The sequence below is a fragment of the Triticum urartu genome, chromosome 7A (genome assembly GCF_056163025.1).
Source record: "Triticum urartu cultivar PI428250 chromosome 7A, HENAU_Tu73, whole genome shotgun sequence".
NCBI classification, from domain to species: domain Eukaryota; kingdom Viridiplantae; phylum Streptophyta; class Magnoliopsida; order Poales; family Poaceae; genus Triticum; species Triticum urartu.
This window is the reverse complement of record NC_141879.1, coordinates 702,813,919-702,884,585: the sequence shown is the minus strand read 5'-3', so window position 1 is coordinate 702,884,585 and position 70,667 is coordinate 702,813,919. Positions and strand designations below refer to the sequence as shown.

Sequence of the window (70,667 nt, the reverse complement as noted above, 5' to 3'; positions counted from 1 at the left end):
CTACGATCCCCAATAGACACTTAAAAATTTCGCCCATCTGCACATCATGCTCGAACGGGCCAGAAGATACAAAGCACGTCTTGTTTCTATGTTAGAAGGCGAAAGAGGTTTGGGACAAGCTAGGATTGTATGAGGTGATCAATTGAGCTTGTGATTTGGATCGTGCGGGAGAGGCAGTTTTTGAATTTTCGCTCCCTGTGCCAGATCAAGAATTATCTGTACTAGGCCTCCATAACACACATGAATTAATCGCTATAACAACTTGGTATCTATGGTGGGATAGACGGAAGCTGGTTCATGAAGGATAGATCCAAGATGCACTTCAAACTTCGATGGGGGGCTCGTGCTATAATGGCGAACTGTGTTAACGCCCAATCCCCTAAGGCAACTAGCGTTGGCCCTAAGGTTTGGCTTATGCTTGTTTTAGATTTGTCTAGATACGGAGGTATCTAGCACTAAAATGAGTCTAGATACATCCGTATCTAGACAAATCCAAGACAAGTAATTCGGAATGGAGGGAGTAGCTGTGTAGAAAAGCTTTTGTGGCCGTAGGTCTTTTGTGTAAATTTTCTTAACGTGATTGGGCTTCTGGTGTGTGGGTTTAGTCATTCATGTTGTATGTGGGCCATCGTTGACTTGCAAAACACGCGTGGGTTGAGTGTGTTAGCCTCTGCGTGCGTGTTTGTTTCCGTGCAATCCACATACGAGATGCCTAGACTTTTTTGGCGGTGCCGCTTTGACCATGTTTTCTGCATTGTTGGCTCTGTTGATGGTTCTGGTTGATTCATCGCCACGCTAAAATCGTAAGGCCTAGGTGCTTCTTCTATGGCTTTGTCCGAAAGTTAAAATTGGGAAAGAAAAATTGGGTGGATACCGGCTCCAAACCTCTGCCTGTGCATACCCTCTCCCATCTCCCACCAGCTGTCCCAGCTCTCCATCCGACGATATACCCTCGTCCGCACCTGTGCGTACGTTTCTCAGCTCGATTACCTGGTATCGGCTCAGGAAACAGCTATTCGGCTCGAGCAAGACGTATCAATCACTTCCGCGGCATCTGATCGAGGGTTTCCATGGCCGAGCGACCCTCTTCTTCAAGCGATCGGACTTGTGGCCGTGGATTCCCTGGTTCGACGCCACTGCACCGAGCGGAGCGACAACGATGGCCGCACCGCGCCAGAACGCCTCGCCGCCCTCTCTCTCCCATGGCTGCATCGGGCCGGAACATCAGCCATGGACGCCGCGGGTCGTGCTCCCGTTGCCTGAATTGCCGCCTCCGTCCAGAAGGACGGGAGTCGCCACACCGGAGTCCAGCAGCATCGCCGCCTTGGATCTTGTAAACCACGCAGATGAGGACGGTTGTTGCTCCATCTCGTCCAGCCCGCCGCCGTCGATGGCTGCATGCATTTTCAATCACTATCCAATCAGGGCTGTATGAGTACAACGAAATGTTCAGAGATCTTGTTGTGAAATCTGCATGCTTTGACATTTGATACATTGATGTGATCCTTCTAACAAAAAGGAAGTGAGGTTCTCTCTTGTAAAAGCTAGGAGGGCCAAGATGTGCTTTCCTGTTTGCAACAGAGTCAAGATCTGATCATCTGAAAGATAAAGAAGTTGTGAAAAAAGCCCAACATCAATGATGATATAAAACATCAGTTTTTTCAATTCATAGATGATCACTGGTATCTACCGTTTACAGATCAGAAAACTTACAATCAACAATTGTGAACAATTTACAATAGAATATCATCATAAGCTTCTGAATCTTGAAGTTCAATAAGAAAGAACGTTGTAAGCAAAAGAACATTCTCATCTTCAGATTCAGAGTTCGATTAAAAATACACAGTTCGATTCAGTGTTCGTCTTCAGATTTGAATACCGGCATTTCCCTTCCGCAACGTCGGTCGCCAGCTAAATGATTATTGATTTAGTATTCATCTACCGGTTTGAGCAGATATTCAGGTTATCTGAACTTCTAAATTATTCGCTGTTTGTGTTGGATTTTTCTGCCCTGTACGTAAGCATCTCATCAATGGTGAACTTGAACTTTTGACAGCAGCTGTGGCCGAGATGACGAAGGAGGAGACAGCTTCGGCGCCCCGCGGACGGAAGCGACGGCGGCCCGGGCGACGTGGCGTCGTTGAGAAAGGGGCGGCGGCTGCGGCGTGCAGCTTGCGGGCGAGCGGGTTGCAATGGGAGCCGAGCCGCAGGCGTGACCCAATGGGAGCCGTTCTGTTGGCGTCACCTGTGGGAGCCGACGAACGAGGTAACGGGCCGGTTGTACTGTGTGGACCGCTCTCGAGCAGGCGGGGCGTCGGATTGCAGCTCCGGACACGTGTGTTCAATCGGGCGTAGGTATGCGCAGGCGGAGGTTTGGAGCCGGTATCCCCCCCTCCATTATGTCTAGCCAGTGGTCGGGTGAGCGTGCTGAAGAGCACGTCGGCTCGTACGGCGTGCGTGGAGCGCGCCATGACCTAGCCGGCCGCGTAGGGGACGGTCAACGACGGCCTGGGTGCCAGCGCGCAGGGAGATCATGTGCCTTGATGATGGGAAGGCGATAATTTGGTTGTCGTGGCAGAGGATGCGAGCATGTGGCCGTGGTGAAAGTGCAACAGAGAAGAGAGGGAGCGATAGAAGCAGAGTAGCGATTGTTGCGAGAGGACGAGGACGACATTGTAGACGCTCCAATCCTCACAGGCGTAGCTGTAGTCGTGCGGGCACGTGGCCTCGAAGAGCCACAGGGGGCCGTGGGAGCGCACGTCACCGGTGTGTTGTGGACTCGTGGGCGCTGCTGCAGCAGTACGCCTCCACCCCCAACGTCTTGCATGTGCTCCAGGTCCAAGCATGCCACCTTCACGTCATCCACGACGACTCGGAGCTCCGGCGGGCACGGCCCGTTCAGGTCGGCGGGGTAGCCCGTTTGCTCGCAGTTCGTGTTCGGCGGCGCGACCACCATCGGCATATGGTAGCCGATCACGAGGCTCACGTTGTAGAAGTCATCGGCCCCGCGGGAAGTGAGAATCAATCGGCCAGTGTGGTCGGTGGTGCGGCGCCGCGGGCAGAGCATTCGACAGCGCCAGAGCTGTCGTCGTCGATGACGCGTCCCCAGATGCGGCCAGACCAGCCATTCGTGACGGCCACGGTGCACGACTGGCCCGAGGAAAGCACGAAACCGGTGGTGAGATGTTGCGCGGGGGCCGCGTTGGTGAGGATGCCCGGTCACTCGGTGTAGCTGTAGTTGTTCGTCTCATGCCGGTGAGTGTCACCTGTCGTGCTCCTGCTCGCCATTACCAACTGTCCACTGATTATCATAAGTTGTACTAATAGTAACCGGATATTTAACAGCCCCAATATTGAGCAAGAAGTATTTACATGCGAGCGTCAACTGCAGGATGCTGAGCATAAGACGGCTGCATCCTGCTCGCTCTCTTGGCTCTGTCGTGAAATGCTAGGTGTATGTGTGTGCGCGTGCTTGATGCGAATGCAGGTGCAGGTTTGTCTGCATGCTCTACATCGGCCAAATCGAGGTGATATCTTCTCCCTTTACCTCTCTCATGCACGTCCCTCCTCAGCTCTTCGACAGGTCCGTCGACAATGCTCTGGCAAGCCTGCTCCTCCGCCTGACCCGATTCCAAGGCGGCCATGACAGACATGCCCGAGCTGCTTCCACTTATCTGTCGTTTCATGTTGCCGTACCCGGCCCACCGAGATCATCATGCACATGGAGAAAATGTTTTTTTTGTGAGGTGCAGGGAGAAAATGTTTAGTTCCTGATTAGTTGAGAGTCGGAGATGTTGTACTGCACTGCAATGGTGCATGGATTGGCCGGTCTGTGATTCGCTTCTGTTGTTCGCATGCACCGGCACGGTTTTTGGAGCGAAGCGGTCTTCTGCATGGGATTAGTTGTGATGTGACTACGTGCATGCACTCTTGCATGCGTTTTTTAGGGACTGTTCCTCCGGCCACTTTGTATGAACCACTACTATGTTTGATGCGTGGGTATTATCATTGATGTGTCACGTTCTGGTACTCTTTTTTTTTCTGTTATGGGTGTTGTGCCGGTGTTTTCTTGTGTTTACCGCTGAGCCGTCCCGAAATCTCTCGGGTCTCTCCCTCTTTTTGGAGAACTCCATCAAGTTACGTGTACGACTCATCACCGCCTTGCCGCTATATGCTTTCTATAAGATGCTTGTCCTCCCCCTCCACCCAGCATTCGGTCACCTTCACCGTGAAGTTTGCTATCTCTCCATCCCCACTCTTTTTTGGCACAAAATCTCCCCTTCCCCACCACGCCTTCGTCGTCGCTTGCTGGAGCTCCAATCGTGGTTGGGTGCAGAAACCACCGCACCGCACCACTTCGGTGATTTCCTATGGCCGCTATGGATGTGGAGGCGGCGCCAACAGAGCAATTCATTGTAGCATGGGTGGTGTCTCAATTATTTTAACTCATACTTTTCTGGTCTCTATACATCACTAGCATCATTTGTCTTGAAATGATCTTACTGTTGTCATTATCTTTCGAGAAACTATAAAAAAGATTTTTTTATATACAATAATGCTAATTGTGCTCGCTTCGTATTGTTTATGTCTAATGTTTGAGAGGATGTCTCATATCTAAAAAGATTCTCTCATATTCCATAAGGAGGTAAACCGACTTAGTAAAAATGAGGTGAAGAACTTTCCGCATTCAATCCGAACAACCTAATTATTGTGGTTCTAGAGGAAAGAAAGCAGCTATCACATTACAAGATATTCTGTAAAGGGACACTAGGATAAGATAGATGTATAAGTGGTTAGTTATGAGGGTACATTCCATTATTAGCTCCATTATTCATGCTGCTACGACCATAATTGTTTCTTTTAACTCATTCATGCTGCTAACTTGGCACGTTGTCACTAGATGAGGAACTGAAATGCCAAACAACACAAAATGGTAGTAGAATCTTGCACTCTAATTGTAAATCTGCATTTAGATCAGACCAACGACTAGAAATGTACACCGCGTAAGTTAGAGCTTTGATTGTCATGCTATGTATCCAATGAACTTGATTGACATTCGCCGACATTTTGAATGGAGAAAATCAGATCTATAATTCTGTAGATATGTTTTCTATTTGTGTTTTTTGTCTGTTTGTAAAATTGTAGTGCAGCTCTGATTTAGATGTGGTGACGAAGCTTATGAAAATTTCCAAACAGTAGCGAGTGGTTGATGTTGCCTTGTGTTGATACCAATAATTTTATTATATAGTACCAATTTACTAGCTCATGTATTGGAGGACCACTATGTCTTCTTTGCCCTAGATAATCATCTCAACTCTTTTTTGCACCAGCTTATCCAGGCGACTCAGCCAGGATGAGGTTATCCAAGGAGCCAAGCACGCCCTAGTCGGTGACTTCCTCCGTTCGCCCGCGCCTGTATCCTCTCTTCCCCTCCACTCCCACCCCCCCCTCTGGAGCGGAGCGGAGATCCATCTGGATCCGGTCCCCATCTCCCGTCGACGAACCCTCGCTAGCTAGCTCGGATTAGGATCAGTTCCAGCGCGTGGCGGCCGCGGAGCAGAGCAGGCGAGGCGACCGCTCTGGCTAGATCGGATCGAATCCCGCCGCCGCGCCCGTCCCGCACGGCGTGGCCGATGATCGCGTCCCTCCCCAGCTACCGACCGACGGACTCGCCGGGTCCCCGCTCGCCGTGGCCAGCCCCTCCCCTCCCCCGCGCCGGATCGCGCATCGGCTTGGAGGCCCCTCGGGGCCGCCGCCGGTGCGGGAGCCGTCCGCGGCCGCGCGGGCTGGGGACCGAGCGGCGGGTTTCGATCGAGGGCTTTCTCGCTCGGGCCGGCGCGGGATCGGATCTGAGCCGCCGTCCATGGATTCTTCGCAGCTTGCCTGCATCTTGCTTCGGATTTGGTACTACTACCTCGGTCCTGGTTCATTGGTCCCTTGCATACTCTCTCCCTCTCTCTCTCTCTCCCTCGGTGTGGACGCCCGCACCTAAACCCTAACCCGAATCAGGGGAGCGCTCGTTGCCGGATCGCTGAACCATCGTCCCGGTGGCCACACCGCTACAGCGCCGCCAGCCACCGCCGCTCCACTGGCTTGGATTTGGTTGCGGCGTGGGCTTGGAACCGTACGGTGTTGTCTGATGTGTGTTCCGCGCTGGGAGGTTTGGTCGGTTGACGCCAGGTATGAGCAGCTCCTGAGCCTGATCGCTCCATGCGTGCACGCATGCAGGGTACTACTCCCTCTGTAAAGAAATATCATGGTCATGTTGCTTGGCGTGCAACCTCTTTTCTCACCAGAGAAAATAGTGGCGGGGCGATGATGAAGATTGTTGCTGAAATAATCATGTCTTGAGCAATCAAGACAGCCGTGGTGGTGGTGGTGGTGGTGGTGGTGTGTATGGGTACTAAGAGCATCTACAACCAGACTTGCTGACCAATTGCCGACTCGCTGGCCCATCGTTTGGGGGGCCGCCCTCTCAGTCCCGTCGCTATGGTGCCGCCAGCCACCGACATTCCATTTCCTTGGATCCGGTTGTGGCGTGGGCTGGGAACTGTACGGCGTTGTCTGAGAGGTGTCCTCCGAGCGAGAGGTTTGGTCGGTCGAGCCAGGTGTGAGCAGCTCCTGAGACTGATGGATGGATGGATGGCCACAACAGAGGCGACACCAGGTGAAGGGTGGACTCCTTCTGGATGTTGTAGTCAGTGAGGCCGCGGCCACCGTCCAGCTGCTTACCGGCAAAGATAAGGCCCTGCTGGTCAGGGGGGATGCCCTCCTTGTCCTTGATCTTGGCCTTGACATTGTCAATGGTGTCAGAACTCTCAACCCCAGAGTGACGTATGCATGCATGTACTCCCTCCGTTCCGAATTACTTGTCGCAGGTATGGATGTATCTAGATGTATTTTAGTTCTAGATACATCCATTTCTGCGACGACTAATTTGGAACAGAGGGAGTATGTGTGTATCATGTTGCGGCCGAAATCAGTGTTTTGACCCTTTTTGGAAAAGATCAGCACAAAATGAACCTTGTTGGTAACTTATCTGAGGCGATGATGATAAAACATGGCTGACATAAACTTGTCTTCGATTATTCGAGGAGCTGTGGGCATCAAAAACCCACTCCCCCCTCTTTGAGAACCTTTTCATTCTCACCGAGTATTGACGGCTCTGTCTTGGATGGTCATTCTGTTGAGTGATAACCAGAGGAGCCTGACTTCATTGGTGGGGGTTGATCTGGTGAAAGAAGATGGTGGAGCTAGGTTGTATGATCTATCAAAGGCGAATCTGAGCCCTCTCAAATCTCAATGCAACTAATATTGTGCCCTCTACACATTTATTTATTCCTATTGCCTTTTTATGTTTAAAAGTGATGAATTGTCACGGTTGTGGCATTTGCTATCTCATTAGGAGCAGATACACGCAAATCATCTCTTGTAGTGTTTGGTTTGCCTTCTCATGATTTTGCTGTCCATGGTCGGAGCCAGTTTGGTGCATTCGGGCCTTTTCTTTTCTGTTCTTACTTTTCTGTTCTTACTTTTCCGTGAATGGTTGTGATAATTCTGCTGTCTCTTGGATAGTTTTTGGGATTACCTTATTGAGTTCGGGGTCAGTTTGCTTGTTTCAATTGCTATTTGACTTTTGATAATCACATTCTTCTACTATACCCTTTATCTACTTATCAGTTTGTACTTTTGGTTACTCCTCACTTCTTTACTGGTTTCAACTTAAGGGTCATATAGGGCGTTCAGATGTCAAGATTATGGTTTCTTTCATGTCATGTTCATGAATGGCTGTGATGATATAGCTTCTCTGTGAGAGCTTCTATCTAACACCTGAATTGATTCAGTTGGTGCTAAACTAGGATGGCTTGTGTCATAGCAAGTAACCAGTTTAACTGGGGCGATGATGATAGAACATGGCTGACATAAACTTGTCTTCGATTATTCTGAGTAAAAATGATAGTTTCCTCAACAAAATTTGAACCGATCTTTCCCTTTTTGGGAATTTGTGTTCTTGCTCACTTGCATCCATGTAAAATCATGTTCTGGTGGATGCATAGGACTGTTTTGCAAGTTTATATTTTTGCCTATTTCCTACTCTCTAAAATATGTCTATATACATCCGTATGTGGTAGTCCATTTGAAATCTCTAAAAAGACAAAAATTTAGGAACGGAGGGAGTATCATTTTGTTGGTTTTGCAGATGTCAACCAGTTCTGTTGTTTTAGGAACAGTACTCCAGCCGAACTTATTCTTGTCTTCCGTTCTTTCTTTTCTGTTCTTCCTTATTCTTGAAAGTCTATGATAACTCTGCTGTCCCTTGGATATTTTTTGAAACCATTTTATTTGGTGCTGGGTCAGTTTGCTTGTTTCAATTGCTATTTGACTTGACAATTTCATCCTTCTACTCTATTCTTTATCTACTTATCAGTTTGTACTTTTGGTTACTCTTTACCAAGTTATTGGTTTCAACTTAAGGGTTGTATAGGGCAGGTTCAGATTTCAAGAATACTGTTTCTTTCGTGTCATGTTAATGAATGGCTGTGATGATAATAGCTTCCCCGTGAGAGCTTCTATCTAACACCTGAATTGATTCAGTTGGTGCTAAACTAGGATGGCTTGTGTCACAACAAGTAACCAGTTTAGCGGCTAATTATTACTCCCTCCATTCACAAATAGAAGATGTTCATGGTTATTCTACCAGAAGTTCAGTTATGGTGTCGAGATGGGGGTATATCTGAGCCATTTACTTATGCATGTCCCAGTTTTTGTGTCCACTAGATCATGATTTGCTCCTGATATAGTGATTCTTTCTGCTTTCACCGATTCATGTGTGGTTTCTGGTCATCTTTTGTTCTTTGACAATTGGCTTCTCTCTGTTATTCTTTTTGTGGGATTGGCGCTAAGTGTTGCTGATGGTGATGATGAGCAAGGCTCATTCAGGGGTGTACTGAGATCAGATACCATTGCTTGTTTTTATGGTATGGGTTGGGGTTAGGGTTTTGTGTGACTAGGTGGAAGTGTGCAAATCAGGACTGCTTGCTTTCGGTGAGCAACCATTTGAATGCTAAAATGTCACGGGTTTAAGGCCATCTCCAACATGGATCACTAAACTTATCGGATACAGAGTGGCCATATGATAGACGAGCCAACTCTGAGCCTCCCATTTTTTTAATTAAATATGACCTCTCTTTCTACAATTTGTGGTTATGTGCTTATGTATATTTTTGAATATTATTGGTTTGATTCTTCTCAATATATTAATGATTTATATAGCAGTATTGGGATCTCACTGTAGTATATGTTATCATCTATGACACTTATGAGATAGCTCATAGCAAACTGGATGTTGAGCTATTTTACGCTCAGAATGCTTTGAATTAGTAATGCATCAATAGGTTCTACTTTGTTTGAATAAAAAACAATCATGTGTGCTGAGGGCCCGGGAAGCAAGCAGAGCGTTTCACATCTCTTGTTCAAACTATGCTATTATTTGCAACTGTATGTCCTTTGTTACTTGCATATTCTGTTTTTTTGCCCCATTTAGTCGTTCCTGCATTTTATTTTGCACATGGTTTTCTTCCTTTCATACCTTTGTTGTGTTACTGTATAAATTGTGCTACATTGCTCTTTTTCATTCATGCATTTGCTGCACTATGGCACCTCAGCAATAAGATACAGTATTACATTTCGTCTTTGCTGTCGTCAATAAGATACTGTATCTATTTGGTTTTGAATCTACCCATTGATTTTTGGTATACATGATTTATAGCAGTGTTGGGGTATTGCTGAAATATATGTTGTCATCGACGACACGTAGACATATGCTCATAAAGAACTGGATATTGAGCTATTTTACTCTTCCTGCACTAGCTGATGCATCAATAGGCTCTACTTTGTTTCAATAAAAAACAATCCTGTGTGCCGAGGGCCCTTGGAAGAGGCAGAGGGCTTTGCATCTTCGCTTAGCATTCCCATTGAGTCGTTGAATATTTTATTCTGCGCAAGGTTTTCTTCTCTTAATGTACAAATTGTGCTACGTTTCTCGAGCATCTGCATCAGCAAAGTTTTTATGCCATACGTACTACTCCCTCTGATCCAAATTACTCGTCGTGGTTTTTGTTCAATTAGATTTTTGGTCTTCTATGCCATTATATATTTTAGTTTTGAAAATCTGCCTTTTTTATTTTTGCTACACGGTATGTGCATCTAATCTGCAGCTCTCCCCCTATTTCTTTTTTTGCCTCTTCTCTTCATTGTAAAAATTGTGCTACGTTCCTCTTTTTCATTTAATGGAGCCTTCTATTTATGGCGATGGTGATGCCAAGTAGTACTACTATGTACTAGTAGTAGGTTGCAATTGGACATGTTGATAGAATCTTGAGATGAAATGCTTGGCTAGATATTTGAGAGTCAGCGAGACAAGTCGAAATACTCCAACGCCAGCCGAGTAGCATCATGCCATTTTTCTCTCCTAACAAGCTCAAATCTATTTGCATTGCTTTTCTTTCAATCTGCCTAGGTGGTTTCAATTTGACAGTGTGAGTGCAGAGCCATCCAGCAGTAGCACCATCATCACTCTTTTTACCGTCCAGCCACTTGTAGACTCTAGCCAAAGGCCTGGTCCTGGTAGAAATAACACCGAGGGTGTCCCATTGGTCGTGATCTTGACTTGCGGTTCATCGTAGTTTGCGGAACTTCTCATCCAGGTCCGAGAGACTTGAAACGTCTCCATGTTCACCTCAAGATAGTATAAATCCTACTGGTACGCAATGCTCTTGTGCACCTTACCACGACACACCATTGTGTCGGGATGCTAGACTGGCCTACACTCGTACATTCGTGGATCTCCATGGCAGTGTAAAAAATCGGGTTTTTCGGTGTGCTCCACCTAGCCTTTGCTGGATGATAACATGTAGAGGTTTGTCGAGCGCCCATGACAAAGAAAGCCGAGTAGCCTGGTGCATGAGTAGGGGGCCGTAGCGCGTGGTGAGCGACACTGTGCCATTGAAGAGGCAAGAGTCGGCATTGTTGGGGAAGGAGCCGAGGGAGCAGAGTCTGTGTTTGGTCCTGTAGTCCAGACGTAGAAAGTCATGAAGGTTATGTCCCTAATATAGGGCCCGGTCCGTTCTTTAGTGAAGAACCTAGCTAGGAAGGTCAATGACGCCCCCTATCATCTGACCATCGACGGCAGAGGAAGGAGGCGCCGCCTACAAGGCTGTTCCATGGCTTGCATGGCATGGGCACAACGGAAGAGATCGGTTGTATACTTGTATTCTCCACTTAGAGTAGGATCTTGCGACGACGTCCTTTGGGAGCGACACCATGGTGGCCACCATCGCCACCACCGTTGTCTCTTCCATCTTTCAATCAGTAGCATGACCACGTGTGCAGCCTAAGTATGATTGGATCTTCGAAGGAGGATTGGCTATCAGCAATGTTTGTTATGTCCCGGTTTGCTACAACTTATGATTTCTTTGGCTAAAGCAATTGACCCATAGCTGGGAGGCCCACTACTCGGAAGGGTTTCATAGAGTGCTTGGCTTGAGGGTTCTGTTGGCTCTCTTCAGGTACGAACGAAGAAGGGGCGTGGAAATCCTTACGGAAAACTTAGGTACCAGGAAAAATCAGAATGTTTTTATGGCGTCTTTCGAAAAATCACTCACCACAGAAGATGTGAGGACTCTTGGCGGCACTCGCCACGGGAATTTGAATGCACGACATCGAGCTGTTCATGGCCCTAGTCGATGGGGAACTAGGTCAATGTTTGGTTGCTACGACGAAACCTAATGCAAAACAATGGCTCTTCTCTCTTCTTGAGACATTATCACATGAGCAATTTTGTGAAGATGGCGGTCACACTGTGGGCCATATGGTCATCTCGAGGCAAGGCTATCCATGAAGGAATCTTCCAAACACTATGCAGGTTCATTTCGGAGCGCCTGCGAGTACATGAGTTCAATGTCCAAAGGAGCCCCCATAGGGGCATGCTAAAAGCCATCTTGATGCGGCTGTAAGACCAGGTAGGGGGGGGGGGTCGGCATCGGCTGTTTCCAGAGATAATGTTGGAAACTACCTTGGCAACTCCTCTCTGGTCATTGAAGGAGTTTGTGACCCTTTCACGCTGGAGGCAATAACTTGCCGAGAAGCCCTATCATTAGCACAACATTGTTATTGCTTTTGACTCAAAGCAAGTGGTGGAAGATATAAAGCAAGGCAGCAATGGTGAGCAATCATCACGAGATCAAAACTAGAGTAGCTACTTTTAATTGTAATTTTTTTTTACTTTTGAAGGTTGTGCGGTCAATGTCGAGTTTAGCTAGAATTTTTCTTTTGATAGCCCGGGTTGTCATGTTTGGTTTGGCCAACCACATGAGCAAATTATGTCTCACTAGTTGTAGTTTTTGATTAATAAACATGGCTTTACCCCTAGAAAAAAACTACCACATTCCAACCAACCTTGACTACAAACTACGACTACAAAATTTAGCTCAGAACTACTATACATTTTTTTTTTGCAAAAAACTACCATGTCACAAAAGTGGTCAATTTGACGGTTTAACAAGGATTATGACAGGTTGGGCCTGCATGTTGCGCCCCTTATTAGGGTTGACCATTATGACACTACGACCCAACATGTTAGCAATCTCTCTCCTCCATCCACTCCATTTTTCTCTCGTGGACATTCTCTCAAACACCTTGAGGCGCCCAAAATGTTCCTCCTCCACCATCCTGCTGGACCTCGCCCGTGAGGTGAGCTTTGCCATTGAATCTTCCCTTTTGCCGCCGCATGTCACCTCTCTCTCTCTCTCTCTGGCCGTCCTCGTCGCCAAGGACGACCTACTACTGGCGCTCCGGGCGACGGCGCTCGACCAATGTACCAGTCCACGTGCCGTCGCTTCAGGCCGTGGTCGCGGCCTCTTGCTCGCCTGAGCTGAAGTTTCTTGCCCTTCTCGGAGTCCATGAGCTGCTCTGCCGAGTGGTTCGCTGTGCCCGTGCTCCCGAAGCATCGGACTAGGACGTTCCGCCTCACCGATGCCAAAGAGGAATGGCGCAAGCCCAATGCAGTACACGCAAGGCACTGGGACGCCAGAACGGGTGGAAGGCCAATGAACCCGGTAGGGGTGTCGGCTAGCTCCTTGAAGGTTTTCTGGCCATTGAGAGGAATTTTGAGAAAAGAGATTCTACCATGCATGGTACCTACCGTGCATGTCTCAGCCACTCATCATCTTTGAGATTCCAACCCATGCATGCATGTATTTACTGCAGTGCTTTGTTAATCTCAATCTGGGCCTCAGTTTTAGCGGTTAACGCCCTATCAATCAGTCACCTTTTCGCATGTGCACATAAACTTTCCCTGGTTACATGCTCTTGCATTTCACTCATCCATGCCTTTTTTTATGATTCCAAAGATTAAATCCATTTTATTTTTTGAATCGTGAGTCTTTTTTATTTTGCGGGAGATGCTTTTGAATCGTAAGTCTGATGTATGACACGTTTACAAGACATATGTGCTTATTTCAATTTTCTTTTAGGCAATAGTCAAAGTGTATTTGAGCCGTAAGAAAAAAAATAAGTTTTCAAAAACATATTCAATATTGGTCATGTTTTAAATATCTCATCAAAATAAACACATTTGTCCAGATAGAATGTAAAACACACTTTTGCACTTAGAAGATATGAGGTATTTAAATCATTTACACAGAAAGAGATAATATATTTCCTGATAGAGTTGCAATGAGGGGCACGCCCATGCACAGGGCAGGAAATAGCACTGACACACACAAGCTGAGCATGTGACAAGAGGAGTGATGATTACTGGTTTGCATACACAGTAATTTCTTTTGGCCACGAATCTCGGTAAAAAAATGAGTGGAAGATCTAGACACGGTATATGCTATGCACGGTAGTTTTGCCGCTCTCGAGGAATTTTAGCCCGACGGGTGGCCTAGCCTGTCATAATCAGGTTTAAAATGCTCGGAACAATACTTAACTCAAAGTGGCAGTTTGTTTGGAAAAGTGTATGACGTAGAGCGGTAGTTCTTAGCTAAATTTTGTAGAGTGATAGTTTGCAGTCAGGGTTGGTTGGAATATGGTAGTTTTTTTTTTGTTAAACACTTGGTTTCCTCAGAAGTTTCAGATGTCCCCCTGATAAAAAAGAAGTTGTTTTAGATGTATAGAAAAATGTCCATGCGTTACAATGGGGTATAAATATTCTATTATTACGCTAGCTTGTGAATTACCTACTTGTATTCATGTGACGGTGTAAATAAATATTTATCAAATTATGCCCTGTGATTTACCTAAATTTGGTAAGTAAATTAAAGTAAAATTGAGTCAATAGGTAAGTAAATTATGGTGATTGATTACCCTATGAGGAAGTTGGGCAGAGGAATAGTGCAAAAAAAAAGAATTAGGGTCTGAAAAAGTTTGCTGTTTGTTTGCATTGATTTTTTTCCTGAGAGGTACTTAGATGTCCGAATGCTATTAAAATTGGCACGGACCTCAGTGGCGGTGCCAGGATTAGAAGTCTGTGATGTCATTTCAAATATGTGATGTCAAACACATGTGTTTTCACCAACACTGGTAGAAAAAGGGCCTGTTGTCCCGGTTCGTAAGGGCCTTTTGTCCCGGTTCTGGAACCGGGACTAAAGGATAGGTACTAATGCCCTGTCCCTTTAGTCCCGGTTCAATCCAGAACCGGGACAGATGGGCCTCCACGTGGCCTGTGCGCGGAGCCCAGGCAGGAGACCCTTTGGTGCCACCAACCCGGACCAATAGGCATCCACGCGTCAGCATTTCTGTGGCCGGGGTTTTTGTTTTTTTGAAGGGGGGGGGGGGGGGGTTTGGGGGTTTTGGGGGGTTAATTTAGGTGTTTCATATATTGTGTTAGCTAGCTATAATTAATAGAGAGAAGTGTCCTCTCTTATGTCCGTGCTTGGTCGACGCTACATACTATACATACGTATAGAGAGGACTAGACACGCTAGCTAGCTAGTAAGCAAACGAAGGAAACAGAAGATCGTCATGAACATATATGCATACAGAGAGAAGTGATATCGACCACCTCTCCTTCTCCGAGAGATTGGTCGAACGACAAGTTCTCGTATATCTATCCGACACTGCCGGCTACATATATACAATAATTATCTCTTACAAATATAATCATACGGAGTCAGGGTCCACATAGTATTCTCCGTCTTCAGCGATCACGTGGTCTAGAAAGAATGCCGCCAATTCCTCTTGAATTGCTCGCATGCAAGCTGGTGCTAGGAGTTCATCCCGCTTCCGAAACATCTAATTTAAAGAAGGGGGTCAATACATATATATATATATATATATGAATGAATGAAACTCAACACAAATGATGGTAATAAAATAAAATTGTGAATGTTGTTATTTACGTACTTCATATTGTTCGTCAGTGTAGCCCCGCTCACAGGTCGTGTGGCGGATGGACTCGCAAACGTAGTATCCACAGAAATCATTCCCTTATTCCTGCCACAACCACTTTACAAGAAATAGAGGTCAATCAAACTGATAAGCAAGAATGTCAAATGATATTGATGAAACTAGCGCTTGAATCACTAGTAGATGCGTGGAACATGCTACTATAGTACTTACTTTCGGGTGTCTAAATTGCAGCTTCTTCGGCAGTCCCGGAGCTTTTCTGGTGAATTTTCTCCAAACCCTCCGGACAAAGAAAACAATTACTTGATATATCAGGAAATGAACAAAGTTGCTGATATGGTGGATAATGATTGATTTAACTTACTTCTCGAGTATTTGAGTCATGTCTGCATAGTCCTGGGGATCTTTTCATCTTGAGTCTAAGACGGTTACTAGTCCCTGCTCAAGCTTAATCTCTAGGAGAATATAGTGGAAACTGCACATGCATGCATAACTCATCAATTACATTACTATAACCTTGACTAATATATAAGGGAAACCGAATACGCACAAGACAGTAACACTCACTTGAAGTTGTAAGGAAAGAGTATTATATCTTTGTTTTCATTTATTACCAACGATCGTAGCAAGTTGGCCTCGGTAGCTGCGGCATGAAATTTAACCTGAGTTGCATCTATGAGATATGTGTTAATGAACCCAATATCACCGACTTGTCTTTTCTTCAATTCGGCGATCTTCAATCTGCATAATATAGTGAGGATGATTATAAATACATGCAATGAAAGAGCTGAGCTATATAGAGAGACTTAATGACAGAAGTAGTACTACTTACAGACAGTAGCAGGTGACCGTTGTTTTATCGAGGGCCAATTGATTGAAAAACTGAAAGAACTCCTCAAATGGAACAGGCAACAGTTCAATTCCAACGAGGTCATGCTCCTTTTTAACTTTCACATACAAGGTACTCCTCCCCCCAGAGTCTCTGCAGATTTTCAAGTACCAATCATGCAATCTTCGCATCATCGTTGATGGAGATCTTTCATCTTTGACGAGAGGCTTCCCGTACTCATATCTTTGTATCTGCACCTCCATGGGTTCATAATGTACATCGTCGGGCAGGTAATCGGCAAGATTGCTATAATCGGGCACCATCCTCGGATCATTAGCGACGTTGTCGCTAGGCACCTTGAGCGGGGGGCACGATTGCTTCGCTTGTTCACCGAGCTGGGCAATTTGTTTCCCAACTCGTCGTTCTTTCAGCCTTTGATCACTAACAGTACTTCCCGACCGCTCCGCTTCGGCAAATTCCTTTCCAATAATGCGCTCATAGTTTCCTTTCGGCGGAGACTTGGGTGGTTTTGTCAGGGCAGCCAGAGTGCGCTTCGCTTTCACCAGATCTACCTTCTCCTCCGGAGGTGGATGTTTCTTTGCTTTCACCCATTCAAAGAAGTGCTGCGCTGCTTCGATATAGTGCTGAAGCTTCCTGACTGGTATGTCCATTTGATCGTTCGTCCAAATGCACTTCCCTGTTACAGGGTCCAAGGTTCCGCCAGCCCCGAAGAACCAAGTCTGGCAACGGTCTGGCCAGTTAATTGTCTCTGGTTCGATCCCTTTATCAACCAGATCATTCTCAGTCATGGCCCACTTAGGCCGGGCTATGAGGTAGCCACCTGACCCCGTGCGATGGTGATGCTTCTTCTTCGCAGCATTTTGCTTGTTTGTCGCCGACATCTTCTTACTCTTTTCCGATGTCTTGTGGGCCACAAATGCGGGCCAGCGATCTCTGATCTTCTCATATCTGCCCTTGAATTCTGGTGTCTCATTATTTTCGACAAACTTATTCAGCTCTTTCTTCCACCTCCTGAATAGTTCTGCCATCCTCTTAAGAGCAAAAGACTTGATTAATTGCTCTTTAACTGGCTTCTCTGGATTATCCTCTGGCGGTAGGGTGAAATTTGACTTCAGCTCAGTCCAAAGATCATTTTTCTGCATATCATTGACATAAGACACCTCAGGGTCTTCTGTAGCCGGCTTAAACCATTGCTGGATGCTGATCGGGATCTTGTCCCTAACCAAAACCCCGCACTGAGCAACAAATGCGCTCTTTGTCCGGAGGGGTTCAATCGGTTGGCCGTCGGGCGCGATTGCTATGATCTCAAACTTTTCATCCGAGCTCAACTTTTTCTTCGGGCCTCGTCTCTTTACCGAAGTTGTGCTCGGTCCGAAGGGCTAGAAAAAAAGAACAAAGACTTAATTAATATGTGTACATACCAAAACAATGAATCCATCAATTAGCTAGTCAGCAGAAGCTTAACTAATATATATACCTGGCCGGACTCGGTTCGGTCACCGGAGACGTCATCACGGTCTCCTTCTTGCACCGGCATTGGGTCACCGGAGCCGCCCTCACGGTCTCCTTCTTGCACCGGCATTAGGTCACCGGAGCCATTATAATCATAGCCAGCTGCTTCCAGACCATCAGTGTCGTCGAGAAACAACGAGCAGATGGCATCACTTCCTCGTGCGATTATGTCCCCCAACAACTCTTCTTGTACTTCGTCTCGGGCGGTGTCCATAGTTTCTACAAATATTGACAACATGGCAATTATTATTCAAACATGACAGATGGATATATTAGTAGCAAAAACGTAGAACTAATATTAATTAGTGGCCTCGACACTGCTTCTCTAGGGTTTGGGGTGGCCTCGACGCTGCTTCTCTAGGGTTTGGGGTGGCCTCGACAACGCTTCAAGGATAAAAAAAGAAGAGGAATAAGAAAAAAAAAGAGGAGAAGAAAGAATAGAGGAGTAAGAACTCCTCTATTCTTTCTTCTCCTCTTTTTTTCTTCTTCTTCCTCTTTTTTTTATCGGGAACGAGGGTCGTCGAGGGTCACCGAGCGATAGAGGAAACCCTAAATAGCAAGTATCGTGGGTGTGAGATACATGTGGCCGTCGGTGTCGGACACTACATCCACGTCCCACAAGTGACGTGGGCGTCGAAGCCCGCGCCACTTGTGGGACGTGGATGTAGTGTCCGACACCGACGGCCACATGTATCTCACACTGACGATACTTTCTATTTAGGGTTTCCTCTACCGTTCAGTTCTCCTCTTTTTTTTCTTCTTCTTCTCTTCTTCTCTTTTTTTTCTTCTTCTTCCTCTTTATTTTATCGGAAACGAGGGTCGTCGAGGGTCAGGGTTGCCGAACGGTAGAGGAAACCCTAAATAGCAAGTATCATGGGTGTGAGATACATGTGGCCATCGGTGTCGGACACTACATCCACGTCCCACAAGTGACGTGGGCTTCGAAGCCCGCGCCACTTGTGGGACATGGATGTAGTGTCCGACACCGACGGTACATGTATCTCACACCGACGATACTTTCTATTTAGGGTTTCTCCTCTACCGCTCGGCGACCCTCGACGACCCTCGTTCCCGATAAAAAAAAGAGGAGGAAGAAGAAAAAAAAGAGGAGAAGAAAGAATAGAGGAGTAGAACTCCTCTATTCTTTACTCCTCTATTCTTTCTTCTCCTCTTTTTTTTTCTTCTTCCTCTTCTTTTTTTATCCTCTTCTTCCTCTCATGTTCGAGAGGATCGCCGAGGGGTCGGGAGGTTGCCTAGTGTCAAAGGATTCAACAAAACCATGTCTTCATCATCAGGCGAAAGTAACAGGTGCATGATGGTACGAAGCTCTCTAAAGTTATTTTGGAACGGAGTCCCAGATAAGATAATTCGCTTTTTGGTACAAAGTTCAGCAAGAACCTTCCGAATATCGTTATTTGGAAGGCCTTTGCTGAAATTCATACAAAAAGGCAAATTATCCTATCCGGGACACCATTCCAAAATAACTTTGGAGGACTTCGTCATGTCCTGGCGGCTAATGATGAAGCCATGGATTTCTTCAATACTTTGACACTAGGAAACCTCTCTCGACCCCTCGGCGATCCTCGACCCCTCGAACCCTCGACGACCCTGGAACCCTCGACCCCTAGACGACCCTGGAACCCTCGACCCTCGATCCCTCGACCCTATAGAACCCTCGAAGAAAGGAATAGCTAGAGGAGAAGATCGAAGAAAAAAAAGAAGAAAAAAAGAGGAGAAGAAGAAAGGAATAGTGGAGAAGCTCTTCTTCTCCACTATTCTTTTCTTCTTCTCCTCTTCTTTTTCTTCTTTTTTCTTCTTCTTATTTATTTCTCCTTTTCTTCCTCTCCTCTTGTTTTTTGTTTCCTCTTCTTATTTTCTTCTTTCCTATCCTTCTTTTCCTTCCTTTCTTAATATCACTTAGCAAATGCACTAACCTAAAATGCAACAAACATAAAATGCAACAAACATAAAATGTACTAAATCGATCAACTAACCTAAAATCAGTGATAAAATGCACTAACCTAAAATCGATATCTATTAGCAACTTAAAAAATTAATACATATATGAAAAAATGCATATATGAAAAAAACATCATCATATCATCAACAGAAAAAATAGTATTTTTCTAAAAATCTATCTTTTCAGCACATACATATACTCATACATCATCATATACTCATACATATACTCATACATATACATATAATCTGCAGGAAAAAAATATGTGTTTGCAAAAAAAAGGGGGAAGAGGGGGGCGGTGCCGGCCCAGACCACAGCGAGGCAGAGGCGACGATGGCGCGGGGCAGCTGGGGCGCGGCGAGGCAGAGGCGACGGTGAGGCAGAGGCGGGGCGGCGACGGCGTCGGGGCGCGACGCGGGGAGGCGACGGCGTCGGGGCGGCGCGGAGAGACCGCGATGGCGCGGGGTGGCGCGCGGCGACCACGTCAGGGCGGCGCGGGACGGCGTCGGAGGCAGGGCGACGACGGCGACGGCGAGGCGCAGAGGGGCAGCCTGGCGGCGTCGTCGGGGCGCGATGGAAGAACTGAACGAATTTTTTCACAAGTCTTGCTTATATAGACGGCGCATTGGTCCCGGTTGGTGGCACCAACCGGGACTAAAGGGGGGCATTGGTCACGGTTGGTGCCACGAACCGTGACCAATGCCCCCCTTTAGTCCCGGTTGGTGCCACCAACCGGGACCAAAGGCCTTGCGCTGCCCCGCGCCCAAATGTTTAGTCCCACCTCGCTAGTTGAGAGGGAGCCGCACCTGTTTATAAGGTGCGGTGCGCCTTCCCTCTCGAGCTCCTCTCTAAAGCAGGCTTTCGGGCCTAACCGTGCAATGTGTGCCTGTGGGCCTACTGGGCCTCCTGCGGGCCTGAATCCTGGCCCATGGTAGGGTTTCTAGTCGTATTCAGGCCGTGGGTGCCCAGTAGGTGGCACTTTTTTTGTTTTTTGTTTCTACTTACAACAAAATACTTATTGTTGCTATATTTAATTTTTTTTCCAGTTTTTTTGTTTTGTTTTCTGCATTATTTATTTTCTTTTGTTTTTTGCTTTATTTTTTAATTCTTTTTTGCTTTTAGTTTTAGAAAAATTATAAACTTTCTGTTAGTGCCATTAGTTTTCAAATTTGAAAACACTTTTTTTGTTTTCTTTGTTGCTTTATTTATTTTATTTTGTTTCTACTTACAACAAAATACTTATTGTTGCTATTTTCATTTTTTTTCCAGTTTTTTTGTTTTGTTTTCTGTATTATTTATTTTCTTTTGTTTTTTGCTTTATTTTTTAATTCTTTTTTGCTTTTAGGTCAGCAAAATTATAAACTTTCTGTTGCTTTATTTATTTTATTTTGTTTCTACTTACAACAAAATACTTATTGTTGCTATTTTTCCAGTTTTTTTGTTTTTTTTTCTGCATTATTTATTTTCTTTTGTTTTTTGCTTTAATTTTTAATTCTGTTTGCTTTTAGGTTAGTAAAATTATAAACTTTCTGTTAGTGCCATTAGTTTTAGAAAAATTATAAACTTTCTGTTAGTGCCATTAGTTTTCAAATTTGAATAGTTAAAATTTGAATTCTTTGAAAATTGTTTGAATCACAAGTTTGTGATTAACTTACTAAAAAATGAGAATAGATGCGCTTATAGAGAAAATTCAACCTAAATTCCTAGTAATTTCTATGAATTTCAGAGAAATTCACTATGAATTTAGGTTAAACTTTTCTCTATTAGGGTATCTATTTTCACTTTGAGAGGAGCTCAACAAGGCAGAGAAGGAAGGGCTTATAAACCGGTGTGAGCCCCCTTCGATTGGCGAGGTGGGACTAAACTCTGCCCGCAACAAGGACCAACCTTTTAGTCCCGGTTTGTGGCACAAACCGGGACTAATGGTCATGGGCCAGGGGCGAGGAGCAAAATTATAAACTTTCTGTTAGTGCCATTAGTTTTAGAAAGTTGAAAGTTGAAAGTTGGCATGGGCCAGGGACTAATGGTCATGGTATTACGAGGGCCGAACCATAAGACATGAAAGCATTTCAAATGAACTCTGAAAAAGTTGAAAGTTGGCATGGTATCATAATTTCACCCACATAGCATGTGCATGTACAAAGCGGACAATGGTAGTGTTACGGCATATCTCTCTCAAGGTAGTTTTGGTGATTGATGACAACATGTTTGCGGACTAATCTTGTGCGTTGAATTATTCTCAGATTCTCCCCTGACACGAGACGCTTTCTTCCCCTCGGAGTGTATTTCAAGATGGTGTAGCTCTTTCGTTTCTTTCTAGGTGGACTAGTTGCGTAGAGGGCACCGTACTATCAAGAGGGGGTCCGTTGGGGTTTTGCTTGGGTGGAATCATCACGTACACATCAGCTTCTCACCCTCCGAGCTTTTCCTGTCCATTGAAGAGATCTCTCCTCTCTTCCTTATTCTGTCTAGGTCTAAGCGGCAGTACCGCACACCCAGCGGTAGTACCGCTGAGAAGCCACAAGCGGCAGTACCGCTTCGCAGCGGTAGTACCACCGTGGCTCCACAGCAATAGTACCGCTGGGGGCCTGGCACCTCCGCTGGTCCTCAGCTTTTTGAGAGATCCCTTCTCTCTATCGCGCCCCAGCGGTAGTACCGCACTGCCTGCGGTACTACGGCCGAAGGGTCACAAGCGGCAGTACCGCTCCACAGCGGTACTACCGCCCTTGACCCCACTGCCGTTGTACCGCTGGGTAGTTTGGCTCCTAGCGCCTCGGTTCGAGAGGTCTTTTTCTCGTGTCGGGTTTAGCGGCACTAGTCACGGTTGTAGTGGCGGTAGTACCGTTCGAGGAGCGGTAGTACCGCCGTACCACCGCGGTAGTACCACATTTGGGTCTGTTCCCTACTAAGCCTCCTCAGCGCGGCAGTACCGCTGGTTTGCGCGGCAGTACCGTCGCCTGGCGGTAGTACCGCCCCCTCTCAGCGGTAGTACCGCCCTGTGCGGGGCTGGTTGGTGGGGGCCAACGGGATTGTTGCCCCCACTATAAAAGGGAGTCCCCTTCCTCCTTCTCACCCACCTCTTCCTCCCCTAAACTCCATTTATTGCTCAAGCTCCATTAAATACTCCAAGCTTCATTTCTGCCCGATCTATCTCTCTAGCCAATCAAATTTTTTGATTTGCTCGGGAGTGGTTGAGAAGGCCCCGATCTACACTTCCACCAAGGGATTTTTGATTCCCCCACTCATCCCTAGCGGATCTTGTTACTCTTGGGTGTTTGAGCACCCTAGACGGCTGAGGTCACCTCGGAGCCATATTCCATTGTGGTGAAGCTTCGTGGTCTTGTTGGGAGCCTCCGATTAAGTTGTGGAGATTGCCCCAACCTTGTTTGTAAAGGTTCGGTTGCCGCCTTCAAGGGCACCAATAGTGGAATCACGGCATCTCGCATTGTGTGAGGGCGTGAGGAGAATACGGTGGCCCTAGTGGCTTCTTGGGGAGCATTGTGCCTCCACACCGCTCCAACGGAGACGCACTTCCCTTCAAAGGAAGGAACTTCGGTAACACATCCTCGTCTCCACCGGATCCACTCTTGGTTATCTCTTACCTTTACTTGTGCAAGCTCTTTATTGTTTCTACCCTTGCTTGCTTGTATGCTTGTTGTTATTGCATCATATAGGTTGCTCACCTAGTTGCACATCTAGACAACCTACTTTGATGCAAAGTTTAATTTGGTAAAGAAAAGCTAAAAATTGGTAGTTACCTATTCAACCCCCCTCTAGTCAACCATATCGATCCTTTCAATTGGTATCAGAGCCTCGTCTCTTTATTAAGGACTTCACCGTCCAAAGAGTATGGTTGATACTGTAGACGGTGTGGAGGAACACTCCGGTGTGAATCCGATCTCGTCTACGGGAGATGGGGGAACTTCGGTCTCTCGTGAGGAGTTCAATGTGGCCTTGGAGACATTGAAAACCTCCATGACGACCGAAGTTGAAAGCATGTTTACTAAATTTCTTGAGGGGCTTAAACTATCCACCGCACCGTTGAAAGTGGGTGATTCCGCCAACAAGTTGTTGGATGCTATCCCCGACAAGGGGGAAGCTAGTAGTGAAAAGGATCCTTCTTCTAGTGGCAAGAATGGCACCGGCATCTTTGCCCATGTGGAACCACCACTTGTTTATGGTGGACCCGTTCCTTCCACTCATTTGAATCATGCCGGTCCTCCCCCTAAGATTGTGAAAAATGAGGATTTTGATTCTTGGGTTTACCGCTTTAAACGTCATTTAAATCATGTGAACACTAACCTTTGGAGAATCATTGAAGAAGGTTTCTATCCACATGATCCAAGCAACTTCACTCCTCGAGAAGCCGCGGACAATCAATTCAATGAGAATGCTCTCTTCATCATTCAAGATGCAATTCCACCCGAAGACCTACCTCATCTTCGTCCCTCCGCCTTGGCCAAAGATGCATGGCATTGTGTCGTGTCTCTCTACCGGGGAAGCGCAAGCATTCAACGCTCCAACTATGAAGTGGTACAAGATGAGGCCGATGAGTTTGCAATGAAGGAAGATGAAGAACCTCGTGAGCTTTATCGGAGAGTAACCAAACTCGCGGTCTCACTACGAGATCACGGGAGCAAGGACACAGATGACAATTGGATCAAGCGCAAATTCCTCAAGGCAATGATGCCCTACCACAAGGCCATGTCCTCCGTCATTCGTCAAAGACCGGACTTCCACACTTTGACCTCAAGCGAAGTGTTGGATGAGTTTGTGGCCATGAACATTTTGGACAAGACCGCCGACAATGCGGTGCTCCGTTCTCAACGGGCAAATAAGCCTAACCTTGCATTGAAGGCTAAGCTCACCGTGGAAGAACAAGAAGAGGAAGAAGAGGAGAGCAACCCCGAAAATACGAAGTATGCATATCATGAACACATGGCACTTGCTTCAAGGCAATTTTGGAGCAAGAAAAATTCGAGGCCCAACTTTAGCAAAAACAACTCGAGTGGCACAAGGGGCAAGCAATGTGTAAGAACTTGCTACAATTGCGGCAACGTGAGTCATTTCGTTGTGGAATGCCCGTATGAGAAGAGGGAAGACAATGGTGGCAAATTCATCCGAAAGGACAAGGCCAAGTCGTTCCCCAACAAGAACAACTTCACCAAGAAGACTCCTCCCAAGGCTTTGGTTGTGCAAGAAGAGTACAATGAGGATGATGACGATGATGAAGATGATGAGTCGGTTGCCATGGCCTCCGTTGCCATTGCAACAACGTCACGGGTGTCTCTCTTCGACTCACCCAACGAGAGCATCACCGCCAAGTGCCTCATGGCTAAAGCCACCAACAAGGTAACCTCCAACATCAAAACTACCATCATTAATCATCCTTCCCATACGGATAGCATTAATGAACTTGAGGGAGCTAATGTGGAGGCTAACGAGTTTGAGGCTTTTATGGGCAAACTCAAGGGAAAATCCAAGAAGCACTTTGTTGCTCTCTTGGAACAACTTGGTGAGGCCAATGACATGATCGAGGCTCACGAAGACACCATCTCTAAGATGGAAGGGCATAGTCGTGACTATGTCTCCTTCAGCGTCGGGTGCGACTGCCCTTCTTACAGTCGCTGCTCCGGCGTAGGCATGACTGCTTCGTATCCGATCTGTGCTCCGACGGCTTGGGATTGCTCGGAATTTGGCCATGGCAAAATCCCTGCAACTTATGCTGGCAAGGGCGACATCTGTGGATGCCGTGCCCTTCTTGAAGGCGCTGCCATGGCCATCTTCTGCGCCGCTCTTCGAGCTTTAGGGAAAACCCTAGGTCCGGTTTTCTGGACCGGATGACGATGGCGTCTCGGTGTCGTTCTTCTTCGTGAAGGCGTTGTCTTGTTTTGCTTGTGGCGTCCTCAGTGCTAGTTTTGGAGATGTTGGTAGTTTGGTTGCTAGTTGGATAGCTTCTCTAGTCGGAGAGTTTAGCTGTGTTCTTCTTTGTTTGGGTCGAGCATCTCTCGTCTTTACGCTTCGGGCACCATGTTCATGCCCCTTACGTTCGTGTCATGTGTTGTATCATCTCATGTACTCATTCTATCTTCTTCTATCAATGAAAGGATACACAAGCTTTGCGTATCAAAAAAAAGAGGAACAACTGTAGATGCTCTTAGAGAGCGACGCACTGGACCGACCGGGGTGATTTGTAATCATGGATGTGCCACAACATCTACTGTATTAATTTCTCATGGCAGATAGAGACATATGTACCGTATCCATTAATCCATTGCATCATCACACTAAAAGTAAAAACGATTCGAGTAAAGGACTTGGCCGTAGTGTGATGACACACTGCGGAATACGTCAGCAGTTTTGATTTGTGTTAATATTATTCTCTCTATGGCGATATGTGGAAGCTTATTTTGTAGAGTCGGACATTACTCTTGGTGTTTACAATCTTCTATGAAGGACTTGGAGGAGGAACCCGCCTTGCAATGCCGAAGATAATTTGCGCGCCGGACTCGTCGTCATTGAAGCCTGGTTCAGGGGCTACTGAGGGAGTCCTGGATTAGGGGGTGTTCGGATAGCCGGACTATACCTTCAGCCAGACTCCTGGACTATGAAGATACAAGATTGAAGACTTCGTCCCGTGTCCGGATGGGACTTTCCTTGGCGTGGAAGGCAAGCTTGGCGATGCGGATATTCAAGATCTCCTACCATTGTAACTAACTCTATGTAACCCTAACCCTATCCAGTGTCTATATAAACCGGAGGGTTGTAGTCCGTAGGCAATCAACTCCATATACAACAATCATACCATAGGCTAGCTTGTAGGGTTTAGCCTCCTTGATCTCGTGATGGATCTACTCTTGTACTACCCATATCATCAATATTAATCAAGCAGTACGTAGGGTTTTACCTCCATCAAGAGGGCCCGAACCTGGGTAAAACATCGTGTTTCCTGCCTCCTGTTACCATCCGGCCTAGACGCACAGTTCGGGACCCACTACCCGAGATCCGCCGGTTTTGACACCGACAGTGATCCTCTAACATGCGATCGAACTTCAGCTTCTCCTTTTGACTTTCGCATTGCGTCCTTGCATCGACAATGACCCGGCGGAGATCATCATCATCGGGCACATCGTCTGGTTCCTCTTGATCTTCAGCAGCTTCACCCGTTGCAGCATCATTGGGCACATCGTCTGGTTCCTCTTGATCTTCACCAGCTCCCCCCGTTGCAGCATCACCGTATTCAGGGGGCACATAGTTGTCATCGTACTCTTCTTCTTCGCCGTCTTCCATCATAACCCCTATTTCTTCGTGCCTCGTCCAAACATTATAGTGTGGCATGAAACCCTTGTAAAGCAGGTGGGAGTGAAGAATTTTCCGGTTAGAGTAAGACCTCGTATTCCCACATTCAGTGCATGGACAACACATAAAACCATTCTGCTTGTTTGCCTCAGCCGCATCGAGAAACTGATGCACGCCCTTAATGTACTCGCGGGTGTGTCTGTCACCATACATCCATTGCCGGTTCATCTGCGTGCATTATATATAATTAAGTGTCCAAATTAATAGAAGTTCATCATCACATTAAAACCAAAGTGCATACATAGTTCTCATCTAACAACATATAGCTCTCCAGAGCATCTAATTAATTAAACCGTACATTAAAACTATGTAAAACATTTCGATGCGAAAACAAATGCGATCATAATCGCAACCAAGGTAACAATTGATCCAACGGCATAATGATACCAAGCCTCGGTATGAATGGCATATTTTCTAATCTTTCTAATCTTCAAGCGCATTGCATCCATCTTGATCTTGTGATCATCGACGACATCCGCAACATGCAACTCCAATATCATCTTCTCCTCCTCAATTTTTTTTATTTTTTCCTTTAACAAATTGTTTTCTTCTTCAACTAAATTTAACCTCTCGACAATAGGGTCGGTTGGCATTTCCGATTCACATACATCCTACATAAATAAAATCTATGTCACGTTGGTCGGCATAATTTTCATAAACAATAAATGAACCAATAGTTATAAAGATAATATATATACCACATCCGAATCATAGACAGGATGAGGGCCAACGGGGGCGGATACCAAAACCATCGCATTATATAAGATGCAATAATAAAAGTAAGAAAAAAAATACAAGTATCTATGTAAACATACAAGTAAGAATATTTTTCCTTTCAGAAAGAATATAAGAACAAGAGGCTCACCACGGTGGTGCCGGCAATGAGCTCGGCGCGGGTGATCGACGGCGGTGAAGACGGGGACGGGGCGTGACGGACCGCTAAACCTAGACAAATATTATGGAAAATGGAGTTTGGAGGTCGAGCTTGGAGAGGAGAAAGCTTAAGTAGTGTGGCTCGGGCATTCCATCGAACACCTTGTGTGCATAGGAGGTGAGCTAGAGCACCACCAAGCCCTCTCCCCCTCGGCCAGAGAAAAACAAAGCACTGGGGTGCTCTGCTCGCGAGCGAGGGGTATATATAGGCACCTCATTGGTCCCGGTTGGTGACTTGAGCCGGGACTAAAGGGGAGCCTTTGGTCCCGGTTCAAGCCACCAACCGGGACCAATGGTGGTGGGCCAGGAGCGAGGCCCATTGGTCCCGGTTCATCCCACCAACCGGGACCAAAAGGTCCAGATGACCGGGACCAAAAGGTCCAGATGAACCAGGACCAATGGCCCACGTGGCCCGGCCGGCCCCCTAGGCTCACGAACCGGGACCAATGCCCACATTGGTCCCGGTTCTGGACTGAACCGGGACTAATGGGCTGACCCGGCCTGGACCAAAGCCCTGTTTTCTACTAGTGCAATTTTATAAAATAAATTACATGATTTCTACTCGTGTACAAAGGATTTGCCAAAAACCTATGTGGTCAATTGACTACACTACACTCAACGTGGCTTCGCCACTGACGGACCTCACACACTCAAACATCGTCCATGTAAAACAAAATCTGATTTACTTAATTTTCTAATCTTTCTTTTGATTTTAGATCAGATGAGCTCGAGTGCAGAATTGAATATTCACATGAAATAAGCTTTTTATGCAGTATAATTTTCTTCTAGCAAGCATTTTCTTCGGGGTACTAGTAAGCTGATCCATATCCACACCAAAACATAATGATTTACCCAATAGATTCTCAAAGTAAATGGAATACAATTATGAGAGGATGGTGCCTTGAAGTCAAGTTCATGTGCATCTATGGCGTACCAACACTAGAAAGGATTAGCACACAGGCCAATATATCTCAAAGGGCACAACCTTCCAGTAGGTAACCTTACCGCAATACATGAGACTCTTCATGACCCCTGTCCTAAGATCGGCTGCGTAGAGGTTCATGCAGTTGTCCTTGACGAGTAACGTGCCATTCTTCTCTGCCAGAAAGGTCAAGTGCATCTCTTCTTCTCGAATCTGCTTGGGCGCTTTTAGCTCGATGACTCGGCTGCAGAGCCATCTACCGCCACTATCACCCCCCTCACTAACTTGCCACATGCATATTTTTACCTGGAGGCCTGGCTTTTGCAGGTAAAGCAACGATAGTGTCTTGTCAGCAGAAACAATAAGTTGTGGTTCTTCATATGTAAGCCAGAAACGAACGACGACGTCCACTCCAGCCTCCCGCGGCGGACGTCGTCCGCAAGGCGGCTCCACCGCTTGCACGTCCTGGCACAGCGGAAGAGGTCGCGCATGTCCCCCACGTGCGCGAGGATCTCGCAGACCATGTCGTCCGGGAGCGACATCGCCGTGAGCTCTTCAGGGACGACCATGTCTCGCGTGAGCTTCGCCGTGCGGTCGGAGGGAGACTCGAGGTAGATTTTGCTTACGTGTCTACTAGCGGTCGACCGGCCGTGTATATGATAACCTTGGGCCTGGCCGGTTTGGACTCTTCGTCGAACTCATCGTGTCCGAATGTGTCACGAGCTCACGATCTTTTGGAAGTAGAAACAGGCGATAGGATAATACTACGTGGGCAAAAAAGAAACAGGCGATAGGAGCAGCATTGCGATCTAATGGACGGATCCAACTGCTAGCCAGCCGGCTGATCCGCACACGGCCGGGACGCCTCGAGATACTACTACGTGGGAGGCCTTCCTGGTTACGAATTGTAAAAACACACCGCGGACGTGAATTCGATCGTGACTCCAATTCGGATCCGGGCCTTGAGGTCCTCCAAAACCACGGCCTCGAGACACGTTGGGGCCTCCTCGTACGGGAGACTCGTCCAGTCACACACTCCGATATCGCGATACGGCAGAAGATGGAAGGGACGGAGGCGCAGGCCGCGGCGTCGCTCCCGGACGATGTGATCCGCGAGATCCTCGTGCGCATGAACGATGTGACCGACCTCTTCCGTTGCGCCATGACGTGCAAGCAATGGCGCCGCATTGTAAGCAAGGCCTTATTTCTTCGCCGCAGCTGCTGGCCAGGCCATGATACGGCGTCGTTCCTCCCTGGTTTCTTCCTATGGGAGAAAATCGTCATCAAGGATGACCCTACCTTTGTGACACGCTTCGTCCCCACGCCGGGGTCGGTGTTTGGTTCTGACCGTCGCTCTCTAGAGTTATTTTTTCCGAGCAGCAACAAGTGGTACAGGAGGCCGTAAAAGAGGCCTGCTGCACAATGCGGTGACGCTTGTCACCCGCCACGGCCTCCTCCTTGTACGCCTGGATACACCCACCGGCAAAGGCAAAGGTTGCTTGCTCTCGTCTGTCCGCCTAGCTGTCTGCAATTTGCTTTCTGGCGCATGTGACAAGCTTCTTCTGTTAGATTGTGTTTGGGATTTCGACAAGAGTGGCTATGCCATCCTAACCAGCGCAGTCTGTACAAGGAACGGCGACCAGCAACCTTCGGTGCCGTCAGGCTACTCGTCCTTCTTCAAAGTGCTCATCATTGGCACTGGCATGCATTACCGGCCACACAACCTCCACACGTTCACGTCCGGTAAGCTAAGATGGAGTTGGCCGAGTAAGCTAATTTTCCCTTCTAAGGACAGTGGTGGTTACTACTTGCCGCTTAGGCACCCCCACGCTGTTGTATGTCGTGGCACGGCAAGCTGGCTCGTTCATTACTTCTTCACAATACACGAGCCGATCTTGCATACCATTGAAGTGGATGCTGGGACCTCAACACCTCCTTAAGATTGATACCTCAGGCGAACTGATCAGAGCTCCAAAGTATAAACCTCACAATTATGATGAACCACAACATACTCTCCTTACTGTCGATGTTGACGGGCAACTCTCATTTCTTCATGTGCAAAAGCGAGGCCCCCAACTAGAGAGATGGACGCGGCAAGAGGATGCCACTCCTATAAGGTGGCTTCGAACTCAGGTTATTGAGCTAAACCCACCTAGCAAGTCTTTTATGTTAATACTTTTGGAAGAGAAGGGTGGCATGTTGTTCGTCAAGGACGGCTCCGGGAACATGTACGCTACAGATCTTGAGACGGGGGCAATGAAGATATTTACCTACTTTGGCAAAATCAGCCGTCGGCACGTTGTCCCACTCGAGATGGATTGGCCGGCGTTCTTCGTTTCTCGTCTCGGTGCACATGAACCTGACTCGAACAAAGCTTCGTCATAACTGACTTTTCCTTTTTCCTAATTAAAAGATATATGAGGTAAACCATTATATATGATTTAGTGCGGGTGAACTCTCACCTTTGTCGGTATTTTTGTCACGTTGCGTGTAACAGTGGTTTGAATTTTATTGCAATATAATGTACTGTTCATATAGTTACTTCTTCATTTTTGTGCTTTGAGAAGCCATCATATACTTTAATATTTGGGTAATGTTGCGGTAAATTTCCTTACCGAGAAGACTTTATTTCAATGTTCAACAAATAACGGGATGTTCAGGGGTTTCTAATAACCAAACACGATGCCCCACCTGAAACGTGGTCGCCATTCTAGCTAGTCTATGTGCTTCCCCATTACTTCACCATTGAAAACTGGCATCGAGTTGGGGATTGCCTGAATAACTGCTACTATTACTATTATTATTGCCACTATTGTTTCTACTACCATTATAAAAATTGTTACAAGGAGGTGACTTCTCAGGCGTGGTTGACCTTACAACTCAACTCCTAAGGTCCATAAATATTCTTTGGCTCTCCTTGTGTCAAATCAATAAATTTGGGCGAAATACTACCCTTGAAAACTGTTGTGATCTTCTATACGTATGGGTCATCAACGACATCCACGGGCGCCGCCGGCATCGCCCAGCACAAAGACTGGGCAAGTAATGTACCCCGGTGCTCCGACCCCTCTGTCGCACCCCCGCTCCGCCAACCAGGCGGGCATGTCTGCTCGCCTGCACCCGTGCCGCACAATTTGCCCAAGACAAACACGCCTCCCACCGCCAGGGCCGCCGACCTACACCCAGACCGCTCCGAGAACATCAAAGGGGATGGCTTTGAATATCTCCGGCAATGCCAGCCAGCGCCGAAACCGGTAGCAACGTCCCACCTCAAGCATCGCTTGGTGAGCGACAGAAAGCACCGTGCCGAGGAAAGGAGAAAAGGGAGGAGCGGCACAGGCCACGACCAGCACCCTCTGTGACGGCGACGGGCAGCACGACCGCGTCGGAGCCCCCATCCCTCCTACCGGCTTCCCCCCTACTTCACCCCACCGCGGCACTGGCGTGGACCGACGAGAGGCCACCAATAGTCGCCCGTCTACCGAAGAGGGGGTAGTTCCGCCACCACCAACGCCAAGGATGGGCCTAAGGGAAGCCCACACCGTCGTTCAGAAGCCGGGAGGAAGGCCCGACCAGACTCTGGGATGCGCACGCGCCTCCACCACCTCAGCCACGCCACCAGCACTGCACACCGATCCACGGCAGGGCCGGCCGCCCGCGGCCCCTGCCAGCCTCAGCCCTCGCCGCCGGATCGAACCTTATCGGACCGGGACCATCCCACATGATCCGCCCGAAGGAGCGGCCGCCACACCAGTTTGCGAGCACTTTTTTCATTCTCTCATCTCCGATCATTGACCGGACACATCCGCAAACGTTTAAGAATGATTTGAGAGGTCCACGCTGGCTGGCTGTGGTGCTCTCCGGCCGGCCCTGTGGTGGTCGGGCGTGCCCTGCCAATTGCTTCCAACCCCCCATCCCTTCGAGCTCCGGGCCAGCCTCCTCGGGAGACAGTCTTGGAGGCGGCTGGTTGCGCCAGCGGTGGCGGCTTTTTGCTGCACACCATCCGGATTTTGGTTGCACACGAGTCCCCCTCATCTTCCACCCAGCAGGAGCGGCTTCAGTCCTGTGGCCATGGACCTGCACCTCCTCATGTGCCCCTGGCCACCGGTGCGGCTTCGAACCCGGCACGCCCTGGTAGTTGTGCTTTCTGGCTCCTTTGGCTCATTCGTTCCTCAGCATCTCCGCTTCACCACCACCCTATCGGTACCTTGGTTGGCCGTCCATCCCAGTAGTTCTTTGCTTCCGGCATGCTTTGGGAGCTGTGTCACCTTCTGGCTCCTTGGGCACGCCGGTGCACCCTGCTGCTCCGGTCCCAGTGGCAGGGGTCTACGCTCCCGTCCAGATCATGGCTCGACCGGGGCTCCGGCCACCGTCACATCCCCGCCACCTTTCGCTCCGCTCAGCCACGCAGCCTCGCCCTCCTCCGAAGCTCACGCGTCCAGCGGCACCTGATGTCTCCTTCAGCGTCGGGTGCGACTGCCCTTCTTACAGTCGCTGCTCCGGCGTAGGCATGACTGCTTCGTATCCGATCTGTGCTCCGACGGCTTGGGATTGCTCGGAATTTGGCCATGGCAAAATCCCTGCAACTTATGCTGGCAAGGGCGACATCTGTGGATGTCGTGCCCTTCTTGAAGGCGCTGCCATGGCCATCTTCTGCGCCGCTCTTCGAGCTTTAGGGAAAACCCTAGGTCCGGTTTTCTGGACCAGATGACGATGGCGTCTCGGTGTCGTTCTTCTTCGTGAAGGCGTTGTCTTGTTTTGCTTGTGGCGTCCTCAGTGCTAGTTTTGGAGATGTTGGTAGTTTGGTTGCTAGTTGGATAGCTTCTCTAGTCGGAGAGTTTAGCTGTGTTCTTCTTTGTTTGGGTCGAGCATCTCTCGTCTTTACGCTTCGGGCACCATGTTCATGCCCCTTACGTTCGTGTCATGTGCTGTATCATCTCATGTACTCATTCTATCTTCTTCTATCAATGAAAGGATACACAAGCTTTGCGAATCAAAAAAAAGAGGAACAGCTGTAGATGCTCTTAGAGAGCGACGCACTGGACCGACCGGGGTGATTTGTAATCATGGATGTGCCACAACATCTACTGCATTAATTTCTCATGGCAGATAGAGACATATGTACCGTATCCATTAATCCATTGCATCATCACACTAATAAGTACAAAATTCTTTTCTTCCACATGCCAATCAAATGTACTCCAGTCCCCAAGTAATTCATGCCGAAATCTTGCAGGTTGATTTCTTACATTTTTCAGTAGGAAGTCTTAGTGTAGACCTTGACATCCCTCCACCGCGACTCCATGTAGTGCGAGGGGTCCGTTTGCGTGTACACACCGAACTTGAAGTAGTGGAAGTCGCCGCCGTAGCCTGGGACGACCAGCCTCTGGTCGCCGTCGATGAACACGGTGAGGGCCGACGCTTGGACATCGTGGACGACGTTGAGCCTGAACCACCGGTCGTAGATGTGGCTGTCGACCACCTTGGTCTCATCGTTGTAGTACACGAGCCGTCCGCCGTAGACGTGCAGCATCAGCGTCGTGTTCCGCGGCGGGCCTGCCGCGCCGAACACCTGCATCACGGACACTCCGGTCGTGCCGGCCGGCACGTAGCCGTACCCCTCGAACTGCCACACCCCGGAGCTGTACGTTACCTGCTCCACCCCGGAATTGGAAACCAAAATCGACGTGTCAAACCAACAAAACTCCATTGCTAATCCGTCAGAAATCAATGTGAGGAAGGTTTGGTTTAGTAGTGTAGGAGAGATTGATGCAACCTACGTTGAGGAGGATCTCGGAGCGCGGCTTGGTGGGGCTCCCGGCGCGGAAGGGCTTGTCGTCGCAGTAGACCCAGAACCGCCGCACGCCGTCGGCGCGGAGCTCGTAGCGCTGCTCCTGCGGCAGGTCATACGGCTTGTGGAGCTTGAACCGGTCCTCCGTGACCTCCACGGCGGTGAACCCGGCCGTCGGGTCGGCGCCGGCGGCCGGGCTGCACGAGCGCCACAGCGTCGAGAGCACGACCAAGACACTGATCCATGGCAGCAAGCGCTTGGCCATGGTTAAGGGAAGTACCGCTCCGATGGCAACACGTTCTGTTAGACATAAGACTGCTTGGTTGTGTAGATATATAACGGCACCGTATACTTGAATTTTTTTCAGTAGTTGGCAGATATTTCGAACCGAACGGATACTCCCTACAGCGAATAGCCTGGGTTTTTTGCTATTCTGTGTCAGACATTTGACAGGATGCTCTATAAAACCAGCGGAGCCTGCAGCGATCGATGCAGCATTCGTCGCATATATTGTTGGTATCGATGCAGCATCAGGACATTTGACTGGACGCTTTATAAAATCAGCGTTCGTCAGTTCATGAGCCGCCTGGCATTTCTTTTTCTGTATTTCGTTTCATGTAGGTATCGATGCAGCGTCAGCGATCCTTTGTTGTTTGAATATTTACGTGTGTGATTTGTGTGGCTTTATTTATAAAATCAAACGTATGTCTTTTCTCTAAAAGAAAATGCGTGATTTGTGTTGTGCTTGTCACTAACTGGTGTGAGCGAGCAGCTAGAAATGTGTAAAAAGGAGTAAAAAGGAGTGCATTACTCAAGAGCCTGAAGATTCATCCCTACAGAAACTAGAAATGTGTAGCGGCCCGAACGGAACCAGACCACAGTTCGGTCCTCTGTTTTCGCCTAAAATTAGCTAAAACATGGTTAAGATTATTTTGCTCTCTAAAGATATAAGTATAATACACTCCCGCTCACCCATCAACCTCTTCAGCTCCGAAATGACCATGGCATATTGTGACCGATCCTTGCTCCTAGCATTGATCAACTGGACTGCATTAAGGCTATAACATCTCAAGATAAGTGGAAGGTTCGTCCACGGGTGCGCTAGAGCCAGCCCCTCCATGCATCCCGCAAGCTCTGCATGAAGGGCATCCGGGCACGACCACAAAGACCTGCACGCTGAAAAGATGACGTTGCCATTGTGGTCCCACAGCACCATTCCCGTGCCTGCCATCCCGTCGCCAGGATTGAAGGAGTCATCTACATTGAGTTTCGTCCAGCTCACCGGCAGGGGACTCCACTTGCATGTCGGCTTGACTTGGGTCTCCACATGCAATATGGGCTGTTCAGCTCCCTCCTGCGGGATAACCAACTTCCCCTTGTCCCAATCTCCTGCTGGATACTGCTAAATGCCCAAGAGAGCTTCCGTGAGGCCTCGATTGGCAGTGCCGGTTTGTCATGCAAACGATCAATCAACCATCCATCCAGAGGCTACATATATATGTCTTTTCTCTACAAGAAATGTTTGATTGGTATTGTGCTTGTCACTAATTGGTGTGAGCATTAGCTGGGTTTTTTTTTCCTACGGGGGTAAAAAGGAGTGCTTTACTCAAGAGCCTGAAGATTCATCCTGACACAGACTAGAAATGTGTAGCGGCCCGAATGGACCAGACCACAGATCGGTACTCCGTTTTCGCCCAAAATTAGTTAAAACATGGTTAAGATATACTATACACTCCCGGGATTTGGGTCTGCTTTCATTCCTAGTCCGGCATCAGTCACGGGATTTGGGTCGATGCCCCTGCAGTAGGGGGCGTCGATAATCTTGTAATCACGTTCGCAACTACAGCACAAATTGTTTCAAAATTCATCTTTCTAAAAAGAAACTTGGCCCCATCGTCCCATTTATATGCATCTCCATTCGGGTCTTGGATCATTCACAAGAAAAGCATCGACTGATTTCCGACGAGAGATGAGGGAGAAGCACTTCTCTGCTTGAGATGAGAAACTCTGCTTTTACAGGAAACAGAGGAGGAGGAGTCCGGAAGCAGCACGCAGGGAAAAGTTTCTGTTTGAATCAGAATGATCGAATCCTCTTGATCGATGGTTACAAGTCCCCTTTTATATGTCCCGAAGAGACACGATGATCCCTCGAGGAGGCGTCGGTTCTAGGAGATCTCGAAGGGAGGCATCGGTTGCGGGACAAACCGCAACGACGGTTTGGGCAAGGGGAGATTTTCCCCTAATTACAGAATTATTTTTAACACTCCCCCTAATCTATGCTTGATCATGTAGATCATCTTCACGATTGTCCGAAAAGCTCTATCATCTCACAAAAAATTCTCCTTCAAAAGTTCTTCATAAAATCTTTGATGAGACCCTGAAACATATACTCACAAAGAAAGATAGCATAATGTGATGTCATTAAAATGAGGATATCTCAAGAAGAGACTCCCCCTTACACCTGCAAGTCCCTAAGTCTTCGCATACCAATTCCATGAACACATTTCTGGAATGTAGAATTTGGTAGAGACTTGGTAAATAAATCAGCAAGGTTGTCGCATGATTTGACTTGCAGAATACTTATTTCCCTACTTTTCTGAAGATTATGGGAGAAAACCATTTAGGAGAAATATGCTTGGTGATATTACTATTGATGTATTATGTTTGCATCTGCGCAACACAGGCCACATTATCTTCATAGATAATGGTAGGTGATTTTATCGAATCCATTCCACATGACTGTTGTATGTGGTTAATCATTCTGCGAAGCCATACACATTCACATGTTGCTTCCAATAATGAAATTATTTCAGAATGATTGGTAGATGTTGCCACCAGAGTCTGTTTCGAAGACTTCCATGATATAGAAGTGCCACCATGTAGGAACACGAAGCCGGTCTAAGATCTGGCATTATGGGGATAAGACAAATAACCGGCATCTGCATATCCAATCACATCAGAGTCCTGATTTTTCAGGAACTGGAAAAATAGGCCAAGATCCTTTGTGCCTTGGAGATATCGAAAGATATTCTTCACTCCAGACCAATGACGTTTTGTGGGAGCTGCACTATGTCTAGCAAGTAGATTCACTGCAAATGCAATATCAGGTCTTGTGCAATTTGCAAGATACATAAGCGCTCCAACAGCACTAAGGTATGGAATTTCAGGTCCCAACACCTCTTCTCCATCATCCTTTGGTCTGAACGGATCTTTCTCTACGTCTAGAGATCGAACCACCATGGGAGTTTTAGATGGATAGGATTTGTCCATATTGAATTTCTCCAATATTTTCTGGATATAAGCAAATTGGTGTACCATGATTCCTGAGGGAAGATGCTCAATTTGAATACCTAAGCAAAATTTAGTTTTACCCAAATCCTTCATCTCAAATTCCATCTTTAGATGATTGCGTGCTTCATCAATGTCTGGTGTGCTGCCGATGATGTTGAGATCATCAACATACACAGAAATGATGCAAAATCCTGTAGAGGACTTCTTGATGAAAACACATGGGAAATCAGCACTATTGGAGTAACCTTTCCGAAGAAGGAACTCACTGAGTCGGTTGTACCACATCCGTCCCGACTGCCTTAAGCCATATAGTGACTTATTCAGCTTTACACAATACATGTTGCGTTTTGCATTTTTATTCGGGACAGAGATTCCATCAGGAACCTTCATATATATGTCCGAATCTAGTGACCCATAAAGATATGCGGTCACAACGTCCCTCAACTGCATAGATAGACGATTTTGCACTGCCAAAGATATAAGATATCAGAAAGTGGTTGCACTCATTACTGGAGAATATGTTTCAGTGAAATCAACGCCAGGTTTCTGCGTGAAACCTTCTGCTACGAGCCTTGCTTTATATCTCACCACCTCATTGTTCTCATTCCGTTTCCGGAGAAAAACCCATTTGAATCCCACAGGGAAAACACCGGGAGGTGTTGGTATTGCTTCAGTGAATACCTTTCTTTTGTTAAGCGAGGCAATTTCTGCTTGGATTGCATCCTTCCATTTAGGCCAATCGGAGCGCTTTTGGCACTCAACGATAGACCTTGTATCATGATCAGTGAGAAGGGTATCTGCAATCTTTTCAGCAAAAAATATGTCGACAGTCGTAGTCTTACGGTCAAATGATTCTCCAAAATCAACATAGTTGATGGAAATTTCCTGCACCCCTAGTGACTCTTCATGATTTCCCAATACGATCGAGTCTGGGTGTTCCGATGTCCCAGTCAGTTTGTGCACACTGGAACTGGGTTGTGGAGGTTGCCCTTCCACTGGGTGTATACTACCCATCAGGTGTTTGTCAACGTTGAGTTGACCTGCATTTACTGACTCCGAGGTTTTTCTCCTCGATTTCCTTTGCTGCTTGCTAGAAGCATGCTCCGGGTCAGAGGCTGTACTACTTCCCCTCTTTTTAGGAATAGGGAGTTGAGTGGTTTTTATTGGTACCTCCACTCTTTCTGGCATGTTTCTGGCCGGGTTTAAGGATTTTGTAACAATTTTCAAATCAGTAAATGAATCTGGCTAATTATTTGCAAGATGTTACAAATTAATGATCCTCCGAACTTGAAGTCCGGTCTCATGGGTACGTGGATCAGAGGATGAAATGGAATGAGCATTCCAATCAATTTCCGGGCATTCTTTCTGGTACTTGAAATCTCCTCCTAATGCCGGAAAATGTTCCTCATTAAATATGCAATCAGCGTGACGGGCTGTGAACAGATCCCCAGTCAGGGGTTCCAGGTACTTAATAATCGACGGCGATTTGTACCCCACATAGATCCCCAACTTCCTGTGTGGGCCCATAGATGTCCGCTGTGGTGGTGAGATCGGGATGTATGCAGCACACCCGAACTTACGTAGATGGGAAATGCTTGGAGGATTTCCACGTACCAATTCCAGATGGGAAGAACTATGATATGCAGTTGGCCTCAATTATATCAAGTCAGCAGCGTGTAAAACAACGTGACCCCAACAAGAGGTTGGCAAGTTGCAATTCGTCAACAAAGGTCTTGCAATGAGTTTGATCCTCTTAATCAATGCTTCAGCCAAACCATTTTGTGTATGGACATATGGAACAGAGTGCTGAACTTCAATCCCCAAAGCCATGCAATAATTATTGAAAGCACGTGAGGAGAATTCTGCAGCATTGTCCATTCGAATTGATTTAATTCGACTTTCAGGATAATGAGCTTGCAACTTAATGACTTGCCTCATTATCTTGGCAAATGCATGGTTTCGTGTGGATAGAAGACACACATGTGACCATCGTGTAGATGCGTCAATCAGAACCATGAAATACCGGAAAGGTCCAGATAATGGTTGAATGGGACCACAAATGTCTCCTTGAATATGTTCAAGAAACTGAAGTGGTTCAGCTTGTATTTTGAGGTGTGAGGGCCTCAAAATTAGCTTTCCCGTGGCACAAGATGTGCACACAAAATCAGAAGATTGAGGAAATTTTGACTCAAGCAAATTATGACCAATAGAATTGCTAGTAATTTTTCTCATCATCCCTATTCCAGGATGGCCTAGGCGGTCATGCCAGGTTTGGAATGCGTTAACATTCTGAAAAATTACTTTGTATGCAACATGTTCCACGGGTTTGATGTACGTATAGTACAAACCAGACGACAGAGAAGGAATTTTCTCATGTACCTTTTTGCCATATCCGTCATCTTTAGTAAAGAGTAGATACTCCTCTTTGTTGTCTTCATGGGTTTCAATATGAAAACCATTTTTACGGATATCTTGATAACTGATCAGGGTACGTGCAGAATCGGGATACAGTAAAGCATCCTCAATTGTCACATATGTACCACTTGGGAGGGTGAATATGGCACGTCCAGTACCAACAATCACAGTATCGCGTCCAACGGTAGTTAGAATATCTCCATTCGTCTTTTTCGGAGTTTGGAAATATTTCATCTCCCTCAGTATGGAGTTTGTGGCACCACTGTTCACAAGGCATAATTCCTCTTCCATCGGATTGTCCCCGTAGAAAACTATATAAAACAAAGAATTTTCAATAAGAAAACCTCATAGTAATATATAGAATACAATCTTTATTATATAAAATGTGCTGATACAATACAATATAAAGACAACAACAAACTTATGTTCTTATTACAATCATCACAAATGGACATAATTAAGTAGATCACTAGGAGATTGAGGGACTAGTCGAAGTCGCCAAACACGTTGTTTGCTGTGTACTCAATCAACGTGTTCTCCATTTCAGCAGTAGCCTCAGGCAGATAAGGAATCACGGCGTTGCTCGGTCCAGGAGGAACATCATGCGAACCACCAGCTCCTTTTGCGCTATCCGGATGAAGGTTGAAGTTGGCTTCAAACCTTTTCCCTTGAGGTGCTTTGCGTCCCTGAGATTGCTGGTACAGCATAACCAGATGCTTGGGCATTGTGCACTTTTCAGTAGAATGCGTGGAGCATCCACACTTGTTGCAAAGCTTGGATTTATCAAACCTGGGCTTTGAAGTGCCTTTTCCCTTGCCTGGGTATCTAGATCTCCTGTTCCCATTGCGCTTTCGCTTATGCTCGAAATTGGATTGTTTACCCCGAGGGGTACCATTAAACTTCTGTCTATTCGCAACATTCAGATGGACTTCAGGTAAAGGTTGTGCCCCAACTGGGCGCTGGGAGCCATTCTTAGCGAGTAGCTCATCATGCTTTTCAGCCTGAAGTAACATGTGAATAAGCTCGGAATAGACAGTGTAGTTACGAGCACGGTATTGCTGTTAGAGGATCCTATCTGAAGGGAGCATAGTAGACAAAGTTTTCTCTATCTTCTCCCCCTCAGTAGGTTCCTTCTCACAAAAGCGCAGTTTGGAACATATCTTATGAACATCATGATTGTACTCACCGATGGACTTGAAATCCTGAAGACGAAGATGAGTCCAATCATGGAGTGCTTCGGGCAGGACTACTGCCTTCTGCTGTTCATACCTCGTTTTGAGGGCCAGAAACAGAGTACTAGGAGATTCCTCCTGTAAATACTCAGACTTGAGATCTGGATGAATATGGTGCCTTATGATGAATAAGGCAGCATAGTTCTGCTGTTCTGTCAGCGGCATGGCCCCAACCGGTAGAGGAGTCTCCGGGGGTTGTATTGCACGCGCTATACCACGGGACGCAAGACTGATCTTGATGTCCATAGCCCATATAGGGTAATTGTGGCCATTGAGGGCAAGCTCCTCAAACTCTTTGGCAGTCATCTTCGCCTACATGGGAAACCAGAGATAATTAATTTACGGGTGGTAAATTAAAAACCATCATGGTTGTGTAATAAGAATGCAAAAATTTGATACTCAAGTATAAACTTGAAAAATTCTCAACCTCAATTGTGTGAACATAACACTTTGAAGATCACTTAGATCTCACAGTAATAGGCTACATCACCATTACCTTGTGTATGCTACAATTCAGATATAAGGAATACACATTGGAGGTAATCGTTTGTCGAGAATGACAAAGCGTAGACCTCACAGTAAGAGAGGATAGTCTGCAAATGAGCAGTAGATCACAACTCATTCCCTTGTGATTCCAAATAAGATGAGGGAGAAGCATTCAAAAATTTGCAAGTTTGAAATGCGAGAGAATATCTCAATCGCAAAGACATGTTCGATAAAAATGAGATGTGATAAACACATGGAACATGTCATTCTTCCCAGATGAAATCTGGTACTTTATTTATATTATCAATCCATTACATAATATAAACACACCTACTAATAATTACACAAGTCCTAACATAGAATGAATCTAGAACATGACTAAAATGTAAGTAGTAATCAATCTATGTACTAAACAGTACTAAACATAGACTAAAATTGCACAAATACAATAATTAGTACTAATGATAAGAAAATAGAGAAAAAATAAAAAATCCACACATCTGGCTGGCCCACCCGCCACAGCACTGCACAGGAGAGGAAGCAGCCACCGCGGACGCCTGGGCCTGGGCCTGCCCGGCCTTTAGCCGGCCCACGCGCCGCCGCACCGCATAAGACATAGGGGGAGCGGGCGGATCGGATAAGGGTCAGAATATCCGAACCCCGCACCACCACCTCTGCTCGATCCCACTATCACTCGGCAGCGCCGGCGGGAGGAGTGGCCGTCGCAGGCCCTCGCGATTCCGGCGGTCACCGGCGTAGCACCGACGACCCCTCCTCGTCCGAAGAAGAGTCGACGACGACGTGATCCGGGCGAGCGGTTCCTGGTGCGGTGCTGGCGAGTCCGAGGCTCGTCGGAGCCCATGAACCGGGGCGGCGGCTGGGGCGACGGTCGATGGCGGCGACAGCACGCCCGAAGAGACGGCCGAAGCGCCGCGCAGCGCGGCTGCTCGAGCCCGCAGCCATCTCCTGCTGAGGCGTGGCGGTGGCGTCAGCGCCCTCCATGCCGGTTCCAAGGCGGACCACTCCAGAGGCACCGGTCGGCGCGGAGACGAAGGCGGGTGCCTCCTCCTCGTTCACGATGGCGCCCATCGGCACAGGGATAAATTCGGGCGGGCCGGCGGCCTCGGCGGCAGGCGTTGGTGTCGACGGCGCGAGCCACGCGGCTGGCGGAGGAGGTGGTGGGGGCGGAGACCCAGGGGGCGATCCAGGCGCAGTGGCGGCCCCGTTCATCATCGGGGCGCTCGGGCCGGCCACCATATGAGGGTCGAGCCCTATGGGCGCATGGCCACGGGCGCGGGGAGTATCGCAGTGGGCGCGTCCAGGAGCACGGTGACCGTGTCCAGGGACATGGTGAGCACCGCGACAGGCGCATCCAGCGGCGCTGCGGCCGAACCGTCGGATGGCTTGCATGCGGCGACGGAAACGGCGGTGGCTACCAATTCCATGGCGACGAAGGGCAATGAGGTGGTAGCGGCGACCGTCCTCGCGGATTAGACGGAGGAAGAAGGAGACGAGGCCTGTCATCTCACCGGCGGCGAGTGCTTCCTCTCTTCTCCTTTCTCAATTCCCTTTTGCTCTCGCTGGCTGTTCTACGTGCGTGATAACGTGTTTGAATCAGAATGATCGAATCCTCTTGATCGATGGTTACAAGCCCCCTGTTATATGTCCCGAAGAGACACGACGATCCCTCGAGGAGGCGTCGGTTCCAGGAGATTGAAGGGAGACGTCGGTTGCGGGACAGACCGCAACGACGGTTTGGGCAAGGGGAGATTTTCCCCTAATTACAGAATTATTTTTAACAGTTTTCTTTTCTTTTTCCTAATGCCACGTGGACTGGGCCGTGACTCCATCCGGCGCCGACCGACCAAAGCCGAGAGATACCGACTTAACCCTCCCTGTTATTAATACCAAATCTCTCAGCCTCGAATCGTGTCTTCCACCGCCGCGAAAACCAAACCCGACGTCCCCGTCGAATCCCCGACCTCCAAACCCTAGCACCCACCCAGTATCCATGGCGACGGAGACGGGCACCGCCGCCGCCGCAGCCGCGCCGCGCCTCCTCCTGGGCCCGCCGCTGGTCCGCGCGGCGCGCCCCTCGCCCAACGCCGCCGACGACGCCCCGGAGTCGCACCCGTTCCTCGACCTCCTCGACGCGGCCTTCAACGCGCCCTCCGCCGCCGAGGCCAAGGCGGCGCTGGCCCCGCGGCGGGCGCGCACGGAGAACTGCAACGCCACGTACGCCAACTCGGGCGACCCCTGCGTCGACTTCTTCTTCCACGTGGTCCCGTCCACGCCCGCCGCGCGCGTGCGCGATCTCCTCGCCGCCGCCTGGGCCCGCGACCCGCTCACGGCGCTCAGGCTCGCCTGCAACCTCCGCGGCGTGCGCGGCACCGGCAAGTCGGACCGGGAGGGCTTCTATGCCGCCGCGCTCTGGCTGCACGACCACCACCCGCGCACGCTCGCCTGCAACGTCGCCGCGCTCGCCGAGTTTGGGTATCTCAAGGACTTCCCCGAGCTGCTCTTCCGCCTCGTCCGCGGCCAGGACGTGCGCAGGCTCGCCAAGGAGGGCACCGCCGCCGACAAGGCGCGCAGGGAGGGCAAGCAGCTCGCCGAGCAGCGGGTCGGCCTCCGCGCCAGGCTCGCCGGCCGCAAGCGCGCCCGCGAGGCCGCTACCAGGTCCGTCGTCACGGAGGCGGCGGCCGTGGCGGAGCAGAAGACCGAGGCCATGGAGGTCGATCAGAAGAAGGCCTCCAAGCGGGGCGTGCCGAAGAAGGTCCGGACCATGGCCAAGCTCGCTGTGCAGTCGCTCGAGACCTACTACGGCGACCGCGCCTACCGCTTCCTGTTCGACGCCGTGGCCGACTTCTTCGCCGCCCTGCTCGCCTCCGACATGAAGCAGATGGCCCTCGGCGGCAAGAAGAGGAAGATCGGGCTCGCCGCCAAGTGGTGCCCCACGCCGGGCTCCTCCTTCGACCGCGCCACGCTGCTCTGCGAGGCCATCGCCTGCCGCCTCTTCCCGCGCGACTCCGACCCCGAGTACGCCGAGCTCTCGGACGAGCACTACAGCTACCGCGTCCTCCGCCGCCTCCGCCGCGAGGTGCTCGTGCCGATCCGCAAGGCCCTGGAGCTCCCGGAGGTCTACATGTGCGCGCAGCGGTGGGACGAGCTGCCCTACGCCCGCGTCGCCTCGGTGGCCATGCGCCGCTACAAGGCCCTCTTCCAGAAGCACGACGAGGAGCGCTTCGCCAAGTACCTCGAGGACGTGGAGGCCGGCAAGGCCAAGATCGCGGCGGGCGCGGTGCTGCCGCACGAGATCGCCGCGGCCGCCTACCGCGGCGAGGAGGACGAGGTGGCGGAGCTGCAGTGGCGCCGCATGGTGGACGACCTCCGCGCCAAGGGCTCCCTCCGCAACTGCATCTCCATCTGCGACGTGTCCGGGAGCATGGAGGGCACCCCCATGGAGGTGGCCATCGCGCTGGGCGTGCTCACCTCGGAGCTCAGCGAGGAGCCGTGGGCGGGCAAGGTGATCACGTTCCACACCAGGCCCTCCATCCACGTGATCAAGGGCGAGACGCTGCGCGACAAGATGCGGTTCGTCGCCAAGCTCGAGTGGCACGGGAGCACCAACTTCCAGGGCGTGTTCGACCGCATCCTCGCCACGGCCAGGGAGGCCCAGCTGCCGCCGGAGAAGATGGTCCGCACCGTCTTCGTCTACAGCGACATGGAGTTCGGCGAGGCGTGCGGGCGGGGCGTCTACAACGGCATGCCCTACGGCGAGGGGTCGTGGGACACGGACTACGCCGCCATCTGCCGCAAGTTCAGGGACGCCGGCTACGGCGACGCCGTGCCCCAGGTGGTGTTCTGGAACCTGCGCGACTCCAAGTCGACGCCCGTCACGTCCACCCACCCCGGCGCCGCCATGGTCAGCGGCTTCTCCAAGAACGTGCTCAAGATCTTCCTGCAGAACGACGGCGTGGTCAACCCCGAGGCCATCATGACCCAGGCCATCGCCGGCGACGAGTACCACAAGCTTCAAATCTACGATTAGTTTGTTACATCGATCCCTTTGTTCGTTCGTGTCGATTCTCTAGTAGAGCTTCTTTTCTGAATTGTGAACTTGCTTCTCTGAATTCGGTGGTGAATGCAATGCAGTGATTCAGACTTAGCATGATGCTTTCGTTTCCGCCTGATGTGGCCACGTTAAATTGTGGCAGCCAATTGAGTTCCCAAAACACTCGGCCAAGGCTTTGCTGAGTTTAAAGTGGCCTTTGCCGAGCGCAACACTCGGCAAAAGCATTACCGAGTTTCAAATAAGGATACTCGGTGACAGGCGTCGAATGGAGACGGCGCAGTAGGTACTCGGAATCGTTCTTGGATATACACCTCATATGGAATTTTTTTTAATAAGAAGTCAAAAAAACCAGCGTTGACTTCAGGGCAAAAAAATTATTTATTATAGGACACATGTTTGACTGATATTTTTGGTCTTTTCTGAAAAGAAGTCAACAAGAATTTTCTTTTTTGTGAAATGTTTTTACTAATACAATGGAAGGTTTTCAGAAATTTTTAACCTTTTATTTAATTACTACATTTCTTTTCCATATAGGATGCATATACACATATAGACCAAAAGTTTCTGTCCTATAGTGGTTGTATTATCTGTAAACAAAATTATACCGTGGCCAAGGTTTTTGAGTCGCCTAGCCAAGTCGAGTCGCCATGCCTCCGACTAGTGGCTCGTTGCGATTAGTCTGCGACTCGTCGTGATTAATCGCCCCAAGTCACCCCAGGTGTTAAGAGGAGGAGGGGAGGGAATAGGTGTTGTTGCAGGCGGAGGAGGGGGAAGGCAGCTGCTTGGAGGATACCACTAGTAGAAAAAGGGCCTGTAGTCCCGGTTCATAAGGGCCTTTAGTCCCGGTTCAAACCAGAACCAGGACTAAAGGCCCTCCACGTGGCCGGTCCATCTTTAGTCCCGGTTGGTAACACCAACCGGTGCTAAAGGAAAGTTCCTGATGTTTTTTTTGAATTTTTTTTTGAATTTTTTTTATTTTCAAATTTCTGAATTATTTTAATCTTTAATCTCTAATCATCCCTCATCACTGCTCAATTTAATCTCTAATCACCCCTCATCATTCCAAATCATCTAACTTTCCAGACGGTCACCCATCCTCCCACTCCCCCAGCCTGAGTACGCTTAACTTCCGGGTTCTATTCTCCCTCGTTTCCAAGTCTGCACTCGTTGTTTTCCTGACAATAGTAAGATGTCAATCCTATTAACCCTCAGGAGTTTAGCTTGAGCATGAAGTCACACATTTCACTGTTTGAGTTTGAAACTATTGTTCTAAAAAACAATAATTTTTTAGTAACACTAATATTTCTTGAATAAGTAGTTTGACCACAGTTTGACCATAGTTTGACCAGATTTGACCAAAATTCAAAAAAACTGAAATAATTATTTAATAACACTAATATTTTTGAATAATTATTTAGTAACACTAATACTTCTTGAATAAGTAGTTTGACCATAGTTTGACCACAGTTTGACCATAGTTTGACCAGATTTGACCAAAATTCAAAAAAAACTGAAATAATTATTTAATAACACTAATATTCTTGAATAATTATTTAGTAACACTAATACTTCTTGAATAAGTAGTTTGACCAGATTTAATGAAAATTTAAAAAAACTGAAATTTGAGCATAAGTTTTTTTTCCTTTTGGAATTTGAGGATTCTACAAATTTGCAAACAAGCCGTAGGCGGTCTCCATCGGATGTAACTTTTCGAGTAGATGATTTTTCATATAAAAAACTTTTTAATCCGAGTTCGTATGCAAAAGTTATGCCCATTTTACAAATTCCAGAGAGATTTTGTACATAAAGTCGAAATTCATATTTGTAAATTTTCCCAACAACTAGACCATATATCACATGGGAAACTTATTTTATTTTATTTTTTGACATTTCCATCATTTTCTTTTGTTTTTTCTAAAACTGAAAAGGCGATCGGGGGGGGGGGGGGGGAGTTTGAAAATGGGACCTTTAGTACCGGTCGTGCCATGAACCGGTACTAATGCCTACCAACCGGGACCAATGGGCATCGCACCCTTTAGTCCCGGGACTAAAGGGCCCAAGTGAACGGGGACTAATGCCTTAGCCGCACGAACCGGGATAAATGCACCCATTGGTCCCGGTTCTGGACTGAACCGGGACTAATGGGCTTACCTGGCCTGGACTAAAACCCCCTTTTCTACTAGTGTACTTCAGCTCGGAGAAGGCGGCGATTCTGATGTGGTATGGGAGCACGCGTCTTGCTCCTCCTCTGTTTTGTGGCAGAGAGCTGGCCCAATAGGCCCATCATGTAACCCTAGCTTCCAAATAAAATCCAACCCGTCCATATGCTCTAACCTCGACCGTGCATCTACTCTCCCATGTGCCTTTCTCCTTCGCCTCTTTCATGCTTCTCCTCGTACAGGTGGCACACTCTCCAGCTTCGTCTCCTCCTCCCCCGCCTTGGACTCGGGCCTCCTCAACTTCCCAGTCTTTCCTCCCTTGGCCTTGCTGAATCAAGCCGCCCTGCTTCGAGGTCCTAGTCGCCCGACTAGTCGTCGACTAGCCTACCAGCCACGCGACTTGCTCCTCTAGCCAAGTCGCCTGTGCAAGCCAACCTCGCTCCAACGACTTGGCGGTTAGTCGGCGACTCAAAAACCTTGACCGTGGCTGAAAAAAGGGAAACTAAAAAGAAACCAATTTTATTTATTTATTTGCGGGGGAAACTAATTTGAATGATTGGACGTGCCATTACAAGTGTATGCTCGTGTGTGCCGTGACATGATTCTTGCATGAATGATTCATCAGTGATCAGTGTATAGAACCAGCCGATCTCAAAAGAAAAGGAAAAACAGCCGACACGGGCCGAAGTGGCGAAAGGGCCTTTTTCTACTTCTAAAAGATCATGAGCCGGCAGGCCCGTTAGCTGGACCACATGATTTGGATCTTGGGCGCTGTTGTTTCAACGCCGGGGGCCGGAGAGGGAGTTCTCGCGGAAGAGGAGAGGGAGAGAGGCGGGTCTCCCAGTTTTTCTTCGAACCCTAGCTCAGCCTGACTCCCTGTTTCAGTGGTACAGGAGATGGCGAAAGGGAAGAGACGAACAGGGTTTCGGAGGTCATTTTGTTCGATTTAAGTACACTCCGAGGACTGTTTTATAAATGTACTAGCAGCACTCCTTGTAGATGGATCCTGTCCCTTCCTTTCCAATCTGACCACTCATGTGCAGCTGGTGCTCCTGGTGCACGAGTTGGCTCGTTGCACTGGATATGTTCTATATCGGCGGGGAGCTGCAGCGACAAGTCTAACACTCTTGCAGGGCGTGTGGTGGGTGCGCATTCCCCCTGTAGCCATATCCGAAACGTCGGGGGAGGAAGACGACCTGCGGTTGCGGGATCCAAAGTTGGCTTTGGCAAAATCGGGTGGCGCACGCTCGACCGGCCGAATGCTGGGCCGACCGGCGCCTAGCGTCGGCCATTTCATCAAAAACAACAAAAGACCGCTGATGCTGCATCGATACCGACATGAAACGATGTACAGAAAAAGAAAAGCAATGGCAGGCGGCTCGTGAACCGACGAACGAGCCGGCCAGCATCCGTCGCTGCAGGCTCCGCTGGTTTTTATAAAGCATCCTGTCAAATGTCGAACAGAATAGCATAAACGTTCGGTTATCTGCCAACCACTGAAAAGAAATCAAGCATACGGCGCCACTATACATCCACAACCAAGCAGTCTAACAGAACGTGTTGCTATCGGAGCGGTAATTCCCTTGATTATGACCAAGCGCTTGCTGCCATGGATCAGTGTCTTGGTCGTGCTGTCGACGCTGTGGCGCTCGTGCAGCCCGGCAGCTGGTGCCGACCCGACGGCCGGCTTCATCGCCGTCGAGGTCACGGGGGACCGGTTCAAGCTCCACAAGCTGTACGACCTACCGCAGGAGCAGCGCTACGAGCTCCGTGCCGATGGCGTGCGGCGGTTCTGGGTCTACTGCGACGACAAGCCCTTCCGCGCCGGGAGCCCCACCAAGCCGCGCTCCGAGATCCTCCTCAATGTAGGTCGCATCAATCTCTCTAAACCAACCCTTCCCTCTCACTATGATTTCTGACAGATTAGCCATCGAGTTCTGTTAGTTTGACATGTCGTTTTTGGTTTCCCATTCCGGGGTGGAGCAGGTAACGTACAGCTCCGGGGTGTGGCAGTTCGAGGGGTACGGCTACGTGCGGGCCGGCACCACGGGAGTGTCCGTGATGCAGGTGTTCGGCGCGGCAGGCCCGCCGCGCAACACGACGCTGATGCTGCACGTCTACGGCGGACGGCTCGTGTACTACAACGATGAGACCAAGGTGGTCGACGACCACATCTACGACCGCTGGTTCAGGCTCAACGTGGTCCATGACGTCCAAGCGTCGGCCCTCACCGTGTTCATCGACGGCAACAAGAGGCTGGTCGTCCCAGGCTACGGCGGCGACCTCCACTACTTCAAGTTCGGGGTGTACACGCAGACAGATCCCTCGCACTACATGGAGTCGCGGTGGAGGGATGTCAAGGTCTACACCAAGACTCCCTACTGAAAAAATGTAGGAAATCAACCTGCGAGATTTCGGCATATAATTACTTGGGGACTGGAATACATTTGATTGGCAAGTGGAAGAAAAGAATTTTGTATTAGTGTGATGAGGCAATGGATTAATGGATATGGTACATATGTCTCTATCTGCCATGAGAAATTAATGCAGTAAATGATGCGTGGATGTTTAGTAACTGATTTTGATCGTGCATGTTGCATGGATATTTAGTGCACGATTAATTTTGAAGGCGTCACAATTATATTGCAAAAAAATCAATCCACTGTTACATGCAACATGATGAAAATACCGACAAAGGCGAGAGTTCACCCACACTAAATCATATATATATTGGTTTACCTCATGTATCTTACAACTAGGGAAAAGGAAAAGGCAATTATGATGATGGTTTCTTCGAGTGAGGTTCGTGTGCACCAAGACAAGAAATGAAGAATGCCGGCCAATCCATCTCGAGGGGGACAAGCTGCCGGCGCTTGATTGTGCCAAAGTTGGTAAATTTCTTCATCGCCCCTGTCTCAAGATCTGTAGTGTACACGTTCCCGCAGTTGTCCTTGACGAACAACATGCCACCTTTCTCTTCCAAAAGTGTTAACATAAAAGTCTTGCTAGGTGTGTTTAGCTCAATAACCCGAGTGCGGAGCCACCTTATAGGAGCGGCATCCTCTTGCCGCGTCCATCTCTCCAGTTGGGAGCCTCTCCTTTGCACATGAAGAAACGAGAGTTGCCCGTCAACATCTACGGTAAGGAGAGTATGTTGTGGTTCGTCGTAATTGGGTTAGGTATGTTGCCTTCGGTGCCACTTGTTGCTGCTCTCGGCAAAAATGACTCTAGAGAGCGACGGTCAGAACCAAACACTGACCCCGGCGCGGGGACGAAGCCTGTCACAAAGGTCGGGTCGTCCTTGATGACGATTTTCTCCCAGAGGAAGAAACCGGGGAGGAATGACGCCGTCTCGTGGTCGGGCCAGCGGCTGCGGCGAACAAAGGAGGCCTTAAGTACGAGGCGGCACCAGTGGTTGCACGTCATGGCGCAACGGAAGAGATCAGCCACGCCGTCCACGTGCACGAGGATCTCGCGGACCGCGTCGTCCTTGAGCGATGCCGCGGACACCAACGCCGCCGTCCCTTTCATCTTCTCCCGTACCACGCGACTCCGCGAGTCTCTCGCGTACGAGGAGGATAACCAAGGTTTTGAAGGGCCTCAAGGTCCGGATCCTAATTGGAGTCACCGTCGAATTCATGTCCGTGGCGTGTTACAGTTCGAAGCCGAGATGTGTCCCCACCTAGGTGTCCCGGCTGTGCGCGGATCAGCCGGCTTGGTAGATATTTGGTCTTTCAAGTCTGAAAACCGGGTAAGTTTTGTCCGAAATCAGATATTGACCACTTTGACCGGGTTTAACAGCTGAGTCCCGCCTGTCAGGATGACATGACAGAGGTTATGGCGCTGACTAACGTATGGTTAATTGGACAAGGGGTCCACCAGTGAGCAGTCTCCTTTGTCCTCTTTGACCAATTTCACAGGGCACTTTCTTTGCTGTTAATCTGCTCGTGAGGATGGAGCAAGCAAATTCGTCACCGGTCAACTGTTCAACCGTAGTCGCAGACAAGTCAGCGGCCCCGGACGGAGTAGTAGGAGAAGGGTCCGTCCACCGCATCTTTACCATGGTTGCAGCACCACCTTCTCCTCCCGGGGCTAAATTTCGTGTTTTGACCCTTTTGTGAAACAAAATCGAGATTTGACCCCAGTTTGAAAACATTTCGGGATCTGACCCTTTTGCTACCGCCAAACCCTCAGGCGGTAGAGTTGCACAGCCTACCGCCACAGGTTTCGGCGGTAGGTGTGCCTGACGGCCGTCAATCCGTTAACGGCTGCTTACATACCTACTGCCAACGCCCACGGCGGTAGCCCACACAAATCTAACAAAGGGAGCTTGTCACATGCGCCGGAAAGCAAATTGCAGACGGCCAGGCGGACAGATGAGGCCAAGCAACCTTTGCCTTTGCTAGTAGGTGTATCCAGGCGTACGAGGAGGAGGCCGTGGTGAACGACGAGCGGCACAACATTGTGCAACGAGCCTCTTTTACGGCCTTCTGTGCCACTTGTTGCTGCTCTCAGGAAAAATGACTCTAGAGAGCGATGGTCAGAACCAAACACCGACCCCAGCGCGGGGACGAAGCGTGTCACAAAGGTCAGGTCGTCCTTGATGACGATTTTCTCCCAGAGGAAGAAACCGGGGAGGAACAACGCCGTCTCGTGGTCAGGCCAGCGGCTGCGGCGAACAAAGGAGGCCTTAAGTACGAGGAGGCACCAGTGGTTGCACGTGATGGCGCAACGGAAGAGATCAGCCACGTCGTCCACGTGCACGAGGATCTCGCGGACCGTGTCGTCCGGGAGCGATGCCGCGGACACCAACGCCGCCGTCCCTTTCATCTTCTCCCGTACCACGCGACTCCGCGAGTCTCTCGCGTACGAGGAGGATAACCAAGGTTTTGAAGGGCCTCAAGGTCCGGATCCTAATTGGAGTCACCGTCGAATTCATGTCCGTGGCGTGTTACAGTTCGAAGCCGGGATGTGTCCCCACCTAGGTGTCCCGGCTGTGCGCGGATCAGCCGGCTTGGTAGATATTTGGTCTTTCAAGTCTGAAAACCGGGTAAGTTTTGTCCGAAATCAGATATTGACCACTTTGACCGGGTTTAACAGCTGAGTCCCGCCTGTCAGGATGACATGATAGAGGTTATGGCGCTGACTAACGTATGGTTAATTGGACAAGGGGTCCACCAGTGAGCAGTCTCCTTTGTCCTCTTTGACCAATTTCACAGGGCACTTTCTTTGCTGTTAATCTGCTCGTGAGGATGGAGCAAGCAAATTCGTCACCGGTCAACTGTTCAACCGTAGTCGCAGACAAGTCGGCGGCCCCGAACGGAGTAGTAGGAGAAGGGTCCGTCCACCGCATCTTTACCATGGTTGCAGCACCACCTTCTCCTCCCGGGGCTAAATTTCGTGTTTTGACCCTTTTGTGAAACAAAATCGAGATTTGACCCCAGTTTGAAAACATTTCAGAATCTGACCCTTTTGCTACCGCCAGACCCTCAGGCGGTAGAGTTGCACAGCCTACCGCCACAGGTTTCGGCGGTAGGTGTGCCTGACGGCCGTCAATCCGTTAACGGCTGCTTACGTACCTACCGCCAACGCCCATGGCGGTAGCCCACACAAATCTAACAAAGGGAGCTTGTCACATGCGCCGGAAAGCAAATTGCAGACGGCCAGGCGGACAGATGAGGCCAAGCAACCTTTGCCTTTGCTAGTAGGTGTATCCAGGCGTACGAGGAGGAGCCCGTGGTGAACGACGAGCGGCACAACATTGTGCAGCGGGCCTCTTTTACGGCCTTCGGTGCCACTTGTTGCTGCTCTCGGCAAAAATGACTCTAGAGAGCGACGGTCAGAACCAAACACTGACCCCGGCGCGGGGACGAAGCGTGTCACAAAGGTCGGGTCGTCCCTGATGACGATTTTCTCCCAGAGGAAGAAACCGGGGAGGAACGACGCCGTCTCGTGGTCGGGCCAGCGGCTGCGGCGAACAAAGGAGGCCTTAAGTACGAGGCGGCACCAGTGGTTGCACGTCATGGCGCAACGGAAGAGATCAGCCACGTCGTCCACGTGCACGAGGATCTCGCGGACCGTGTCGTCCGGGAGCGATGCCGCGGACACCAACGCCGCCGTCCCTTTCATCTTCTCCCGTACCACGCGACTCCGCGAGTCTCTCGCGTACGAGGAGGATAACCAAGGTTTTGAAGGGCCTCAAGGTCCGGATCCTAATTGGAGTCACCGTCGAATTCATGTTCGTGGCGTGTTACAGTTCGAAGCCGGGATGTGTCCCCACCTAGGTGTCCTGGCTGTGCGCGGATCAGCCGGCTTGGTAGATATTTGGTCTTTCAAGTCTGAAAACCGGGTAAGTTTTGTCCGAAATTAGATATTGACCACTTTGACCGGGTTTAACAGCTGAGTCCCGCCTGTCAGGATGACATGACAGAGGTTATGGCGCTGACTAACGTATGGTTAATTGGACAAGGGGTCCACCAGTGAGCAGTCTCCTTTGTCCTCTTTGACCAATTTCACAGGGCACTTTCTTTGCTGTTAATCTGCTCGTGAGGATGGAGCAAGCAAATTCGTCACCGGTCAACTGTTCAACCGTAGTCGCAGACAAGTCGGCGGCCCCGAACGGAGTAGTAGGGGAAGGGTCCGTCCACCGCATCTTTACCATGGTTGCAGCACCACCTTCTTCTCCCGGGGCTAAATTTCGTGTTTTGACCCTTTTGTGAAACAAAATCGAGATTTGACCCCGGTTTGAAAACATTTCGGGATCTGACCCTTTTGCTACCGCCAGACCCTCAGGCGGTAGAGTTGCACAGCCTACCGCCACAGGTTTCGGCGGTAGGTGTGCCTGACGGCCGTCAATCCGTTAACGGCTGCTTACGTACCTACCGCCAACGCCCACGGCGGTAGCCCACACAAATCTAACAAAGGGAGCTTGTCACATGCGCCGGAAAGCAAATTGCAGACGGCCAGGCGGACAGATGAGGCCAAGCAACCTTTGCCTTTGCTAGTAGGTGTATCCAGGCGTACGAGGAGGAGGCCGTGGTGAACGACGAGCGGCACAACATTGTGCAGCGGGCCTCTTTTACGGCCTTCTGTGCCACTTGTTGCTGCTCTCGGCAAAAATGACTCTAGAGAGCGACGGTCAGAACAAACACTGACCCCGGCGCGGGGACGAAGCGTGTCACAAAGGTCGGGTCGTCCTTGATGACGATTTTCTCCCAGAGGAAGAAACCGGGGAGGAACGACGCCGTCTCGTGGTCGGGCCAGCGGCTGCGGTGAACAAAGGAGGCCTTAAGTACGAGGCGGCACCAGTGGTTGCACGTCATGGCGCAACAGAAGAGATCAGCCACGTCGTCCACGTGCACGAGGATCTCGCGGACCGTGTCGTCCGGGAGCGATGCTGCGGACACCAACGCCGCCGTCCCTTTCATCTTCTCCCGTACCACGCGACTCCGCGAGTGTCTCGCGTACGAGGAGGATAACCAAGGTTTTGAAGGGCCTCAAGGTCCGGATCCTAATTGGAGTCACCGTCGAATTCATGTCCGTGGCGTGTTACAGTTCGAAGCCGGGATGTGTCCCCACCTAGGTGTCCCGGCTGTGCGCGGATCAGCCGGCTTGGTAGATATTTGGTCTTTCAAGTCTGAAAACCGGGTAAGTTTTGTCCGAAATCAGATATTGACCACTTTGACCGGGTTTAACAGCTGAGTCCCGCCTGTCAGGATGACATGACAGAGGTTATGGCGCTGACTAACGTATGGTTAATTGGACAAGGGGTCCACCAGTGAGCAGTCTCCTTTGTCCTCTTTGACCAATTTCACAGGGCACTTTCTTTGCTGTTAATCTGCTCGTGAGGATGGAGCAAGCAAATTCGTCACCGGTCAACTGTTCAACCGTAGTCGCAGACAAGTCGGCGGCCCCAGACGGATTAGTAGGAGAAGGGTCCGTCCACCGCAGTAATATAGGTTTACTGATAGGCCGTGAGTGCCTTATAGGTACTCTAAAAAAAGTGAGTGCCTTGGGTCAATTCAATATTCAGAACAATATGCTGTCACGGTATACTTAATTACAGAAACCAATTTGTTGTCAAGAATAATATGAACACCATTGTATTGCATTATTTTACACAACCGCTATTTTTTTAATTAGTTACACAACCACCGTTCACCCGCAAAAAACATTGTTACGATGAAACAATGTGACCAAGATGACGATTCATCCAAAGCTTAGCAAGAAGAGGGAAAAAAATCACAAACAGCTACAAGGCATACCCCTACGTTCTCTCGGACGCACAATGATAAGGTTTCATCTACCTTTTGTAGGTGCCGCCGCCGATTTCCCTTGTCTTGGGCGGCCTTACGGCCATGGAGGCGCGGTGGATTCAGTCCTTGCCATTGGGAGAGCTCTGTTTTTATGTGTTTTTTAAAGTTTGGTTAGGATTTGTGTCCTTTTTAGAAAGGCGAGGTAAAATATGTTTTTCCTCGCCTTTAGGCACTGTTGTAAACTCATTTCAATTTCATATTATTATTATATCTATTGTATTCTAACTTCACCATGGTTCATACCCCCCGATACAACCCATAGGTTCATCAAAATAAGTGAACAACACATAGAAAATAGAATCTGTCAAAAACAGGACAGTCTATAGTAATCTGAATATTTAGTATACTTATGTAGCAATCTGAAAAATTATACATTGTTTTCATGAGCATGAACACAAGTGTTGAAGGTCGACCCTCACTTCTCCAATGCACAACCTTCCAATCACTTCTCTTTTTGAAAAAGTTTTTAGGCATAAGAGGCAAGTAATTTTTTTTGGTATTTTCATTTTGTATTTTTTTTTTGTTATTCACACACAACTAAAGAAAATAAAAGGGAAAACAAAATCTACTTAGTGAAGAAAGCAAACAAGCATACACAACAATACCAACCCCACGCTATTGCTCCCCGGCAACGGCGCCAAAAAAGAGCTTGATAATCCCCAAGTGCAAGGAATCATCGTAGCAATTTTCAAAGGTGGAAGTGATAAGTATGGAGTGTCGAACCCACAAGGAGCTAAAAGTAAGATCGATATTCTCTCAAGTCCTATCTGTCACTGATACGAATCTACGTACACCAAACGTTTGCTTCCAACTAAAAACGAGAAATAAAACTACGTTATGGGCATGAAGAAGATAGATTTGCATGATATCAGAGAACTAATATATAAAAGTAGGTGTTGTTAGTATAAAGTTAGAATATATCACTATAAATTATAGATAGCGAGTGTGGAATAATGATGGGTCGGTGTGCAGAATTATCCTAGGCAATTGTTAACAAGATCGGTAATCATTATTGCTATTTTATATGAGGGAGAGGCATAAGCTAACATACTTTCTCTTCTTGGAACTCTAGCAAGTATCCGCAACTACTAAAGATCATTAAGGTAAAAACCAACCATAGCATTAAAGTATCAATTCCCCTTTATCCCATACGCAACAACCCCGTTACTCGAGTTTAAGCTTCTGTCACTCTAGCAACCCATTATAAGCGAATCATGAACGTATTGCAACACCCTACAGCGAGAATCCTTCACGTGTGTGTGGCACGGCAGGCACCATAGGACAACACCAAAATAATACATACAACTCAAACCAATCTATATCATCAATCAACCCAAAAAGACAAAAGAAATCTACTTAAAACATCATAGGATGGCAACACATCATTGGATCATAATATGTGGCTTAAAGTACCATGTCCAAGTATGGGATTACAGCGGGGTGCGGGAGAGTGAACCGCGTAAAAGAGATGAGGATGGTGATGAAGATGGTGATGTTGATGAAGACGATCACCGCGGCGATGGTTCCCCCGATGGCACTCCGACTCCACCGAGAGAGAGGGGGAGAGGTTCTCTCCCTTGTGCTTGCTCCTCCAGGGCCTCTCTGGCACCATGCCAAAACACTCGGCCAAGGCTTTGCTGAGTTTAAAGTGGCCTTTGCCGAGCGCAACACTCGGCAAAAGCATTACCGAGTTTCAAATAAGGATACTCGGTGACAGGCGTCGAATGGAGACGGCGCAGTAGGTACTCGGAATCGTTCTTGGATATACACCTCATATGGAATTTTTTTTAATAAGAAGTCAAAAAAACCAGCGTTGACTTCAGGGCAAAAAAATTATTTATTATAGGACACATGTTTGACTGATATTTTTGGTCTTTTCTGAAAAGAAGTCAACAAGAATTTTCTTTTTTGTGAAATGTTTTTACTAATACAATGGAAGGTTTTCAGAAATTTTTAACCTTTTATTTAATTACTACATTTCTTTTCCATATAGGATGCATATACACATATAGACCAAAAGTTTCTGTCCTATAGTGGTTGTATTATCTGTAAACAAAATTATACCGTGGCCAAGGTTTTTGAGTCGCCTAGCCAAGTCGAGTCGCCATGCCTCCGACTAGTGGCTCGTTGCGATTAGTCTGCGACTCGTCGTGATTAATCGCCCCAAGTCACCCCAGGTGTTAAGAGGAGGAGGGGAGGGAATAGGTGTTGTTGCAGGCGGAGGAGGGGGAAGGCAGCTGCTTGGAGGATACCACTAGTAGAAAAAGGGCCTGTAGTCCCGGTTCATAAGGGCCTTTAGTCCCGGTTCAAACCAGAACCAGGACTAAAGGCCCTCCACGTGGCCGGTCCATCTTTAGTCCCGGTTGGTAACACCAACCGGTGCTAAAGGAAAGTTCCTGATGTTTTTTTTGAATTTTTTTTTGAATTTTTTTTATTTTCAAATTTCTGAATTATTTTAATCTTTAATCTCTAATCATCCCTCATCACTGCTCAATTTAATCTCTAATCACCCCTCATCATTCCAAATCATCTAACTTTCCAGACGGTCACCCATCCTCCCACTCCCCCAGCCTGAGCACGCTTAACTTCCGGGTTCTATTCTCCCTCGTTTCCAAGTCTGCACTCGTTGTTTTCCTGACAATAGTAAGATGTCAATCCTATTAACCCTCAGGAGTTTAGCTTGAGCATGAAGTCACACATTTCACTGTTTGAGTTTGAAACTATTGTTCTAAAAAACAATAATTTTTTAGTAACACTAATATTTCTTGAATAAGTAGTTTGACCACAGTTTGACCATAGTTTGACCAAAATTCAAAAAAACTGAAATAATTATTTAATAACACTAATATTTTTGAATAATTATTTAGTAACACTAATACTTCTTGAATAAGTAGTTTGACCATAGTTTGACCACAGTTTGACCATAGTTTGACCAGATTTGACCAAAATTCAAAAAAAACTGAAATAATTATTTAATAACACTAATATTCTTGAATAATTATTTAGTAACACTAATACTTCTTGAATAAGTAGTTTGACCAGATTTAATGAAAATTTAAAAAAACTGAAATTTGAGCATAAGTTTTTTTTCCTTTTGGAATTTGAGGATTCTACAAATTTGCAAACAAGCCGTAGGCGGTCTCCATCGGATGTAACTTTTCGAGTAGATGATTTTTCATATAAAAAACTTTTTAATCCGAGTTCGTATGCAAAAGTTATGCCCATTTTACAAATTCCAGAGAGATTTTGTACATAAAGTCGAAATTCATATTTGTAAATTTTCCCAACAACTAGACCATATATCACATGGGAAACTTATTTTATTTTATTTTTTGACATTTCCATCATTTTCTTTTGTTTTTTCTAAAACTGAAAAGGCGATCGGGGGGGGGGGGGGAGTTTGAAAATGGGACCTTTAGTACCGGTCGTGCCATGAACCGGTACTAATGCCTACCAACCGGGACCAATGGGCATCGCACCCTTTAGTCCCGGGACTAAAGGGCCCAAGTGAACGGGGACTAATGCCTTAGCCGCACGAACCGGGATAAATGCACCCATTGGTCCCGGTTCTGGACTGAACCGGGACTAATGGGCTTACCTGGCCTGGACTAAAACCCCCTTTTCTACTAGTGTACTTCAGCTCGGAGAAGGCGGCGATTCTGATGTGGTATGGGAGCACGCGTCTTGCTCCTCCTCTGTTTTGTGGCAGAGAGCTGGCCCAATAGGCCCATCATGTAACCCTAGCTTCCAAATAAAATCCAACCCGTCCATATGCTCTAACCTCGACCGTGCATCTACTCTCCCATGTGCCTTTCTCCTTCGCCTCTTTCATGCTTCTCCTCGTACAGGTGGCACACTCTCCAGCTTCGTCTCCTCCTCCCCCGCCTTGGACTCGGGCCTCCTCAACTTCCCAGTCTTTCCTCCCTTGGCCTTGCTGAATCAAGCCGCCCTGCTTCGAGGTCCTAGTCGCCCGACTAGTCGTCGACTAGCCTACCAGCCACGCGACTTGCTCCTCTAGCCAAGTCGCCTGTGCAAGCCAACCTCGCTCCAACGACTTGGCGGTTAGTCGGCGACTCAAAAACCTTGACCGTGGCTGAAAAAAGGGAAACTAAAAAGAAACCAATTTTATTTATTTATTTGCGGGGGAAACTAATTTGAATGATTGGACGTGCCATTACAAGTGTATGCTCGTGTGTGCCGTGACATGATTCTTGCATGAATGATTCATCAGTGATCAGTGTATAGAACCAGCCGATCTCAAAAGAAAAGGAAAAACAGCCGACACGGGCCGAAGTGGCGAAAGGGCCTTTTTCTACTTCTAAAAGATCATGAGCCGGCAGGCCCGTTAGCTGGACCACATGATTTGGATCTTGGGCGCTGTTGTTTCAACGCCGGGGGCCGGAGAGGGAGTTCTCGCGGAAGAGGAGAGGGAGAGAGGCGGGTCTCCCAGTTTTTCTTCGAACCCTAGCTCAGCCTGACTCCCTGTTTCAGTGGTACAGGAGATGGCGAAAGGGAAGAGACGAACAGGGTTTCGGAGGTCATTTTGTTCGATTTAAGTACACTCCGAGGACTGTTTTATAAATGTACTAGCAGCACTCCTTGTAGATGGATCCTGTCCCTTCCTTTCCAATCTGACCACTCATGTGCAGCTGGTGCTCCTGGTGCACGAGTTGGCTCGTTGCACTGGATATGTTCTATATCGGCGGGGAGCTGCAGCGACAAGTCTAACACTCTTGCAGGGCGTGTGGTGGGTGCGCATTCCCCCTGTAGCCATATCCGAAACGTCGGGGGAGGAAGACGACCTGCGGTTGCGGGATCCAAAGTTGGCTTTGGCAAAATCGGGTGGCGCACGCTCGACCGGCCGAATGCTGGGCCGACCGGCGCCTAGCGTCGGCCATTTCATCAAAAACAACAAAAGACCGCTGATGCTGCATCGATACCGACATGAAACGATGTACAGAAAAAGAAAAGCAATGGCAGGCGGCTCGTGAACCGACGAACGAGCCGGCCAGCATCCGTCGCTGCAGGCTCCGCTGGTTTTTATAAAGCATCCTGTCAAATGTCGAACAGAATAGCATAAACGTTCGGTTATCTGCCAACCACTGAAAAGAAATCAAGCATACGGCGCCACTATACATCCACAACCAAGCAGTCTAACAGAACGTGTTGCTATCGGAGCGGTAATTCCCTTGATTATGACCAAGCGCTTGCTGCCATGGATCAGTGTCTTGGTCGTGCTGTCGACGCTGTGGCGCTCGTGCAGCCCGGCAGCTGGTGCCGACCCGACGGCCGGCTTCATCGCCGTCGAGGTCACGGGGGACCGGTTCAAGCTCCACAAGCTGTACGACCTACCGCAGGAGCAGCGCTACGAGCTCCGTGCCGATGGCGTGCGGCGGTTCTGGGTCTACTGCGACGACAAGCCCTTCCGCGCCGGGAGCCCCACCAAGCCGCGCTCCGAGATCCTCCTCAATGTAGGTCGCATCAATCTCTCTAAACCAACCCTTCCCTCTCACTATGATTTCTGACAGATTAGCCATCGAGTTCTGTTAGTTTGACATGTCGTTTTTGGTTTCCCATTCCGGGGTGGAGCAGGTAACGTACAGCTCCGGGGTGTGGCAGTTCGAGGGGTACGGCTACGTGCGGGCCGGCACCACGGGAGTGTCCGTGATGCAGGTGTTCGGCGCGGCAGGCCCGCCGCGCAACACGACGCTGATGCTGCACGTCTACGGCGGACGGCTCGTGTACTACAACGATGAGACCAAGGTGGTCGACGACCACATCTACGACCGCTGGTTCAGGCTCAACGTGGTCCATGACGTCCAAGCGTCGGCCCTCACCGTGTTCATCGACGGCAACAAGAGGCTGGTCGTCCCAGGCTACGGCGGCGACCTCCACTACTTCAAGTTCGGGGTGTACACGCAGACAGATCCCTCGCACTACATGGAGTCGCGGTGGAGGGATGTCAAGGTCTACACCAAGACTCCCTACTGAAAAAATGTAGGAAATCAACCTGCGAGATTTCGGCATATAATTACTTGGGGACTGGAGTACATTTGATTGGCAAGTGGAAGAAAAGAATTTTGTATTAGTGTGATGAGGCAATGGATTAATGGATATGGTACATATGTCTCTATCTGCCATGAGAAATTAATGCAGTAAATGATGCGTGGATGTTTAGTAACTGATTTTGATCGTGCATGTTGCATGGATATTTAGTGCACGATTAATTTTGAAGGCGTCACAATTATATTGCAAAAAAATCAATCCACTGTTACATGCAACATGATGAAAATACCGACAAAGGCGAGAGTTCACCCACACTAAATCATATATATATTGGTTTACCTCATGTATCTTACAACTAGGGAAAAGGAAAAGGCAATTATGATGATGGTTTCTTCGAGTGAGGTTCGTGTGCACCAAGACAAGAAATGAAGAATGCCGGCCAATCCATCTCGAGGGGGACAAGCTGCCGGCGCTTGATTGTGCCAAAGTTGGTAAATTTCTTCATCGCCCCTGTCTCAAGATCTGTAGTGTACACGTTCCCGCAGTTGTCCTTGACGAACAACATGCCACCTTTCTCTTCCAAAAGTGTTAACATAAAAGTCTTGCTAGGTGTGTTTAGCTCAATAACCCGAGTGCGGAGCCACCTTATAGGAGCGGCATCCTCTTGCCGCGTCCATCTCTCCAGTTGGGAGCCTCTCCTTTGCACATGAAGAAACGAGAGTTGCCCGTCAACATCTACGGTAAGGAGAGTATGTTGTGGTTCGTCGTAATTGGGTTAGGTATGTTGCCTTCGGTGCCACTTGTTGCTGCTCTCGGCAAAAATGACTCTAGAGAGCGACGGTCAGAACCAAACACTGACCCCGGCGCGGGGACGAAGCCTGTCACAAAGGTCGGGTCGTCCTTGATGACGATTTTCTCCCAGAGGAAGAAACCGGGGAGGAATGACGCCGTCTCGTGGTCGGGCCAGCGGCTGCGGCGAACAAAGGAGGCCTTAAGTACGAGGCGGCACCAGTGGTTGCACGTCATGGCGCAACGGAAGAGATCAGCCACGCCGTCCACGTGCACGAGGATCTCGCGGACCGCGTCGTCCTTGAGCGATGCCGCGGACACCAACGCCGCCGTCCCTTTCATCTTCTCCCGTACCACGCGACTCCGCGAGTCTCTCGCGTACGAGGAGGATAACCAAGGTTTTGAAGGGCCTCAAGGTCCGGATCCTAATTGGAGTCACCGTCGAATTCATGTCCGTGGCGTGTTACAGTTCGAAGCCGAGATGTGTCCCCACCTAGGTGTCCCGGCTGTGCGCGGATCAGCCGGCTTGGTAGATATTTGGTCTTTCAAGTCTGAAAACCGGGTAAGTTTTGTCCGAAATCAGATATTGACCACTTTGACCGGGTTTAACAGCTGAGTCCCGCCTGTCAGGATGACATGACAGAGGTTATGGCGCTGACTAACGTATGGTTAATTGGACAAGGGGTCCACCAGTGAGCAGTCTCCTTTGTCCTCTTTGACCAATTTCACAGGGCACTTTCTTTGCTGTTAATCTGCTCGTGAGGATGGAGCAAGCAAATTCGTCACCGGTCAACTGTTCAACCGTAGTCGCAGACAAGTCAGCGGCCCCGGACGGAGTAGTAGGAGAAGGGTCCGTCCACCGCATCTTTACCATGGTTGCAGCACCACCTTCTCCTCCCGGGGCTAAATTTCGTGTTTTGACCCTTTTGTGAAACAAAATCGAGATTTGACCCCAGTTTGAAAACATTTCGGGATCTGACCCTTTTGCTACCGCCAAACCCTCAGGCGGTAGAGTTGCACAGCCTACCGCCACAGGTTTCGGCGGTAGGTGTGCCTGACGGCCGTCAATCCGTTAACGGCTGCTTACATACCTACTGCCAACGCCCACGGCGGTAGCCCACACAAATCTAACAAAGGGAGCTTGTCACATGCGCCGGAAAGCAAATTGCAGACGGCCAGGCGGACAGATGAGGCCAAGCAACCTTTGCCTTTGCTAGTAGGTGTATCCAGGCGTACGAGGAGGAGGCCGTGGTGAACGACGAGCGGCACAACATTGTGCAACGAGCCTCTTTTACGGCCTTCTGTGCCACTTGTTGCTGCTCTCAGGAAAAATGACTCTAGAGAGCGACGGTCAGAACCAAACACCGACCCCAGCGCGGGGACGAAGCGTGTCACAAAGGTCAGGTCGTCCTTGATGACGATTTTCTCCCAGAGGAAGAAACCGGGGAGGAACAACGCCGTCTCGTGGTCAGGCCAGCGGCTGCGGCGAACAAAGGAGGCCTTAAGTACGAGGAGGCACCAGTGGTTGCACGTGATGGCGCAACGGAAGAGATCAGCCACGTCGTCCACGTGCACGAGGATCTCGCGGACCGTGTCGTCCGGGAGCGATGCCGCGGACACCAACGCCGCCGTCCCTTTCATCTTCTCCCGTACCACGCGACTCCGCGAGTCTCTCGCGTACGAGGAGGATAACCAAGGTTTTGAAGGGCCTCAAGGTCCGGATCCTAATTGGAGTCACCGTCGAATTCATGTCCGTGGCGTGTTACAGTTCGAAGCCGGGATGTGTCCCCACCTAGGTGTCCCGGCTGTGCGCGGATCAGCCGGCTTGGTAGATATTTGGTCTTTCAAGTCTGAAAACCGGGTAAGTTTTGTCCGAAATCAGATATTGACCACTTTGACCGGGTTTAACAGCTGAGTCCCGCCTGTCAGGATGACATGATAGAGGTTATGGCGCTGACTAACGTATGGTTAATTGGACAAGGGGTCCACCAGTGAGCAGTCTCCTTTGTCCTCTTTGACCAATTTCACAGGGCACTTTCTTTGCTGTTAATCTGCTCGTGAGGATGGAGCAAGCAAATTCGTCACCGGTCAACTGTTCAACCGTAGTCGCAGACAAGTCGGCGGCCCCGAACGGAGTAGTAGGAGAAGGGTCCGTCCACCGCATCTTTACCATGGTTGCAGCACCACCTTCTCCTCCCGGGGCTAAATTTCGTGTTTTGACCCTTTTGTGAAACAAAATCGAGATTTGACCCCAGTTTGAAAACATTTCAGAATCTGACCCTTTTGCTACCGCCAGACCCTCAGGCGGTAGAGTTGCACAGCCTACCGCCACAGGTTTCGGCGGTAGGTGTGCCTGACGGCCGTCAATCCGTTAACGGCTGCTTACGTACCTACCGCCAACGCCCATGGCGGTAGCCCACACAAATCTAACAAAGGGAGCTTGTCACATGCGCCGGAAAGCAAATTGCAGACGGCCAGGCGGACAGATGAGGCCAAGCAACCTTTGCCTTTGCTAGTAGGTGTATCCAGGCGTACGAGGAGGAGCCCGTGGTGAACGACGAGCGGCACAACATTGTGCAGCGGGCCTCTTTTACGGCCTTCGGTGCCACTTGTTGCTGCTCTCGGCAAAAATGACTCTAGAGAGCGACGGTCAGAACCAAACACTGACCCCGGCGCGGGGACGAAGCGTGTCACAAAGGTCGGGTCGTCCCTGATGACGATTTTCTCCCAGAGGAAGAAACCGGGGAGGAACGACGCCGTCTCGTGGTCGGGCCAGCGGCTGCGGCGAACAAAGGAGGCCTTAAGTACGAGGCGGCACCAGTGGTTGCACGTCATGGCGCAACGGAAGAGATCAGCCACGTCGTCCACGTGCACGAGGATCTCGCGGACCGTGTCGTCCGGGAGCGATGCCGCGGACACCAACGCCGCCGTCCCTTTCATCTTCTCCCGTACCACGCGACTCCGCGAGTCTCTCGCGTACGAGGAGGATAACCAAGGTTTTGAAGGGCCTCAAGGTCCGGATCCTAATTGGAGTCACCGTCGAATTCATGTTCGTGGCGTGTTACAGTTCGAAGCCGGGATGTGTCCCCACCTAGGTGTCCTGGCTGTGCGCGGATCAGCCGGCTTGGTAGATATTTGGTCTTTCAAGTCTGAAAACCGGGTAAGTTTTGTCCGAAATTAGATATTGACCACTTTGACCGGGTTTAACAGCTGAGTCCCGCCTGTCAGGATGACATGACAGAGGTTATGGCGCTGACTAACGTATGGTTAATTGGACAAGGGGTCCACCAGTGAGCAGTCTCCTTTGTCCTCTTTGACCAATTTCACAGGGCACTTTCTTTGCTGTTAATCTGCTCGTGAGGATGGAGCAAGCAAATTCGTCACCGGTTAACTGTTCAACCGTAGTCGCAGACAAGTCGGCGGCCCCGAACGGAGTAGTAGGAGAAGGGTCCGTCCACCGCTTCTTTACCATGGTTGCAGCACCACCTTCTTCTCCCGGGGCTAAATTTCGTGTTTTGACCCTTTTGTGAAACAAAATCGAGATTTGACCCCGGTTTGAAAACATTTCGGGATCTGACCCTTTTGCTACCGCCAGACCCTCAGGCGGTAGAGTTGCACAGCCTACCGCCACAGGTTTCGGCGGTAGGTGTGCCTGACGGCCGTCAATCCGTTAACGGCTGCTTACGTACCTACCGCCAACGCCCACGGCGGTAGCCCACACAAATCTAACAAAGGGAGCTTGTCACATGCGCCGGAAAGCAAATTGCAGACGGCCAGGCGGACAGATGAGGCCAAGCAACCTTTGCCTTTGCTAGTAGGTGTATCCAGGCGTACGAGGAGGAGGCCGTGGTGAACGACGAGCGGCACAACATTGTGCAGCGGGCCTCTTTTACGGCCTTCTGTGCCACTTGTTGCTGCTCTCGGCAAAAATGACTCTAGAGAGCGACGGTCAGAACAAACACTGACCCCGGCGCGGGGACGAAGCGTGTCACAAAGGTCGGGTCGTCCTTGATGACGATTTTCTCCCAGAGGAAGAAACCGGGGAGGAACGACGCCGTCTCGTGGTCGGGCCAGCGGCTGCGGTGAACAAAGGAGGCCTTAAGTACGAGGCGGCACCAGTGGTTGCACGTCATGGCGCAACAGAAGAGATCAGCCACGTCGTCCACGTGCACGAGGATCTCGCGGACCGTGTCGTCCGGGAGCGATGCTGCGGACACCAACGCCGCCGTCCCTTTCATCTTCTCCCGTACCACGCGACTCCGCGAGTGTCTCGCGTACGAGGAGGATAACCAAGGTTTTGAAGGGCCTCAAGGTCCGGATCCTAATTGGAGTCACCGTCGAATTCATGTCCGTGGCGTGTTACAGTTCGAAGCCGGGATGTGTCCCCACCTAGGTGTCCCGGCTGTGCGCGGATCAGCCGGCTTGGTAGATATTTGGTCTTTCAAGTCTGAAAACCGGGTAAGTTTTGTCCGAAATCAGATATTGACCACTTTGACCGGGTTTAACAGCTGAGTCCCGCCTGTCAGGATGACATGACAGAGGTTATGGCGCTGACTAACGTATGGTTAATTGGACAAGGGGTCCACCAGTGAGCAGTCTCCTTTGTCCTCTTTGACCAATTTCACAGGGCACTTTCTTTGCTGTTAATCTGCTCGTGAGGATGGAGCAAGCAAATTCGTCACCGGTCAACTGTTCAACCGTAGTCGCAGACAAGTCGGCGGCCCCAGACGGATTAGTAGGAGAAGGGTCCGTCCACCGCAGTAATATAGGTTTACTGATAGGCCGTGAGTGCCTTATAGGTACTCTAAAAAAAGTGAGTGCCTTGGGTCAATTCAATATTCAGAACAATATGCTGTCACGGTATACTTAATTACAGAAACCAATTTGTTGTCAAGAATAATATGAACACCATTGTATTGCATTATTTTACACAACCGCTATTTTTTTAATTAGTTACACAACCACCGTTCACCCGCAAAAAACATTGTTACGATGAAACAATGTGACCAAGATGACGATTCATCCAAAGCTTAGCAAGAAGAGGGAAAAAAATCACAAACAGCTACAAGGCATACCCCTACGTTCTCTCGGACGCACAATGATAAGGTTTCATCTACCTTTTGTAGGTGCCGCCGCCGATTTCCCTTGTCTTGGGCGGCCTTACGGCCATGGAGGCGCGGTGGATTCAGTCCTTGCCATTGGGAGAGCTCTGTTTTTATGTGTTTTTTAAAGTTTGGTTAGGATTTGTGTCCTTTTTAGAAAGGCGAGGTAAAATATGTTTTTCCTCGCCTTTAGGCACTGTTGTAAACTCATTTCAATTTCATATTATTATTATATCTATTGTATTCTAACTTCACCATGGTTCATACCCCCCGATACAACCCATAGGTTCATCAAAATAAGTGAACAACACATAGAAAATAGAATCTGTCAAAAACAGGACAGTCTGTAGTAATCTGAATATTTAGTATACTTATGTAGCAATCTGAAAAATTATACATTGTTTTCATGAGCATGAACACAAGTGTTGAAGGTCGACCCTCACTTCTCCAATGCACAACCTTCCAATCACTTCTCTTTTTGAAAAAGTTTTTAGGCATAAGAGGCAAGTAATTTTTTTTGGTATTTTCATTTTGTATTTTTTTTTGTTATTCACACACAACTAAAGAAAATAAAAGGGAAAACAAAATCTACTTAGTGAAGAAAGCAAACAAGCATACACAACAATACCAACCCCACGCTATTGCTCCCCGGCAACGGCGCCAAAAAAGAGCTTGATAATCCCCAAGTGCAAGGAATCATCGTAGCAATTTTCAAAGGTGGAAGTGATAAGTATGGAGTGTCGAACCCACAAGGAGCTAAAAGTAAGATCGATATTCTCTCAAGTCCTATCTGTCACTGATACGAATCTACGTACACCAAACGTTTGCTTCCAACTAAAAACGAGAAATAAAACTACGTTATGGGCATGAAGAAGATAGATTTGCATGATATCGGAGAACTAATATATAAAAGTAGGTGTTGTTAGTATAAAGTTAGAATATATCACTATAAATTATAGATAGCGAGTGTGGAATAATGATGGGTCGGTGTGCAGAATTATCCTAGGCAATTGTTAACAAGATCGGTAATCATTATTGCTATTTTATATGAGGGAGAGGCATAAGCTAACATACTTTCTCTTCTTGGAACTCTAGCAAGTATCCGCAACTACTAAAGATCATTAAGGTAAAAACCAACCATAGCATTAAAGTATCAATTCCCCTTTATCCCATACGCAACAACCCCGTTACTCGAGTTTAAGCTTCTGTCACTCTAGCAACCCATTATAAGCGAATCATGAACGTATTGCAACACCCTACAGCGAGAATCCTTCACGTGTGTGTGGCACGGCAGGCACCATAGGACAACACCAAAATAATACATACAACTCAAACCAATCTATATCATCAATCAACCCAAAAAGACAAAAGAAATCTACTTAAAACATCATAGGATGGCAACACATCATTGGATCATAATATGTGGCTTAAAGTACCATGTCCAAGTATGGGATTACAGCGGGGTGCGGGAGAGTGAACCGCGTAAAAGAGATGAGGATGGTGATGAAGATGGTGATGTTGATGAAGACGATCACCGCGGCGATGGTTCCCCCGATGGCACTCCGACTCCACCGAGAGAGAGGGGGAGAGGTTCTCTCCCTTGTGCTTGCTCCTCCAGGGCCTCTCTGGCACCATGCCAAAACACTCGGCCAAGGCTTTGCTGAGTTTAAAGTGGCCTTTGCCGAGCGCAACACTCGGCAAAAGCATTACCGAGTTTCAAATAAGGATACTCGGTGACAGGCGTCGAATGGAGACGGCGCAGTAGGTACTCGGAATCGTTCTTGGATATACACCTCATATGGATTTTTTTTTAATAAGAAGTCAAAAAAACCAGCGTTGACTTCAGGGCAAAAAAATTATTTATTATAGGACACATGTTTGACTGATATTTTTGGTCTTTTCTGAAAAGAAGTCAACAAGAATTTTCTTTTTTGTGAAATGTTTTTACTAATACAATGGAAGGTTTTCAGAAATTTTTAACCTTTTATTTAATTACTACATTTCTTTTCCATATAGGATGCATATACACATATAGACCAAAAGTTTCTGTCCTATAGTGGTTGTA

At 48.6% G+C, this 70,667-nt stretch overlaps 6 protein-coding genes and 1 pseudogene across 6 annotated transcripts; 4 read left to right on the top strand and 3 right to left on the bottom strand.

Moving 5' to 3' along the window:
• Positions 1-5,344: 5,344 nt before the first annotated feature.
• On the top strand, positions 5,345-8,694 carry LOC125522556 (uncharacterized). The gene is made up of 2 exons (XM_087534502.1): positions 5,345-5,904; positions 6,010-8,694. The coding sequence occupies exon 2, from the start codon at positions 6,635-6,637 to the stop codon at positions 6,989-6,991; it is 357 nt and encodes a 118-aa protein (XP_087390628.1). The 5' UTR covers positions 5,345-5,904; positions 6,010-6,634; the 3' UTR covers positions 6,992-8,694.
• Positions 8,695-34,198: 25,504 nt separating this feature from the next.
• Positions 34,199-35,015, bottom strand: LOC125520427 (citrate-binding protein-like). Its single transcript, XM_048685340.2, has 2 exons — positions 34,725-35,015; positions 34,199-34,597 (listed from the first exon to the last, which is right to left on the bottom strand). The coding sequence occupies exons 1-2, from the start codon at positions 34,998-35,000 to the stop codon at positions 34,199-34,201; spliced, it is 675 nt and encodes a 224-aa protein (XP_048541297.1). The 5' UTR covers positions 35,001-35,015.
• Positions 35,016-40,926: 5,911 nt separating this feature from the next.
• LOC147961802 (uncharacterized) lies at positions 40,927-41,979 on the bottom strand (annotated as a pseudogene).
• A 927-nt stretch (positions 41,980-42,906) lies between these two features.
• On the bottom strand, positions 42,907-43,683 carry LOC147961801 (uncharacterized). Its single transcript, XM_087533947.1, has one exon. It carries the CDS (start codon positions 43,681-43,683, stop codon positions 42,907-42,909), a length of 777 nt encoding a protein of 258 aa, XP_087390073.1.
• Positions 43,684-44,098: 415 nt separating this feature from the next.
• LOC125524291 (uncharacterized) lies at positions 44,099-46,324 on the top strand. The gene has a single exon (XM_048689370.2). The coding sequence runs from the start codon at positions 44,171-44,173 to the stop codon at positions 46,205-46,207; it is 2,037 nt and encodes a 678-aa protein (XP_048545327.2). The 5' UTR covers positions 44,099-44,170; the 3' UTR covers positions 46,208-46,324.
• Positions 46,325-49,979: 3,655 nt separating this feature from the next.
• On the top strand, positions 49,980-50,775 carry LOC125520380 (citrate-binding protein-like). The gene is made up of 2 exons (XM_048685303.2): positions 49,980-50,255; positions 50,377-50,775. Exons 1-2 carry the CDS (start codon positions 49,980-49,982, stop codon positions 50,773-50,775), a joined length of 675 nt encoding a protein of 224 aa, XP_048541260.2.
• An 11,125-nt stretch (positions 50,776-61,900) lies between these two features.
• Positions 61,901-62,696, top strand: LOC147961800 (citrate-binding protein-like). Its single transcript, XM_087536753.1, has 2 exons — positions 61,901-62,176; positions 62,298-62,696. Exons 1-2 carry the CDS (start codon positions 61,901-61,903, stop codon positions 62,694-62,696), a joined length of 675 nt encoding a protein of 224 aa, XP_087392879.1.
• Positions 62,697-70,667: the final 7,971 nt, after the last annotated feature.

Bases quoted from the DNA above. Each gene is read 5' to 3' on its own strand.
- LOC125522556 (XM_087534502.1), top strand. From the start codon at position 6,635: ATGGATGGATGGCCACAACAGAGGCGACACCAGGTGAAGGGTGGACTC.
- LOC125524291 (XM_048689370.2), top strand. From the start codon at position 44,171: ATGGCGACGGAGACGGGCACCGCCGCCGCCGCAGCCGCGCCGCGCCTC.
- LOC125520427 (XM_048685340.2), bottom strand. From the start codon at position 35,000: ATGGCCAAGCGCTTGCTGCCATGGATCAGTGTCTTGGTCGTGCTCTCG. The intron at 34,598-34,724 runs GTAGGTTGCATC...GGGGTGGAGCAG, and splicing joins GCTCCGAGATCCTCCTCAAC to GTAACGTACAGCTCCGGGGT.
- LOC125520380 (XM_048685303.2), top strand. From the start codon at position 49,980: ATGACCAAGCGCTTGCTGCCATGGATCAGTGTCTTGGTCGTGCTGTCG. The intron at 50,256-50,376 runs GTAGGTCGCATC...GGGGTGGAGCAG, and splicing joins GCTCCGAGATCCTCCTCAAT to GTAACGTACAGCTCCGGGGT.
- LOC147961801 (XM_087533947.1), bottom strand. From the start codon at position 43,683: ATGACAGGCCTCGTCTCCTTCTTCCTCCGTCTAATCCGCGAGGACGGT.
- LOC147961800 (XM_087536753.1), top strand. From the start codon at position 61,901: ATGACCAAGCGCTTGCTGCCATGGATCAGTGTCTTGGTCGTGCTGTCG. The intron at 62,177-62,297 runs GTAGGTCGCATC...GGGGTGGAGCAG, and splicing joins GCTCCGAGATCCTCCTCAAT to GTAACGTACAGCTCCGGGGT.